Source organism: Strigops habroptila, chromosome 1, assembly GCF_004027225.2.
Source record: "Strigops habroptila isolate Jane chromosome 1, bStrHab1.2.pri, whole genome shotgun sequence".
NCBI lineage: Eukaryota > Metazoa > Chordata > Aves > Psittaciformes > Psittacidae > Strigops > Strigops habroptila.
The window spans coordinates 115,854,082-115,926,170 of NC_044277.2; the positions used below are offsets into that span (position 1 = coordinate 115,854,082).

The following is a 72,089-nucleotide window of genomic DNA, read 5'->3' on the forward strand; positions in this document are numbered from 1 at the left end:
TGGTGTGGTTTACCTGTGTTGTTATTAAATACTGACAATGTAACACAACCAGTATTTTCCATAACTGAGCACCCAGAGTTAGTCACACGTACTTGGCCTGGGGGGAATGCAGTCTCTCTGGGTGATCAATGACAAAAATCCCATCGAACTGCTGCAGCATAAGCATCTCATGGTTGGTTTTAAGCTTTCATACTAAGAGTTACCAGAAACCAGCAGTTACCTAAAAGGTAATTTTCTTACATGACTGGCATCTGGTTTTAACAATAATGTCCTAAACTGTGGTCTGCTCCAGAGAGGAATGATCAATACAGTTCTTGTGTAAAAGAAATTGCATGGCGGAATTTTAATGTCTTCAGTGGAAGACTATCTGCAATACCAGGGGCATGTGGATGTGCCTTTTACTACCAGGAGATGGGGTTTTGGTGTTTCTGTGAGCTGCATATAAAGCTGCAGTTAATTCCAGGGATAAAAAAACCCAAACAAACTTTGCTTTTGTATGGCCTGGATCAAACATGACACACAGATCGATTGCTCGCAGAATATTCCTGCATGTGCCACTTCTGTCACTGTGGCCTGCATGTTGTGGCCTCACAGGCACTAGAGGGGTTTGGAAAGTGAGAAAATGGTATGGAAATGCCTTTTCACTGTCTTCCTGGGCTTAACGTTCCTGAGCTTCTGGTTCACTCATTATAGGGTAATGTACAGTCCTTTGCTAATACCGAACATATCTCAAAACAGTCTTTGTAGTAATAAACATCTCCTGTAGTTAAAGTTTCTCCTGACACGACTGTTATCACTGGTTACACTGCACATTCCAGGAATTGTTTGGATTGTTTAGAAGGCAACCCATGATCACAAGAACAGCTGTGGAACAACAGTGGTATTCGCTGACGTAAAACTACATGCCTGAGAATGGAACTACTTTTAATTTTAATGTGTAGTAGATACATGACTGACATAGAAGGAACAAATTAATTACATCACCAGGAACATTTGTTAGTGAAGAAGGGAGGAGAAGTTAGTTTTAATGATGTATTGAATGACACCGAATAAGCATTTCCACTGCCCTTTTTTTTTTTTTGCCAACTTAACAGCCCTTCAGCCAAAGATATTTCTGTCTCAAGTGTTTAATGAATTAATAGCTCTTTGCATGTACTTGGAAAATGAAATATTTAAGTTTTATTAATAGTTTTGAAGTGGTTTATCAAGGAAAAAATGTAAAAATTAATAGAAAATAGAAATATATTTCAAGCATCTTCCAATACAGGGAAGAAATGCATATAAGCTGGAACTAGAAGGAACTTCCTGAATCATCAGTTTTATCCTCTGATGCCTGCAGGTGATCATATCATATCACATCACATCCTTTCATAAAAGTATCAAGTTGCAGGTAACTTATTCAGGGTATAGTTAATGAACCTGTAAAGATGTGACAAGCCAAGAGCACTAGCAAAAGAACCAATTCTGCTCTTTCCCACTCCTAGTCTCTTTTTTCTTCTCCAGATGCCAGCTGCTTTGTGATGGCTTAAGTGTTGGTATTAACTAGAGTATCTACTTTGTTGAACCTTAAATGTACCACTAACATGAAAAGTGAAAGTGTATCCACACTTACTCCTGAGGTCTCGATACGCTGCATAAAGCAAGGGCTGTGCCTCAGAGAGCTTTCACAATTTGTTGTTCAGCTTCTGCTACACTGCCATGTTAAAATCTTATTAAAATCTTATTCACTGTATGGGTGCACTAGTCATTAGAGAGGTAACCCATGCGATGACATCATGTGGTAAGAGTTTGGCTGTTGGTGATAAATATAGACATTTGCTCATATCTCAAGGTCTTGGGTGGTATCCCACTTGATAAGTGAGTCTCTAAATGTGAGCAATGACGCAGGTTGCGTCTCTTATTTCTACTCAGAAGTGTGGATGGCATTTGTGGTGGTCATCGTGCATAGAGCCTTAAGATGCTACCAGGGAAAGGAAAAAAAAGGGATCTACAATGCTGTCTCCCCTGGAAAAAAAGAAAAACAGTAGTAATAACGTGATGTAAACAAGCTTTATAATGCGCATGACATTTATAAAGGGTAATCTTCTCTATGTTAATAAATGTTACAAGTATTTGCAATGTCTATATTTTGTAATCAGTTACAGGAAATCAGATAGTCATCTTCTCTCCCTTTCACGTTGGTTAATGGCAAGCTTAGGGTTGAGGAAAGTACACATTTTAGCTAATGCCAAGAGCAGAACAGAGTTCTGACAAGGACAGACTGTGAAGGAGGTAGGGGAAGTGGGTAATACAGAAATATCAGAAGCAGGAAACCACTGCTCACAATTACAGGAAATATTATTAATAGATTAATCTTGATAAAAAGTGTAAGCATAAAGTAGCTGTGGTAGAAAAGAAGGTGCAATACTCCCTGCTCTTGAAGTGAAAAAATACTCCATTGAGGTAGCAAGTAGCCAGAACTTCCATGTGCGGCCTCACAACACAAAGATTTTGGAAACACACTGATTCAATGGAAGTGTCATCCCTTCTATCCTCTACAACCTTGCAGCACACACCTTTCCCAATCTTTCTGCCATCAGTAAGCAGCAAAGGGAGGAACCATCACTTCACACAGAGAGGTGAGCATCGCAGAAAACCACATTTCATCATTCATGCTTTGAGAGTCATGGAATAGCACATAATTGCATTAACTAGCTTTGTTGTTCCACTGCCGAGTCCTTCCTGTGGGAAAGGGCTGTGGTTATGTGCTACATAACCAGCTCAGCAAGTCATGTTCTAGCTCTGATGAAATGTAGAAAGAGAACTTACCTCATCACAATTAAATACCTGCTCTGTTTCCATCTCTGCAGCACAGAGCTAACTGTTACAGCAAGGTCAGATCACAGCTATTTAGCTCCACCATCTAACAACAAAAATTAACACTGGTAGAGCCATTAGAGAGGAGGGATGACATCCTGACTGATGTCCTACTCTGTGTAAATAATTAAGCCTTTCCTAACCTAGTTTATCATACCTAAATGTACAATATGGAATTATTATTCTGATTTGACATTTCCAAAGTTCTAATGTAGCAAGAGATGATTTAAAAGAGCATTTATAACAATGAGCCCAAATCCGAAGTAATTTTCACAGGAAGAAATCAGGAACAGCTACAGTCCAGTTAGTGGATTTATATCGGTAACTCCAATCAGAACGGAATCTTAACTCAGTTTAGTTATCCTGTAATACAAAGTAGTGTTCCGAATGCTTTGAGTATCTGTAGAAATTTTCAAATAATATTTTAGCAATTTGAGAGTTTCAGTACTGACTCAAGCACAACTGAAACATTAAAATTGTTATAAAGAAGCTCTAGTTGTAAGAGTTACATTATCTGTGCGTGAAAAATATAAACAGTCTTCAAGTAGTTATTTATATGCAAGCACAATTTTATGAAAATTAAGCTTTAATCAATTAGTAATTCAGAGTAAGAAACACAAATATAATCAGTTTACTATCAGACCTGGGCCCTTCAACTGAAGAGAGGTTTTTGTGCACATCTATCTGAATTTGATACAAAGTTACTATAGGGAATTAGCATATACAACCTTGCTTAGGGAGAGATTACTGAATATAATTTACAGGAATTGTTACACTGAAAGAAACATGCTAGTGGAGTTCTCAAAGATCTGTCCTGGGACTGACTTTAATATTTTCATTAATTACACTGGCACTTAGTGTGCTACTGACTTTTGATAATGACTCAGAGCTGAGCAGCGTTTTTACAATGAAGATTTTTGAAATAATATATGGGTAACTTCTGAAGACTAAAAACGGACTTGCTTATGTGACTAGATGAAATTCAACAGTGGAAAAATGAAAGAGCATCCACTTGGTGGTAGGTCAATATTGCTGTTATTAGCAGAATCTCATCTGCAGGAAACCATCAGGACAGCTGAAAGAGCCACGCATGCTATTCAGCTGCAGAATCACTGTAGTTGCACAAGTAGAATCATAAAACACAGCATGTGAGAATGTATCCAAAATAAGTATTTGCTGTAGAAAGGACTTGTAAGAAATATGTATTTCTTGTAGAGAGGACTTGTAAGACTTCAGCTGGAATATCGTATGCATTTCTGGTCAACATCATTTAAGGATGTTGAATTTTGACTGGAATGTGAGCAAAGGGGAATTAAAACAATCAGGGCACTGGTGACTGTCTAACAAGAGGAGACTAACTGTTCTTGGCTTGCGTTATCTAATGAAGGTTGAGAGGGATGTCTATAAATACATCACAGATGAAATATAGGGAGTAAGAAGGGCTCATTAAGTTAAAGGACAGTGTTGGCTAAAAAGAAACTGTCAATGAATAAATTTAGTGTTGACTCACAGCCTTGGCTTTCAGATGTGACATAATTGCAAATAATTTTGTGAAAGGATCCTAGTAACAATATACTAGCAGCAGCACGGTGAAATCAGGATGACCTATGAATGTGAGGACCGTTATGGTTTAATGATAACAGCAGGGCAATAGCTTGGTTAAGACTTTGATCTTATTGTGCAACCATATCGTGTCCACTTTTTTGTTTCATTTACCTCTGTTCTTGGGGGTTTACGATCTGTCATTCTCTCCCTGCAAATACAGCTCTCTTCTGAAAATGCTGCTATACTTTTTTCTTTGAAATTGTCAAAGGAATTAGTATAATTAGTTTAAGCAAAGAGCATCTCTCTCTTATGAAGTTTGCTGCTGCTTTATCAGACTTGCAGAAGGATCTATATGCCTGAAGATCTGTTCGTTTTTCCAACAAAGCCAGTGAGAATAAAATAGATATATTGTATTTCTCTTAGGTCAAAAACATGGCTCAGATAATGAGGAAAAATAGGAAATGTGTATAGCTTTAATTGTCATACTTGCGTTGTGACCCACTCTAACTTAGAAAATTGTTTCTCTGAAATACAGGACTAAGAGATTTGGGGTTGTAAGAAAAAATATCAAGAACTGTTAGCACATGAACCTAGTTACCTTGGAGACTTGGTTAGAAATTAATGAAACGACATTAACTCTTGATGACTTCAGTGGAAGGAGACAGAATGTGTAAAATGATCACAGTTAGAATCTGAAGCAAAAACCATCCTGTCACTGAAACTAAACATTTCCAGGCCAAAGAGATTAACAGATACATCACAAGCAGCCACAGAAGCTTTGTTCCGTTCTAACATAATGGACCTTTAATACTGTATCTTGTTTTAAAAAGGTGGTATGTGCAACTGTGAACATCAGTTCCTTAGAGGTCAAGTTCATCTAAGCCAAGTGGGAAGCCATAGTGACAGAAGAGCGGTGCTGATGCAGAAGCCCAGTCTCTCGCTTGTGGTGCCGTTGTGTGCCTACGGCCACACCACCCTGAAAACGCCCGATCTCGTCTGATCTCAGTTTAGGTCCCAGATCACAAATAATTTGCTGAAAATTCAAAGCCACTTGAAATAAAATGAGTTTCTGGACTGATAAAAACACAAGAAAATTCACATGATTAGGACAAGTATATATTATTATTAATTACAATTTTACATGTCTCACTAGGGGATCTGCCAACAGGGCTAGCCCAGCCCAATCAGAACTTCTACGTACTGTAGAGGGGTAGATTTAACAATGGACACTATTGCCCAGGTTATTCATGAATGTGAAACGTGTGCTGCAATTAAGCAAGCCAAGCGGTTAAAGCCTCTCTGGTATCCACAGAGCAGAAGCCCCAGCCACTGATACAGCAACGATCCTGGAGAGACGGGGCACAAACCAGAGGCAAGTATCTCATTTTCAAAGATTACAACTAAACTCATTTTGCAAAGTTAAAACCAGTATTGTATTATGCCATAAATACTATTCCTTAAGATTTGGCGCCAGTACCATGCCAAATCCATTTTCAGCAGCTCCTAGCTGGGTTAAAATATCATAAAATCCATTTCAGGGAATTTGGGAATTTGGTGAATGAAGACTATAAACAAATAACTTTTGATTGTTATCTCGAAAGAATCAATAGCCAACCTTGCCCAGGCTAGACAGCAAACACATTTCTAAATAAACAAGATTATTATAACTGGAGTAGGTCATTAGGGTGTGAAGCACCAAGCTACTTAACATAAAGATAGTAGTTAGAATAGTTACAACCTGACTAATCAAAAATAAGAAAACAACCAACACAGGATGAAGTATATCATAAACAAAAATGTTTATGGTTTCAGTGTTTTTCAGTGCTCAGAAATAAATGTGAATCTTCTGAGCAGATCCTCTAGTGGATACAACTTGTTCCTTTCATATGTATCGAAGCAATATATGGGATTAAGAAAGCAAGTTTTCTTAACCTGTAATTTAGTTCCTACATGTCATAAAAGCTTTGATGTAGTTCGTTGGCAGTTTTTGCCATTTCACGCTACAGCCTATGTTAATAAATATTTTCTGTGTTACCAGTGGCAAATTAGACTTTTTCCCAAACCGAAATACACTCTTCTCTACATTATTATTGTTGGAATGTGACCCAAAAGATAGGTTTTACAAATGGTCTTTTTAAGCCAAGCAAAAATTTCTGCCTTTCCCTCAATTTCCTTTACCATTTTTCCAACTGAGAGAAAACACCTAAGAAGAATACCTGGGTTACAAGTATCAGCTTAAACTATTACTCAGCACGCGACTTAATAATGAAGTCTCCCTTTTTATATTCATTTAAGTAATATTTGTGCATGTTTTGATGATTTATGTCCTGCAGTATATGTAACTTCTTAAATTTCTTACCAATTACATTTCACTATTATAAAGACACTGCTGCAGGAAAGGTGCAATTAATAAAATTATTTTTATTCTTGAAAATAAAGGCACTTTTTTCCTATAAGCCACATGAATCCCTAATTCTGTAGATTCACAGAAGTTGAAGTGGTTTTCTCCATGCTAATCACTCCAAATATTGCAAATGGTGATTTATTCTTTTGAATAAAGGAAACTGAGTCTGTAACCTGGTCCATAAAAATTATGTATGACATTGAACAGACACAGGTATTAATCCTAGCAAAATTCAACTCCATTAGAAGCAGTCACTTTCTTTAAAAATCCTTAGCTTCTATTAGATGAATGATTATTTTGCTTCTATATTCATAGAGTTGTGCCACATTGATGTGATGTTTCATATTAAATGCTTGCCATCTCTCTTGAGATGTAACTTGAGCTCCGGCAAAGTTGAACTGATTTTTAGTGTAAATACTAGTAACTGTTGAGGTCAAAGAGCACAACAGATCAAATATTCAAAACCAGATTAATAACTTCATAGCATTTCCAGCTAGCCCATACTCTTGATAGACTTCTGTTACGGAAGAGTTATGAGACAATCATAACTTAGCATAGCGTGGTGACCATAGCATAGCTTTTGGTCACCACACTATTGTCTCTTAATGTGAAAACTAGGATGTCAAAGCCTAGGTTTGTTGTTACAATGAAAGCAAACAGGCCACTCATAATGGCTTACGTTTGACATCACCTTCCCCTAGCCTGCAGTCATAAAGCGCCCAAGATTTTTTCTTCTACCTCCAGCACCTAAGCCACTATTTCCTCCACATTTTCTTCTCGTTGTCGTTAAAAAGCCCATCTCAACATCTCACCTCGGTTTTCAGGCTGGAGGAGAGAGAGCTGCATGAAGTTCAGGCTGGTCCATGTGTGGTGGGAATCGCTGCATTTGGGTGCCATGTTATATGCAGTATTCTCTACAACATGCCATGGCGTGGGGAAGATGTTTCTTGACCCTGTCATTTACCTGGAGTGCATGAACTCTCCTCAGGTAATTACTCCCCAGTGAGGCTCTGACCATTTGTATTTCCAACTTAACAGGACTTTCAGCTTCATTAGGAAGCCTGGTGCTTGTGAGGAGACTGGCTGAAAGTGGGGAAGAGGCTACTGCAGTAGATGAATGCGTGCTGATTAACACCTAAAAGGAACTGAGACTGCTTGTGGAGCAACAGCTGAATGGTGGCAAAGGGGATAATGCACGAAAAGCGTCCCGCCTCCACGGAGATGGGACGCTCGAGCTGGACGAACTCGCTCCCCGAAGGGAGGTTTCCGAGGCCAACCAGACGGCGGGGCGGCGCCCGGCGGGCGGGGAGGCCGCTGCAGAAAGCAGCGCCGATAAGGCCCGCGGCGGAGCCTCTGCGGGACAGCCCGCGGCGGGGCGGGGCGGGGCGCGGCGCGGCGGGGCCGCACCGGAGCCGCCGGCGGAGCGTGCCCCAGAGCCGCCAGGCCCGGCGCCACGCGTCACTTCCTGCCGCCCGCGCGCGGAAGTATCGCCGTCGCCAGGGCTCCGGCCGGCGCGGCGCGCGGGGCTTGCCGGTTGCCGTGGCAGCGGCCGCGGCGCAGGGCGGCCCGGCCGGCTGTGGGGCCCCGCCGGGGGAGGTGGGGAGCGGGCCGCGGCCCTGGGCCCTCCGCCCGGCCCCGCCGTGCTGCTGCTGGGGGAGCCCGACCGCCCGCGAGGGGCGGCGGCGGGGCGCCGAGGCCTGAGCTGGCGTCCCGCTGTGCCGCAGGCTGCTCCCGGGGACGGCGGGCTGCTGAGTGGAGCCTGGCTTGGGTGGGCACAGTTGCCTTCTATGGAGATCCCGCCTGGTTTTACTGCTGCAGTGGCCGAGGGCGGTTCCCGGTCGGTCTGGAGTGACACCAGATGTTGTTAACGGGGCTCCGATTCACGGTGCTTTTGACCGCGAAACCGGACACGTCCTGAGTTTTGCCCTTGGTAATGCTCCTGGGGTGATTATATGCTGAGCTTTCACCTAAATGCTTATTTTACCTATTTAACAACGTCCCCTGTGTTTTGCTGCTGTTCTAGGGACTGACGAGGGTAAGACTGTACCTTGTATACACTTCTGCTTTGGAAGAATCTACATGTGCTCTGATCGAAAGTAATCTATTTGTGCACTAAATTAAAGTTAACATAGCCCACAGTAATTAAGACTTTTTGGCTGAACTGTCTATCTTACAGGGCAGCCTCATAGCTGGGTACACAACTGCTTCAGTGAGGAGTTTCATATAGAATCATAGAATAGTTTGGGTTGGAAGGGATCTTAAAGATCATCTAGTTCCAACCCCCTGCCACAGGCGGGGACACCTTCCACTAGAGCAGGCTGCTCAAAGCGCCATCCAGCCTGGGTTTGAATGTTTCCAGGGATGGGGTATCTATGTCCGCTCTGGGCAACCTGTTCCGTTGTCTCGCCACCCTCATAGTAAAGAATTTCTTCCTTATATCTAGTCTAAATCTACTCTCTTACAGTTTAAAGTCATTTACCCCTTGTCCTATCACAACAGGCTATATTAAAAAGTTTGTCCCCATCTTTCTTACAAGCCCCCTTCGGACACTGGAAGCTGCTCTATGGTCTCCCCGGAGCCTTCTCTTATCCAGCCTGAACAAGCCCAGCTCCCTCAGCCTGTCTTCACCAGGGAGCTGCTCCAGTTCCCTGATCACCTTCATGGCTTCTTCTGGACTTGCTCCAGCAGCTCCACGTCCTTCTTATGTTGAGGACACCAGAACTGTACACAGTACTCCAAGTGAGGTCTCACGAGAGCAGAGTGGAGGGGCAGGATCACCTCCTTCGACCTGCTGGTCACGCTTCTTTTGATGCAGCCCGGGATACAGTTGGCTTTCTGGGCTGCGAGTGCTTGGAATGCATCTAAATGTTTGCAAAATAAAGAGGTCTTCAGAAAAACCTCTGGCTGAATGGTATTTGCCCAGTTGGGATGACCTGTTGATTAGGTAGAGCTGGGCAAGAATTTTCTGGCACCATCTATTTCTAGCAGAAAGGAATTTCGACAGAGTCAAATGTTATGTTTTTAAAAATCCGATGTTGCAATGTTTTCTTTAAAATGTAACAATGTTAACTGTCTTTTAGACTATGTTTATACTCTCAAAATAATCAAATCTACCAGTGAGACAGAAAAATCTAGCTCCTAACCGAACCTACAGTCCAGGATTTCTGGACCGACATATTTTTCTACAGAACACTGAAAATAGCCTATTTACTGCAGAACACACTCTTTTCTTTAGCATTTTCTTTTATGTTCCTTAGCATAATGTTTACTGTTGCTTAACTTTTCGTTGTTATTTGAATAAAAAAAGTCTTCATGAAACAAACATAGAAACAAACTGTTAATGTGTTTTATTACACTGTTTTAAATTCCCCTCTGTCTTAAAAAAGTCAGACAAGTGAAATGATAAGAAGTATAGGCACCTTGCCTCTGAATTCCCATTTTTAACAGAAGATCAGTTAGCTCGATTAATGCAAGTAATGTAATATTGCAAGTAGGTTTTGCTTCAATTCCGTCTGGTTTTGCAGGCCTTGCATTTCAGATGATTTAAAAACAGGCTATTACAGCACTGATCATGTTAAGCAAACAGGTATCAAAGAAATACTAGAATTAAAGGAGCTAGCATTTGCTATGCAAGGTAAATTAGGAAAGTATCATAACAGAGCCTTCCTCATGCTATAGAACGTGTACTTTTGTCACTGCCATCTTTGCAGTAATTCTTAAGGAATCTGTTTTGGCTTTTCTTCTGTCTTCATATACCTACTTCAGCTAAATTATATAAATTTCTGTTTTCAAAATAGAATAATATACAAGTATTGATAGATGAATTAGAGACTGGATTACTGGGTTATCCGAATCAGAAAATTATGTAGGGATTAACATTGTTTAATGCACAAAAAAAGGTAAGAAGGCACGGTGCAGTCTGCTTAACATTAATACCTTAGCAATTTGTGATGGAAGACGGGTTCCTCTAAAGACCTGCAGAGGGAGATCTGTCCCATCAAAGTGAGGGAGTTTTATCCATCCCTTAGCTGTGTAAGAAATTACAAAGGAAGGTGCTTTGGGATATAAAATAATGTGTGGGAAAAGGGTGATTTCCTACGGGGGGAAAAAAAAAAACCCCAAACAAAACCAAAAACAGCCCCACTTTTCATTTGAGTTCTTAGATGGCATATAAAGAGATAAGAACTAGAAGTAAATGCTTTTGATACTATTTTTGGAAGTAGTATCTCATTCTACGTCACATCACTGGAAGACTTCAGAGTATTTTGCTCATCTGAGCCAGTGTCAAGTAGAATGCATTTCCTTTAACACTTCCTCTGTCACTTCTTGCTAAAATACACACATTTTTAATTTTTTTTTACCATAAAATACTTTAAGAGTGTTGAATTAGGGTTTATAAATAATTTTTTACCATTCCTGGGTGTACGTTTTGATATCTGTATTGATACATATGTGTGGGTCTCCTTTGCAGAATCTGACTAGTTACCATCTGGCAGATATGTGAGTGTTCCTAAGTTAGTTAATTTTTAAGAAAGCTAGATATCTTTCCTGCATAAATATTCTCTGCCTGTCAAGTATTGAATCCAAATATCTTTAAAATATGCAATACTGAAGGTTTGGAGGCGGAGGTTTTAGTTTAACAGAGAACACTGTACCTCTGGAAACAAGGTATATTTATATGGAGGGTCAGTTCTCATTATGCTTTCCTTGCCTGCGACTAGTGAAATATGTGCTTAATATTGTATATTCAGATCTTTCATTTCATGAGTTACAGTTTTCTTAATGTCAGTTTGAAATTTTTATCGTCCACATGAGTGATACAATGGAGTGGTGCTTACAACAAACATTGCAAAGATGTCATTGATACTTCTGACATGGCAATATATGTTTATTTTGGCACCTTTTTATAATTTATGCTTTGTTCTGCAAAAGTAATTATAGTTTTATTCATATGATTACTTAATTCCATCGGAGAACATTATGGTTCAATATTTCTTTTTTTCATTATAGAAGGCTCCCCAAGACATTATTTAACAGTCAAATTTGTTAACTGGGGTGAGAATCAGCTCACAGATTAAGAAACTTACATTTAGGTGTCTCATGGGGGTATTTTTGTCTGAGCAGGGCATCTGAACTTCCCATACCATGAGAGCAGATCTGTCTTTGTAGTCAGTGGAGATGTCTAAAGACATGCTACTTGGCCTCTGTCTCTGGTTTCAGAAAGGGACAGGTTTCCTTTAGCCCTCCATCATATCTGTCAGGCCTGCATAAGATGCCTTTCATACCTCATCTGACACTAAATCATGAGTGCATGAACAACTGAGTCAAGTTCCATTGACTTCATTGCCTGTAACAGAAACTTATTCACCTGGTTCTTATGTAGACACCTAAATTTAGGCGGTTTACTTTGCAGATTGAAACTCCCACTGACAGCCTAAGATATTTAAGGCATGGATATGAAGCTGTGAGCTCTGACACGCGTAGAGACCCATGCCCAAGTGACTGTTGTAGACCAAAGAGGATACCATAGAGCATAGAAATACATTAGATGCTTGTGCTAAGGTGAATGAATCTAGCCATCAGCATCTCGAACAGAGTATTGAATTAGTCATACTTTTCTTTTGACTAGCTTACTTTATATATGAAAATAAATAATACTAAGATTTTAATCTTTAGCTTGTTTACTCCAGCAAGATTTGTTCATCTGCAAAAGCATCGTTCAAGCACAATATGAAGAAAAAATTGAAAAGCAGGCTTCAAATCTTTGTAAATACATAAATGATCAACTAACAGACACTGAGTTTTTACATAAATGAGTAAAGAGAAAAATTCTTATTCTCTTACATGTTAGTCTTCACTAGATGCCAGTTCTCATCCATATACCTTGTTTGTGTAGATTAATACACATTTACTTAATGAAAAGTAGTCCACAGAAGTTTTGAAAATAAGGAAATAAAGTGCTAATACAGATGTAAAAGTGACTGTGTAATGTGTCTTTTACAAATTTGCAATTAACAGAACATCGATTGCATTGTACTTGGCATATTAAAAGCCATATCTGGGAAAACTTCTTATATCGTAGTGTGGTTATTTCTAATAAAATACTTTATAACAGTACTTTAATAGGCAAGAAACGTAGCACACTTCCTGTATACATTAATTATTTACAATTCTTTTCCTATCTATTTCTTCGAAAATATAGAGTCAGTGATCTTTAGGTAGTAAATCACAGCCCGTGCCAACATTAACACTCTTAAGCAATCACATTGCAACTAGTGAGCATTGACTACAAGGAAGAAATATGCATAAAGCCTCAGTTTCAAGCTTCTGATATGAACATCAAGAAAAACATATTAAAACAATTGATGCAGAAAAAAAAAGTGATAGAAAAGGAAAATGAGCCTACTATCTTAAGTTTGAGAGCTTGGATAGCATTTTGTTTTCTTAAATGAAAGATGAATATATAAAAGTGGTTTGGTTTTCTAGTTGCTTGTGTCCCTTTATTGCACATCAAACTTCTCAGTAATTCATTACAAATTAATTGCAGAAAGAGGTCCAAATTCAACAAAGCTGCCAACAACAGTTGTGTGAGCCACTGGCTGTTCTCAGAACAAATACTGAGGTGGGTTTTAATCATTAATGTGGTAGTAGGCTGCTGGGCTGAGTATTTTATGTCTTAAAAACCATGTAGATGTGGCCCTTAGTGACATGGTTTAGTGGTGGACTTGGCAGTCCTGGGGTAACAGCTGGACTTGATGATCTTGAAGGTCTTTTCCAGCCTAGCTGATTCTATGATTCTATGATTCTATAAACTAATTACACATGATAGTTTTGCACTTCAAAGCCTATAAAAGGGTGTATTTGAAATTTTCTTGAAGACTAAGCATTTAAACCATATTGCATAGAAACAAAATAATTAACACAAAATGTAAATGTTTTTACAGGCATTGTTTTCCCCTCCTTATGCAGTTTAGCATACTCAAGTATAGTTTTAGATGAGTAACATTACAGTTAGTACAACATTAATGAGGTATGTTTATAGATAGCAGTGGAAGAAAGCAAAAATCACAGTTTTTAATTTCTTGATGAGTGAAAAAGAATTGACCACAAAATATTCAAGCAGTGTAGGATTAGACCCAAATATGCAATCAGTACTTACTTTTCCGTGTTACAGAGGGTAGTCAATCAAATGAACATGCTAATTCACAGCAAATGAAGGGAACTTGCTTTAATTGACAGTCTGTGATTGGGTCTGTTAGGAGGCAGAAACATAGTAAATAATTCACATAAAATGCTGTTTGGTTCAATAAAAAATGAAAATGTCTTGAAAATTTGGTAATTGAACTCGTAGGCTACTGGCTAGAGAACGATGACCAATCCTGGGCACTCCAGGTGGCTTTCTACTGCCCTCTAGGGACTATGCCACAAACTTTCTCATTAACGAGTTCAGGATGTAATTGGTACAGTAAAAATAATCTAATTTAGAAAATCTGGAACCTAAATTTCATCTTTCTTCCACAAATTCAAATGGAGCATGCAAGTTTTTACTTCTTGACAAAACAAAGCAAATATTGAAATAGAAAGAAAAATATTAAATCACTTTACTTACTCGGACATTTAGGAAAGTTATTGGGTAAAAATATTTAACTATAATTATTCTATTGTTGTTTTTACATAGCAAAGTCAAGTGGAAATATATAGTGGAAGTTGTGTACAGTATTTTAACAGCATCTACTGTATAATACAGTATATAGAAAATCACAGAGAATCCTGGAAGGAGAAAAGAATGTGGTTTTTACAGAATGAATGATCTCCTGGACATCTGAAGGGACAGAAGAACAGGTGCACTAGTGAATGAGTTCAAACCAGCATTAATCATGTGGATGTTTCAAAGAATAGGATAGAGAAATGTGAAGCAAAGAAGAAAAGTCTACAGAAAAGATATGTGGAACTGTGAGGCTGAGGAATTTTAATAAGATGTGAGAGCAGATCAGAATGCTGAAAACACTGAGCAAGTGGCAGAAGATGATATGCATTTCAAGAATGTTGCAGAGCTTTAACAGTGAAGGAAAAGGTAGCTTCTGTAAAGAAAGTAACTACAAGAAGACTTCACTGAGAGTAAAGATTTTAATTTTTTACTTTTGTTATTCTTCATTACTGGATAATGATATGTAGCACCATCACTTGAAGAATGAAATTCTGCTCCAAAACCATGTGTAAAATACAGTTTGGGGGGGTGTTGGGTTTGGGTTTTTTGGAGGTTTTTTTTTTCATAAGACTTATGGAATCTTCCTAGCAATCACTGTAATATTTTAAGCAGAGTTGGTTTAAAAGAGTGCTGTAGACTATATAGACTATTTGAAAAAAAATATATGTTCCCTTTCAAAATTACATAGTGAAACATTCCTGTGGGGAAATAGTCACTTCTGAGAAAGATGAAGAGAGTAGCATCTGTCTTCTGTAACACTTCATCAATAATGTAGACATGTTTATGATGCGTCTGTGCTGACCTTGCTTTCTTGATAGTCAAGGCAGAGGAATAGGTATTTTTAGGACACAGTTCATCTGATACCCACTTAAGGATGAACTGAGTTGTTCTCTAGACTCATATGACTTTGAACTAAATCTCCCCAAAATATTAAGAAAGCAAAGTATGACTAGCTAAAATGTGAGTGTCTACGTGTAACCAAGTACTGCTGCATAGGCCATCTAGAAAAATGCAAAAATCATTTGTGTGTGAAAAGTTTTCTTACCCAAATCTTGCATTACTTTTTGATTCTTCTGGTCCAGCTTCAGCAGCCAGATAGAGATTCACCCTGTCCTTAAAACATGTGTACAGCTTCGTAGGTAGGGTGCTCTGAGGAAGGAGAGCTGAGTTTGACTCCACTGTGACTGAACCCCACTTTTTTCTGTCCTCAGCAAGAGCTGTAAATGTTAATGTATTAAACAAGAGAGTAATTTTTGCTAATATTAGTATTTTAAATATGTTGACCAATATTTAATCACCTAATCTTGGAAAACAACTTAAACTGTATAGATACTCCTGAAGAAGAGCTCAAACACACATTTGAGCTTAGTATTTCCTACTGGCCAGCGGTAGGCAGTACACCACCCTGGAGAAACCTTTCTGTATAATGGAAGGCTACACATGTTTTTCTTTGAAAATCTTATTTTTCTTTTCTGACTACATCAGAAGTAAATCATTGTAGGTGCTCTTTTTTTATCCCTTAATGCAATTTAAACAATTTGCTTGTGCAATCAAGAAGGTGCACAAATAAATTCCCATAATGCAAAGTTAACATTTTAATAGTTTATTCTCTACTTATGCTTTATTTTCTCCTTATTTTATTTCTTAGATGTTTAAAATACATTTTTTAAAGTTTTAAAATATATAGAATATGCAGATTTTTTCCAAATTTCCCTTTCCTTGGTGCATGTTTTAATTTTTTAGTATTATAGGTTGTGTATAAGATATAGCACACTTTTTGTTTAAGCATTTGAAATGTCAGATACAGTAAAATATTCTTTTCGAGCAGAACTCTCAAATGTAAAACATGCATTATGGTGTGTTCAACTTACAAAAAATATTGTGTAGCTTTCAAAAAGAGAGAAAACTGCAGGAATACAAAAAAAAAAAGGATTAAAATGGTATGATTTCATAAGAGATCATAAATTTGTTATCCAAATGTGGATATCTTTGAACATATCCAACAAAGTGTATTTCTAATGCGATTAATTTTATAGGAAATATAATGTTGGGAAGGTACTAGAATGCTATTTGGGATTATCCTATGCTATTGCAAGTATTTTTGCTAAAAGAATTTGTAGTACTCTATTAATGTCACACAAATTTGTATCACTGATAGTCTGACTAAGACTTGGTACTTGTATTCCCCGCCCAAATACAGACATAAATAGCCAGTTACAGTGGCTAAGATCTGTCTTACTTCTTCAGTCTGTTGTCTTCAAATAGGAAACATAATTCAGTTTCATCTGTCCACACATCATCTTTGTATCCTTCTGTAAAAGAAACACCTCAGCCTCCTTTTATCCAAACTAGACAAGCCCAAAGTCCTCAGCCGCTCCTCACAGGATATTTCTTCTAACCCTGTTATCAGCTTTGTTGCCCTCCTCTGGACGCATTTGAGTACCTTCACATCCTTCTCGAATTGTGGGGCCTGGAACAACACATAGTACTCAAGGTGAGGACAAGGTGAATGATAAATTAATAAGTTATGCCATAAGTATATGAATACATTTATGTATGCAAGGCGGTCTTTTTATGAACATACATGCAGTATTTCAAAAGCTTGATTTACACTGGTGAGGAAACTGATCGAGGCTTAAAAACTAAACACAATAATGCAAACAAAAAAGCTGAAGTCTCTAAGAAAAAAAGTATTATATGACCAGAAGTCTTATAGTCAAGGAAGAGAACAGCTTTTACTGAAGTCCTGTTTTAGTTTCATGACAAGGTGACGTTAGCAAATTATAGAAATTAAAGCAACATATAATAAAAAGGAAAAAAACCCTGCAGTTAATATAATTAGAAGGTTTTGAAGAGTGTAAAATAGACAATGTGTCAAAGAACTATAAATGGCACCATTAAGAACAAAATAATAGTGTATTGGTAGCAAGAGAAGTGTCTGCAACTGTATGAGCTTACTCTTACATAAAAATTGTAGAATCATTATTACTGTGAAAATCCTGGGGGCAATTTAAAAAAGGTGTTCTGTCTATAGGAGGAGGCAGAACAAGGTGCTTGTATCGCAGGTTAACATGTACTTTCTGATTTATTAACCTCCAGAAAGGTTTTTACATGTTTACAGAGGACACCTAGCCTAGATGAGGTAACCCAGATAGCTTAGATCCAGGGGTCCCCCAGAGACTGCTGCCCTGTTGATGTTAGATATGTTAACATAATGGAAAACTTAATATGGGGGTTCTTAATCAGCACTAAAGGCTTTATACAAAATGTTTTCCAAAAAAGCTGATTTCATTATTTCAATAGAATACAGTGGTACCTGTCAAGTCAAGACTTGCAATGTGTTTGATCTGATAGCGCTGTTTAAACTATAGTATTCAATATGTTATGGTAAGATGTATCATGCCTTAAAATTTAGGGTTTTGATCTTCCACTAAGGGGTAGGAAGCTCATAAAAGTCTGTAGTTTCAGACCTTAGGTTGTGGTAGGCACACATGTATGAGGCTCTTTGCCTAAAGGGCAAAACCAGCAAGCACAGCAGTGAAGTTTTCTCTTCGGTTCAAGAACTTCAGTCAAAGTTACATTAATTGCGTAGACTGTGGAGCTTGTAGAGTAAATATCTACTGTTGCCATTTGTCCTTTTAACTCCAGTAGGGTGGGATGCTGTCCAGGCCCTGTACTTTGCTTAATTTATGAACCAGACTAAGACATTTTCTTTGGGCAAAGCTCCTGTGCAACAGTGAAAGATTTCAAAAAATACCTGTAAATGAGGAGTCAACATTGTATAGCTCTTGTTTGTTTGCTTCTTTGTTTAATAAAGCTCTGTAATAATAAAGGTTCCACATCATTCATCAGTGACCTAGGATTAGATTAAAACACTGCCGTTTAAACCTGTAGGTAATACAGAGTGCTAGATAAGTAGTGATAGCACATGGCAGTTGTAACAACCTGTTGTGCACTGGGTCCACTGGAAATTATTGGTTATACCTCTAGAAACAAGGAATGTAGCCCATACCTAAAGAGCTATCTTCAAGAATACACTTGACAACTGAACACAGACTCACAGTTCACAACAGTTTTTAAAAGGGCTGATGTAATTCTTCAGTCATTAGATAAGTGTAAGGAGATATTTGATCTCTGGAAACTTGTAAGTGCTAGTCCTAGTTAGGGACCAGCATGGTTAGGGAACTGAACAAGAAAAACAAGAACGCTTTTAAGAGCTGGAGGACATGCCCTAAGCTGAAAAACTCAGTTTAAATCTGTTAATCAAATAGCTTGAGATTACTTGATTACAGAATCTGAATACCTTGTCAAGGAGAGGAGTTAAGGATATGTGCCTAGGGTTTGGGATTTATACAGCATTCTCTTAAGAGGTGCTGTATATGACAACTTCAATCTCCCTCCAGGTCACGAGGAGCATTCTAACAACACTTCGCAAAAGTTTTCTAATGGATCTTTGCCACAGACATATTTCTGAGCAGATGAAAAAAGAGAAAGTAGAGAAGGCTGGTTGCAATAAACAATCAGTGTCAAATTGGCTGGCTAACCCTTCATCCTTAGGCTCCACTTCCAGGACTGCTTCAGAATCTGTGCAATATTTAGCTGATCCGTACAGCAAAAAATTGTCATCACCACCTTCTTCTCCAAGAGTTCTGCATTTAAACAAAGCAGAAACATTTGCTCTTCTGTCAAGGAGTTTGCAATGAAATGACTGTTTCCCTCCAAAGCTGTGCTGTCTTTAATCTTTTTTTCCAGCTCTGACATTCCTTGAAAAGGCAAATGGAGCTATTTGGGTCAGTAACAATTTGTCAGTCCCTTCTGAGCCAGTGCCTACATTTTGTTACATTTAAAAGACCTCCATAGATGACAAAATCAAATACAGCAGCTACAAGATGAAACCTTGGTGAGAATACTCGCTAATAGAGCATATTGTAAAAGGAATGATGGCATCTTGATCTCCTGAAATCTTCAAGACTGGAAGCTCTTATAGAAAATATGCGTTAGCTAAACTGAAGATGCAGGTGTAATAACAGATGACTGAGAAGTAAAAGCTTGTATTCGACCAGTAGATTCATGTACTAGAGGTTCCCATGTTCAACCTTAAACTGCATTTATTTGAAATATACAGCTATAAACTGTGGAAAAAAAAAAAAAAAGTTAAATTATATGTGTACCAATGTAATACACTATGGATAATAACAATAAATACAGATAAATACCGAAATGGTCATTTCCCTTGCAACTCAAAACTGGTGTATTTGTAAATGACTGTTTGCATCACAGCTTGTACAATTGCACCCTCTCGTGGTGTACGTAATGCGGACTTCGAATACCAAAAGTACAGCTTAGAAATGGAAAGGTGTGTAGTGATTTGGATGACAGATTTTAGAGAATGGATTTGTTTTCGAGGCAGATTCCCAGTAAATCAACAACAGTAACAAGTTCAGTTTATAATATTAACTAAAATATGCTCAAATACTTTCTTTTTTCGTGTTATAGGAGAGCATTAGTAATTTGCATCATACTTCTTTGCATAACAGTGCAAAAATCATAATTATTATTCAAAAAGCCAATTGATTATTTTGAGTGTACATTAAATACTGCAGGGTATCAAACAGAAACGTGTATTTCTCAGCTGCATAATAAATAGTTATATTTTCTCGCCTTTACCTGTTTGGCTAGAATACTATGAGTATAGGTGGATGAATCTAGTTGAAGTTAGTTTGTTATATTCCAAAATTATGTATATGTATCTGCCTAGTATTAGAAAAGTGGCCATAAGAGTCTACAGTATAAAACCTTAGCAAATATATAGTAGAATTTATTAAGGCTAAAATATACATATTTTTTACTTAAATTAATAAAACTGTTAGAATGAAGGCAATAAAACAAGAAAGGTGAGAAATATTGAAGCCTCCTCTGTAAGCCGTGTTAAAATCGCCTTCCAACCTCCAGCCCTTTTTTCTTACAACTTAAAAGTTCCCCAGTTTAAGCAAGCCAAACGCTACCGCTGTGGGCAGATGGTAGAGAGAACATTGCTACAAAACCTGCCACTCAAAGTGTAACAGATGACTGTAGCTACAGAAAATTGTCCCTTTGTTCATTTTGCTAATGAGTGTCCTCATTGCAGCAGGAGACTGAATAGTTAATTACTTGCAGTTCTTGGGTTCAGCAGATGGTGGAGCTAGAGCTAAAGGTTATCTAAGTAATGGGCAAAGCACAAGTTTGTGAAGAAAATGGCTTTTGTGGGTTTTCCATCCTTTCCTTAAAACGGTGACAGATTATGATTACCCTTATAGCTGAGGTACCGTTTAAAACATAGCCACAGGATTAATGAAAGCCTTTTTGTTTATGTTAAGGTTCTTCTTTGAGCATCAGCTGTTGATGCTCAAATACAGCCAGAGCAAAGGAAGAAATGCTTAAGCCTATTAAGAGCTGTAACAGTTATTTAAAAGGTCTTTTGAAATTCTAAGTTGGTTTTGCAGTGGTTTAGAGCTGACCACCGCCAGAGCAGAGTGTTAGCTAATTACTTAAATATTGCGTGTGCTGTTTCCTTAGCACTGCTGTTTTCCCCAGAGTGTGCTCAGCTGCCTGCAGGGTTTGGTAAAAGTTTTCAATAAAAGCATGCACTCATTAGTCATTATCTCAGAGGATTAATTTAAAATCTGTTACTACATAAAGACTGTTTAGAATGAAACACTGTTGAAGTATTTCGTTAGAATTTATTTAAAAATTACATTGTTAAAAGTAACGTTTTTGTTAACCATACTAGATCTTTATGTAAACTGCTACTCTTTCTTCAGTAAAGCAAGGGGAACCACAAAGTAGCATGAATTACTTTCCAAAGCACTTGGCATTTTATTTACGTGATTTCTTATTCAGCCAGTGAAAACTTTGTGGCTAAAACTTTATGTGCATTGATGAATTGTTCTGGTAAATTGGAAATTAAAAATCTCCTTTTTGAGGAAAAACAAATAGTTATGGACTAAATTTTACCCATCATTACAATATAGTTTAAGTTTATATACCACTTGAAAACCTCAGAATTTTACTTTCAGGGGCCTTCAACATTTTTATTTTGAAGTAATTTTTAAAAAAGAGTTCATATTTTTACCAAGCAAAGCAAATAATATCCTAAATTTTCTTTAGTAAGCAAAGCAACTGCTGTCTGAATCTTCTCTTTTGTGTTCATATTTTAAATGGTTTTGGGAGTTAGTTAATATTCTGGTATTACTATAAAGATCTGTGCCAGCTTTGAAAGCTTTTCTATAATTTTAAAAGAAATATGTGGCAGTAAAATCTAGACAGCCATAAGACAATATATTCAAATGTTTTCAATAGCTTTGAAACCAACAAGAAAAAAAGAGTAGCTGTCCCAATAAGCTTCAGTTGCATAAGAAGTCTTTTCCATAATGGACGTGGCAAGATTTAAACAAAGGACACGCATAATAAAAATGTAAATGAGTTTGCTTTACTAAAACTATAACTTTAAAGTCTTTTGTTGCATGTTATCCTGGAACCTTCTTACAAGGTAATCACTGTTTGCATAGAGATTTAAACCGTAGTCTTCAATAGCATTAAACCCCTGCACGGTCTATGTGTGACAGGCATGCAAAGCCATGTTAATGTTCAGAATATGAATTGCCTCTGGGTGGCTCCGACACCAAGTAGAAAACCAACTGTGTTGATATCAGAAGGCCTGATGGACTCCATGCGGCTCCCAGCCTGAAAACTTCACCGCTTTGACATGTGATGTGCTCCTCATGACACTGGCAGCACTGTCACTGAGAAATGGCACAAAGGCAACAAGCCCCCCTCCTTAGCCATGCACTTTGCAACCCCCTGGTGTTGCCTGTCCACAGTCTCTCCTGCCTGCCTAGTTACGGACAGCACTTCATAAACACGGGGGGAAGTGTGGGTGGATAGGCCCCAGCTGCCTTCCTGGACACAGCCTCCATAATAAATTGACCTGAATGATGAGGGCACACAAACAGTATGATATGCATTATTCCTGTCAATAAAATGTCCCCATGTGTTATGGTCTTTGTATATAATGTACTGCAGCCTTTCTTCTAGCGGGGACCTATTTAGAGTCTCGACTTTTTTTCTATTCATAATATGACTCTGTAATAGAATTCAGAAATTATATGATACTGTGTTGTATAATATTACACCAGTGCAGCATATTTAAATCCCTGATTCCTTACTTATAAATTCAAGGCATCGCAATCTTTCAGGTTGTCTTTGAAGATGATGACCATGAAAAAAAGTAATGCTTGAAAAAGAGAATAAGGATTTCAAAGAAGAGGTTTTTAAACTGCACAATGAGATTTCTCATTTCAAAAATGCTCAGAAATGCTCTGAAAAAGAAAAAAATTCCTATTAAGTAAAACTTTAAACTGATGTTAGAGCAAGATGATTAGTTTAAATGTAAGAAATGTCACTCAAGTCACAATTGTTAACACACTTCAGAAGGATGGCGACTTATATCTGGACTGTGCTCTTTTTCTGTTATTGAATGCTAATTTTCTATGTATTTGTAGAGAAAATCATACATATTTATTCTAATTTTAATGCATATATTTACATATTTTTAATTTATGACAAAGGAATATTTGCTGTGGCTTTTGATTTGCTGAGGCTTCTAATACTGCCTAGCAATGTGTCTAGAGTTCATATTTTGTGACATTTTGTGACTTTACATGTTGTAAAGTTACTGAAATACGAAAGTGTCATATGTAGATAGTTACATTTTTAAATTATGATCTACTATTTTATCTTAAGGGACCTGTATTGAAAGCTAGTCTCTCTCTAGAGCAGTGTGTGAGTTTCCACAAAGTATCTGAATGTGCATTTCTTCGTACATTTAGTTTTGTGGTTTTGTGAAAGTTTCAAACAGAATCAGTTTCTCTCCAATAAGAGATCACTACTTTTGACACCTATGCTATACTACAGTTCTTAAAAGGAGTTTTTTTCTGTTAAGTACAATGTACAGTCTTTACCTGCAGATTACTCCTCATATTCTCATATTCTCATTTCACTCATTGTCAGAGTGAAATACTTAATTGAGGACTAGAAACTACAGCAATAGAGTAGAATTTGGCTGTTTAGCTTTGTTACGTTCATATAGATTAGACCTGGTATCACCTTTAGTAATAGCAAGATGAATTTGATACAGGCAATATTCCAGATTCCTGTTTATCATCCAATTCAATGGTGCTTCTTATCTTTTGGTAGTTTTGTATGAGCAATAAAGAACCACCTGCTGAACCACTTTGTATTGGCTGTGACTAACAGCAAGGATGTCCAGAGTAAGTATTAATGAAAAGCTGTGGGTACTCAGTCACACTTGGCTCTTGAACTTACTTCTTCATCTCTATCTGACCAGCCGGCTGAACAGCAGGAAGAAGGCTGTGAATGTCAAGGGCAGTGGCGAAGGTCACAGTTCTGCAGGACTCTCATCCCTGGTGCATTCCGCTGGGTTTAGAGACTGACCTGAAGGAAACATTTTGAATACGTTAATGTAGGCATGTAATTTCATGGGTTTTCTCTTTTCCCTCTTGTTTCCAGATAAGCAAGTTCAAAGAATGTGATCAAAAATGGAAACAGATGAGCAAACTCCTCAAAGGGTACTGTATTTTTCACTTATATAATCTATGCTCTTGGCAGAACAGTAACGAGGTTGGGATGTTGGTATAGTCCCAGTAATGGCTGACTTTAACTTGAATTATGTCACATTTTGCTTTATGGTAGTATAACTCACTGTAGAGGAGTAATGAATTGGTATTCCTTTAATGAGTATCATGGTTGTGATTTTCTCATCCTGACATATTTCATAATGTTGTTAAGACACAGTGAAAATTCTGAACCTCAATAAACTACAGTAAAATGATTGAATACTTTAATAAAAATGGTAACACATTTACTTCAAAAAAAGTAAGCTTCTGAAGGCAGAGAAAGATTTGTGTACGTGAATAGCTAGTAACTTCAAAAAAGAAAATGGTTATTTTTTGTAACTTACGACTTGTTAAATATTCCACTATTTCTGAATAGAGCTGTTAGTATGCATGAATTGTTATTTATATGCTATCTGAACAAACCAATAACTGAACAAAGTATAAAAGTCAACGTTTTAAAAAACTTTCCAGCACCAATGTTTGTTAATTACTAAGTGAGCTCAACAAAAGTTTGACAGCTCTCAGTGTTTTCCCAGTATGACATCTAGATATCTTTCCGGTGGGCTTCCTATCTTGTAATAGTTCTCAAAGGACTCTTTTCTACAGTGTATAGTTCTCATTCTGAAAATTAAGAAATAGACACTTCTTCCTATAAAGAAAAATATTCATTCTGTGAAACATTTCAAAAATATATTGTAGATAACACTTCTTTGTGTTATATAACGGAAATAGTGATACTTCTGTATGGTAATACCATGATTACTAAATTCTCACATAAATTCGTATTAAAAAAATTGTGGGGACTGAGGCACTGGATTGCTAAAATCATTCCTTTCATTGCCTTTCCTTGTGACCCCAGATTAATCTCTCTTCTATAACCAAGTTTCCCACTCTGAAAACAGTGATACCTACTTATCTTTACAGGAGCATTGAAAGAGTAAGCTCATTAGGATCCAAAATCAGAAGTGGCATATTAATTGGTCTGTCTAATGCAGCAGCCTATCAAAGAAGGGATGTGTCTTCTGTTAGTTTTTCTCTTTTCCTGTCTAGGTCTGACAGTGCTCAGGAATCCCGCTTAGGTTTCCAGTCTTGTTAAGCTGGAAAGAAAGGGCCAGTCATTTGTTCCTGTACTGAACATTTCTTCTTACTTCATTTGCAAAGTCCGAAGAATATTTTTAATAGTACTTTTTTTTCTTCCTTTCACTCACAGAAAATTTTTTCTGAAACTTACACTATATTTTCCTTTCTTTCATCTCCACACAATGGAAGATGTTACATCTAGTGTACTGTAGATACGACCTCGGTCTGTGGATTTGAGCGGCAGCATAGGATCTCTTTTCTGTATGCCTCTCACATGACTTGGAGGCACTACATTTGTGTAAATTTGGGTCACACACCTTCCTCCCAAACTACCTCCAGTACAGCTACCCATGCAGGTAGCCCTTCACAGTCACCGTACTGTCTGTCAAGCGAGCTAAACAGTATGACTGAAGTGCTGTTGAGAAATCTTTGGAGCAGTCCTTTTCTCATCATAATTCTGACAATGAATCTAATTATATTTCCATTCCCAAAAGAAAGGCTACAATTCTGAAAAAATAAGTATCATTAATTGAACTTTCTGACTTCCCTCCTATCTCTTTGCTGAAATATCTTTGCATTGAAAGATATTCTCTCTATAGCCAGGATGTGCAAAAATTCTTCACTGGTTAAAAAGCTTTGATCTTTAAAAAGAGGATCTAGGCATGAAGGCACACACTGCTGTAGTGTCCAGCAATTGGACATTTCACTCCAAAAATGGAGTTCGCAAAGTTGGTACAGACACCAGCATCCAATAAACAGTGCATACAGAAAAGTTAACACTTAAAACCAGGATTTAAAGCAAACATAATAAGTAATAAGTGATGATTAAATATGTTGGAAGCTCTGCCTCTTACCTGGACTAGCTAGAAATTACCAATTGATTTCTCGTAGGTGGGACTTGGAGCCTGGCTCTTCTTCCTGCGCCCAGGCAGCCTCACTGTGCACTAGCTGTGGGCAATTGCCTCTCTAATTCGTCTCAAAGCACCGTAAGAGGTGTCAAGGACTGAGTTTTTCATAAGTACTGGAGCACTTGCCCAGGGTTCTGATCATTGAACTTGAGGACCTTTGAACCCATAGCTCCGTATACCAATGACTTCACCACTATTTTACACTGTGTTCTGGTGGGAAAATATTCTCTTTTAAGCTGGATACAGGGAAGGCAAGTAGAGAAGAGCCATAATCCCTGGCCTACATGTTAGGATACTCAGCATAGAGGAAGGGACTTTTCTATAGATTTTTCTTTCTTTGGACTTTTTTCTGTGTATTTTTGCTTGGGTTTTAGGGGGAGGGTGTTTTGTATATTGTTTTCTTGTAATTCATAGTCTAATGTAAAATGCATAAATGATGTAGCAAGTCAAAACACAATGTTGTCTCTTTCTCATGCAGTCACAGCTTTGGTATGTCATCAAGCTCATGCATGAGTATTTTGTATCTAGTCTCATGAATTTCATATTCTTTGTGTCCAATGGCACAGCTTGAACAGAGCTGGTGGCTTATTCTCATCATAGCGGGGTAGTTAGGCGACTTTTCCATGACTTGAGATATTGTAATCAAGCCCCATAAAACTCCCAGTGGCATACAATGTCGGCTGCCCTGATTTGTGGCTGAGCATTCTAGCATCTAGGTTATTATGCTGAAGGGGAGCATTTCTCCATTTTTATGAAAGAAAATGAATGTCAGTGTTGTACTCAACATTGTCTGGCTTTAAATATGTTCAAAATGCAAATTTGGTAAGTAACAAACTCTGCTCCTGGTGACACTGAGAAATATAGATGTTGAACTTACAAGTCGCAAGTGACGGTACCTCTGACAGAAGTGCCAGGCAGCTCAAACCCACCACAACCAAGGAAGTTTTGCCATGCAATTTAACTGTTTGAGGGAGTTTGATTCTGGATCTTCTAAGAATTCTTAAAGAATTCTGCTTAAATTGCTCTTTAGGCACAACCCTTTGTCCTTGGTGAGACAAGATGTGTAATTCGCCTGACAATGTTTGTCTTATGAGGATGATATAGATGTCTGCTGATCTTTCTACAGATTTACAACACAACAGTGCAATTGCAGCTCCAAACTGCCACTGCTGTTTGACTGTAACAGATTTCCAAGATATCCACTTTTCTGAGAGTTTAAGTCATTGAAGTCTCTGTTTCTGATACTTTCCTCATCTTCCCATCTCCTGTGACATCACACTCTACTTTGCTTATATCAAAAGAACTTCATATTTTGTGACTCTTGTGACATTATTAAACTCCACATAAAAGTATCTAGCTCTAAGTTAACATGTCTATCTGTTACCAATCGCATGTAATCTCTTGTTCATGTTCACATGTAGTCTCTTTATCAGGGAGACTGTACTTAGTAAAATCCTTTCTGTTTGTAGTATGAAATCCAGCATTAATTCTCATATGTTTATATTTCTGTTGATTGAAATTCATGAACAGATGAAGGTAGAACTTCAAAGTGAAACACCATTAGTTAAAAATCTGGCAAGATTCATACACATTGTTTTTTGTAAACCATCACTTATTGCAAATCTAATAAAATATGCAAAACCCTTAAATATCCCATAAATTGAATAAATTTATTTTTGAAGTACTGAAGTTGTTTTACATGTGAAAAAAGATAGCAAAAATGCTTTATAGTCTTATTTTGTTCTTACAGTATATTTTACAGATGTAAACAATGCTACTAGAAAGATTTTATTTTAAAAATCCTTATTTAAAAATCTCCTTTTTTTTTTAGGAGGGCTTGGAAAATATTTAATAAATGCAACATTATTTGAAAGGATTTGCTGCTGCTGTTTACAAATGTCATAGGCAATGATGCAGAGTTTTGTCTTAAAATATTTTTGTATTCTGCATTAGTCTCATAAGAACACTGCCTTTTATTTTCTTTTTACATGATCCAGGAACTTTCCAGACGGCTGGTCCTTTATTTTACCATTTGACTTTTTTTTTTTCTCCTAGCCTGATTTCGTACTGGCTTTCACACTGATCACCACTAGTATGTCTTTGTTACAGTAAACTGACTGGGTTTATTATAATAAAAAATAAAACACAGCTTGACTTGCAATCTAAATGTGCTGGAAAAGAATATGATACTGTTTAGAAGAGAAAAGGTTGTGAATAGAAAATCAGTACCACTTCAGTTATTTAAACATTTGCTTTTCTGCAGCTTGTCAAACTTTGTGCCAAGTCATAGCTGCTTTACTTTGTTTTGTTAATCTCAGCACCATGTGTCTTGGGCTTTTTTAATAGGGGGCCAATCCTGCAGCCCTTACTCAGTTTTCAGTTTCAGCGAGGCTGGCTAAGTACAGTAGGACTGCATCTTTTGAAAATCAGAGGAAAAAAATAAACAAAACCAAAACCAAAACGTAATGTTATAGAGTAGGTCTTTCAAATCAGTTTATGAAAATTAAAAAACCTACTAAATAAGGTGCCTATTAAATTTTAATCAGCACCTTCATAATGAAAATGGTTTATAATCTTCATCACATTTTAAGAAAATTTCTTTAACATGAAGATGTAAGCAGGACTGGTTTGGAATTAGGATTTAATAAAAAAGATTTTAAAATTTGATTGTCTAAATTTAGGCCAAAGTACAGACTTTGCTCTTTCAAGGAAAAGCTTTGGAGATAAGGATGTGCCTGCGGAGGATCCTAGCTAATGCTTAAACTTACAGTCTGATTTGCGTATTTAACAAAAGCATTTGAAGGCATTATCGTAACATGGTATAGCTACGGGTTGATTTGGCTTCATAGTCTGTTTCTGAACATAACATGAAGACAGCTCAGACAGACTTCTGAATCATAGCTGAAGCACCTAGAATTATTTTAAGTCACAACTTGAACTGTGATAGTTCTAGAAATCCCAGTGGGACCTTTAACATCAAAGCTTAAGTAGTCAAGTTTGAGATATCCTTAATGTATGTAAACAAATCTACACATTAGAAAGCTTTTATTAATTCAGGAGAAAAATAAGGTTTCAAAATAAAATTATTTTTAAAAATAAATATTGATTATTAGACATGTTTACCTTTTTTTTATTCTTATTATTCCAGAATTAGTTCCAAGTTTTACCTAGAAATGTTTGATCTAAAGAAAACTTCTTGGATGAACTGGGCAAACTTTTCTTCGCACAGATGTAATAACAGTCTGATTTCAAAACAAATGAGTAGGTAGGAGTCAAACTTTTGCAAAGGCTGTTGGGTGAGATTCGGTCTCACTCTTCCCTCTCCTTCTAACTCTAAAATCAAGCACACAGGTATCAAATATCTAGAACAGATTTGGGAGGCTGGTTCTAAGGTCTTTAAGTGTCCCAAAACATAGAGAGTATGCATCATAACTAATTGTGAATTGTGATCACTAACCTGCAATACCTAATATTATTTAGCATGCAGGTTTTTGTGGCTTTGTATTTTCACTGCATATTATCAAATAATTTTGTATTAAGCACAAAAGAAATACAGCAGTAATGCAGGTAAATAGGGGGAGTCAGAGCAGTAATGTGCACACTGAATGGGAAATAACATTGAAAGTGGAGTGCTTATCCTCTAGTACATAGGAAGGAAGGAGTAGGCTTGGTGACAACTCAGATGCTTTGCTCATTGAGACTTCTTGTTGGTACTCTGAGTGCATACAAATGTGGAAATGAAAGATGGACAAGCAAGAGAACAAAAACATTCTGAGTACATAGTGCTCAAGAGAAAGAGGAATGAACACTGAATGTAAAAATTAATTTATAAGTAAGGTTGAACCTCAAAATATAAATCCTGTTATTGGAATAAAGCATTATTAACAAGTTTTTAAAGCAACTTCATGAAGATTGTTACATAAATGTAATATTTTCTGCAATTTTCATACAATTCTGCAAATTTTGATTTTATGACAGTAAATAAGAATGCTAGTGGTATAAAATGACATTTCCTAATGGTTTAAATTTTGGCAAATGTAACAGTGTAGATGAAAATAAACAATTACAAAACAGAATCAGTAGTAAAGTAGTCAAAGTTGAATCAATACTAAAAACCTGGAGTAAATATTAGAGGGAAAAATATCAATTGATTAAATGTTCTCCTTTTGTCATCTTTAATGATTCTATCAATATTCAGTTTCATCTCATTGTCTAAACAATATTGTTGCTTTTCCATCATTTGAGTAGTACAAATTTATGAGCAATGATGAGCAGTAACACAGAAACAACAGGCTTTGTTACAACTCAGTATAAGCCAAGGACTTGCTGTCACTTTCTGATGTTGTTGACAGCCCCAGCTTATATTCAATAGAGTTTTTGAAGAAAAAGTGTAAGTATTTTTCTCTCTAGTTATTATGTCCCCAGATGGTGAACTGAAAGACAGCTTTTCATGGTCATAGATCAAAGTGCTAATACAATTAGCTTTAAATCTGCAAGAAGTCATATGCCTTTTGAATATATCATTTACAGATTACCTCTTAGTTTCTCATTTTAATACAATTTTTCAATAAACTATAATGCTGGTTAATATTAGACTTTTCCCAAATTTTAGGCCCATAGTTTTGTTCATCTTTCTTGGTGGCTGCTTTTAGCAGCAGAAGGAGAAGAGAGAAGCTGCCAAGTCAAAAGTGCAAAGTGCCCTGGGTGTGGAACAGAAAAAAGTATGCAATTAACTTTATTTCTGAAGTAAAATATAGACTTATTAGCTAATATTGCAAAATGCTCTGCTTGTGTTATACCTCTATTTTATTTTTTTACTCTAGTTTATCTTTTTCTACTTGTTTCTCTTAAATCTTTGTTTGTGTTTTAACTGAGTAATGAAACACTTTCCTTACACTATACTCGTAACAGTCTACTTTTGCTACAGCTGTACTTTTTCAAACAGTCTTTTTTCCCATTTAACCTAAATGGGGTTAAGTTACATCACTACTAGACTAGGTCTTATCTTCTACTCACCACCACTTTGAATTGAAACATGTACTCAATGTTCCTTGCCCTTTAATCTAGAGAGAATGAGCATGGCTGACCACAGGACATGATGTTTGACAGCTGTAATTACTGGGTAAGCCTAAATCTGGATTTGTTCAGCTGAAATCAGTTCAACTTACAAGGTAGGAGTCTGGTGGAAGAAATCCCTTTGTTACTGTTGTATCACATAGATAGGTAAAAATACAAAAAAAACCCACAAACATTTAAACAATAGACACTCAATACTAATTCTGTCCACAGGCAGTAATGTTTTACCAAAAAAATACAATTTATGAATCACAGAGACAGAAAACCAGGATGCTTGTGTTTTAATGTGATACCTACATATTTCAAGACTAAAAGCAGCACAAATTCTACCTTAACCACATGTCACAGTATAGCAGGATACCAACAGCTTTTTGTGCTACAACAGTGTCTTCACACAGCAAGTTTAAAGAAAAAGGTAGCCCAGGTATTGAATAGACTTATTTCCAAAGCTTAAGCTGAGAATCATGTTTATCCACATGTGAAAAATATTTCCTCTGCTTCATCAAGATTAGCTAAGTAGGATATGATCCTGAAGGGACTGTGGAAATAGAATTTAAAATGCTGCTAGGGCATCTGTGTAAAGCTGGCTTCTGAGTTACACAGGAAAATCCTGTGTGGGTCCTAAGTGATGCTAGGAGGCTCTTGAGAAATTACTAAGATACCTGTCATGGAGATCCTCTGGTTCCTATGTGTTTTTATACCTGATATGAGATATGGTTGCTTATTCTTGCAAACATATGCACTTAAGTTGTCGCAGCCTTCAAGGAACAATAATATATGCATTATAAATATATACAGCTGAAGGAAATCTGGCAAACAGATAAATATATATAAAGTGACCTTACTGCATTGTAGCTGTCAGTACTCAGGATATTAAAAAATCATTGAATTCTCTTGAAAATAAAGATTATTGTAAAACAAGAAGTGTTACTGGAATATAGAAGAGTCTGCAAATAAAGTACACATGACTACATAACTAAATTTTAAAATGGTTTTAACGCTTAGCGTGATTTTCAAAAGCCTATAGTAATCTATCTCCCAAACACTTTAAAATATGCCCAGGGTCAAGTAAATGTACTAACTACACAAAGCAGTAAAAAATTCAAGGAACTCATTTGTCCTTCATGAAACTCTAGTTTTATTTAAAATACCATGGGAGGGGATTCCTGTGGCAGTGGCCTAACTGATTTTATAATAAAATTATATGTCTTTGTATTATTCTTGCTGTATAGGAAATAACTCCATTTATGCTTTCCTTTTTTCATGATGAATGATCAAAACCACTTCTTTGATTTATGTAGAGAAAGTGTGGTCTGCTTTACATAAGTCATCCTCTCTTTCTAAAGACTTACTCTTGTAAGTCCTTCTGTACACTTGCCAACTTTGGAATCCTTTAGATAAAGAACATATGAGACTAATATGGAAAAATCTTAACATTTTAATAGCATTTGAAGGTTTTCCTTTAAAATTTGTTCTTTCTTCATTCATAAGAATGATTATGAGTTAGAAATCTATAACCAATTTCCACTAGTTATTTGACCTATTTAAAAACTCACTCTGCCAGGAGGTTCCTAACTGTGACCATAATAAAATAAAAAAGTATTTTTTCATTTGTACCTACTACTACAGCCTGTCATTTACCAGAGGTGTGGAGACAGTTAAACTGTTTGGATTTCTCTTCTGCTATGGATTATATTTTAATCATTTCAGAAAATAATTGTCTGGAAAATGTATATTTATGTTTGTGGACATTCTTTAACTTTTGCACAATATTTTAATAATATCAGAATAAATGTAATGAACCATTATAAGAAGAAAGGATTTTTCAATTGTTTTATTATCCTTGAAGTTAGATAGAATTTAGGTTTCACAATGCTTTGTTTGAGTAAAAGGTTGTTGATATCCCTGATCTTCCTAAAACTTCCTAAATAATAGGAAAAAAGAAGTCCGTGCTTAGAAGTTAATATCTAAATCAATGTATTAATCAGTCTCACTTTTTGAAGCTGGATTTCCTTCAACAGTTATTTGACATATCCTATTAATCACAGTTAGATTTGGAAATCTATGGCATGTGGTGAGAACAAGCCATATGCTGAGATAAACTGAACTGAAGCACATCTAGGTTAGCTGAAATATGTGTGATGTTTGAAAGTGGTATTTGATTCTATTACAACAAAAAATCAGTATACTGTTAGTAGTTGTACTGCTTTGACACCCAGATCTCTACTTGCCCTAATGCTTTAATAATTACATTGATAATATTAATAATACAGTAAAATCTCAGCAGCAACAACATAAAATTTCAATCTCAGTATCAACTACATAAAATTTCAACAGAAATCCAGCTGCTATACTACCTTCAAAACCTTTTATTTCCATTTAAGGACAGATCTTTATATCTCTATTACAACTTGATAAAATAAGAATTTCAGTTTTCCACTATTCTGTTATGTATAATTTTTGTGGTGTTTTCCCCTCTTGCTTCTTTAAGTATTTTGTGAGTTTTCCTGTTATAATTATGTCAAAAATCCACTCTCCATTGACCAACTCTGTACATGTCTGAATATACTTGAGGAACTCCAACCTGGTCTAGTGGGAGGTGCCCATGGTAGGGGGGTTGGAACTAGATGATCTTTAAGGTCTTTTCCATTCCGAAACATTCTATGATTCTACAAACTGAAGGAGCCCTTAATTATAGTTTCACCTTTAAAATGACCTGGGCTAGTTCTTCTTGTGTTAGAAATGTTTTGAGGAGTTTGAAACACAGCTTAGGTTTTTCTGTGTCCCTTTAATACCCAATTCTCCCATTTATCATTATACTTGGCTTCATACTATTTCTGACCAATTTGCTGCTGCTATTTCCCTATCTTTTTTTCTTTCTATTAGCTGAATCTCTAAGAATATGCCATCCATAATAACCAGAGTTCTGTTATGTTACTAGTATTCATACTGTTGTTCTTTCTAATGCCTATGACCCTTCATTTGACGTCATGAATTAAAAATTAATTTATAGGAGCTATGTGGTTTTGTATTGATATTGATCAATACTGTATTGATCCTGCAAGAGAGTGCATGAATCCTCCTCCTCCTCAATGCACCGTTCTAAAAAGAGCAAAGAATATTTATTTCTTTCAGTCTCTTAAACAAGAAGATAAGCGCAAAGACCTGACTACTCCTCAATGGCCACCACACATGGGGATGTCCAGGCCTAACCTGACATCCTTCCCATAGCTCTACGGTCCTGGGAGGATGGTTCCTCTCAGAAACCACATAGACTTTGGCACGACCTGAAGTGCTGTCAAGATACAATCTGCTGCTAATGAGTAAAACACTAAATGATACTGTAAGGTTCTGCTGTATAGACTTTCTAATTATGAATGTGGGTTTGAAGAAGCACACAATAGCACATTCAATAAAGTTCAACTACTTTTCAATTACTATCCAATTACTATTAAGTACACATATGGTACTAGCTGATATTTCACTTGGTGTTTGTACTGTAGCAGATTTGGTTGTGTAATTTTGTTTCGTAGACAGAGCACCAGACACCTGCATTCACCTCTAGAAATTTTTATGTATCTAGATAGGGGTTATATTTACACTGGAAAATCCATTTTGTTATAAATCAAGATTTTGAAAATAACAGGATATCTGTTTATTCTCTGTTTCAGTGGTAGCTGGTGACTGCATACAGCACTGTAGATAAAATCGGAGATGTATGCAATAAGAAATGTATTATTCTGTATTTATTACAGAAACAAGAGGCTAGAGGTGGGAAAGTATATTAGATCATTCTAGCTAGTCTCATCAATGGGGAAGACTTTTCTTATTGGGTGGTTTTCATTCTTTTCTTCATTTTAAGCAAATAATTAATATCCAATGTCATGATGGAAAGGGTATAATAGAGCAGAAATAGTGTTACAGGTAATGAAATTGTCACAGTTCACCTGACATCTGTTTCACAGCCTCATGTCACTTACTCAATTTCATTGTGTTATCTAACTACCCTAAATTCATCCCTTAACTCCTAATAATTAGTATATATTGAATGGTTTTCTTCCTCAGTATTCCTGAAATTCCCCAACACGGAAGATTCCCAGTCAGGTCACAGTATCTGATATTTATGACACTCTTCTACATTAGGTATAAAGTGAAAACCTATCACGCCCTCTGACCAAGTCTATAAAGCCATTGTAACTTCATCCATCTCCAGGCCTTCATGGCTGTTCGGCCAACAGTGTTTAGTTTTAGAACCTTTGGGGCAATTAGGAGTCTTGTCGAGGGTGAAATCTAATCATATTTCAAAGTGCAGTGGTAATATTTTTGGTAATAGACCTACAACTAGCTTTCTGTACTGAGATAAGTAGGATATGTTGTATTTCAAACTTCCACCTTTTAAGATGAAAATGAGATTGGGAGAAAGGGAAGATGTTAGCAAAAGACTAGCTGCACAATGCTTTTTCCTAGTGAGTAAATTAGAGTTCCAATGTCTGAAAGCTAAGTGTCTCTGAACCATGGATGAAAAGCTTAGTGAACATGAAGAACTGCGGTTATTGGATTCTGGCCATACTTAATTTGCGAAAAATTAATTATGCATTTGATTACATATCTGAAATATCTGAAATGTCTTCCCTGAAATGCAATTCTTATAATCACCATGCTAATATGCAACATCCTAAGTTGCGCTGCAGAGGAGCTCAACTTCCTTACCAAAGTTAAATTTTGGAATCCCGTTCAATAGGATTTTTATTTTTATTTCCAGACTTTATTTACAAAGTGTAGGTCAAGGTTCAGGTCTTTTACATTGCCTGAGGTACTGAGGTGTTGTAACCATGCTGAAACACTAGCTAAGCAATTACTTCCTCTGCCAAATAATGTGGTTAGAATTCACCTCTGCTAAGAGGTGTATCAAGAAAACTTATGTAATGAAATTTGGTATTTTTGCAAAGTGTTCATTTGCAAATAACATGCTTTCGTAATTCCTATTACATAAAAGATTATATAAGGAAATAAATATATAGTTATGTGCTGGGAACACTTCATTAATGACACAGGGAAAGGATTTCCTGTAGAACAGATGGCCTTCGAAGTGTTAACCAAACTGTTAATCTAAACCAGCGTTGTCTGGAACCTAATGCCCTCAGGCAAGGATCCGACCCAGTTGTGGAGAGGCACCATGCAATCACGACAGACGGTCATGTGTTGAGGCAGTCCGAAGACCATGCATGTGTACCAAGGGTGGTTGTTGAGAGCTGAAAGTCACAGTGGAGATTAGTCAGTAGGCTTATGGTTATAGGCTGTCCCAATCTGAACAACATCAATCTGAAAAAATGAAGGCACATGAGAACTTAAACTGAGCAGAAGGAAGAAAGCAATGGTTTCTTAGCCCTTCACCTGGGTTTCATTGGATAGACCAATAGGAGGCAGAAACTTGTTTTGTTAGCTTCCGCTTAAAGAGGCTATAAAATTTAGTCCATCATTCTGCTGTGAGTTGAATGAGTGACAGTAATAAAAACATTTCCAACTTCTGAAAAGCAAAAATTTAAATGTACTTATGATTGTTGCATTAGTGGTTAGTGTTTCTTATTGCTTTTATATATAAATCTGAATAAAATTTTAAATTAGGCCTATCAGGTTTTAAAGCTGAAAGATATGAAGTACAGTTTAAATAGCAAGTTCAAGAGACTGCGCAAAATTCCTGTATTAAAAATATGCTTCAATCAGCTGGAGATGCTCTTGAAAAGGGGCAGGAATCTCAATTCTCTTCAAAAGTTGAATTTTAAACCAGTTTATGGTTGCTTTCCACATCTGCAAAGTGATTTGCCCTTCTTTCAGCCAGGAGGAGCATAGTTTTGAGAGATATATGGGATGACAGAGATTTCAGAAGAGTAAATAAAAATGCAGTAGAAGAGGTATCAAAACACTGAAGAGACTAAAGTGATCTAGTGAGAAACATGGTAATAGTTTGCAATGAGAAAAAGGAGTGAGCTGGACAAATATAACGGGGAAAATTTATATGTCTAAAATTGAACTGGTTGAAGCCCAGAAAATAGCTGCCCTTAGCATTAGTTTTAAAGTGGTTTTTTATGATCTTTTTACAGCAAATGTTACAGGAATCACAAGTGCAACTGTCATTTTTTTCTTTTTGACTACCATTTTGACTACTGAATTGGAGTTTGGATGTGCTGCTGCTTCCTCACAGGACCATCCCAAGAGCTGGGGATCTTCAAAAGATGTGGAAAGTCTTTACACAAGGTCTTTTCTACCCTGCCATGTCCTGGAAGTCAGTGAAGGTATCAGTAAGGGTTGCAGAAGCCCTACTATGCTTATATTTCAAGCAGCTGGGAATCAAATGTTCTGGCTTTGGAGCTGCTTTGCACCATTATTCCATGCCTTGAGATGTAGCCCATTTTGTGTATAGTTGTAATGGGCCTGATACTGCTTTTAAAAACTATCCATTTACCCAGCTATATTGGTGGTATAAAATTCATGTATGTAAGGAGAATTTGACCATGCAATTGACTTTGCAGTCATTTAGTAATAATTAATATTTACAGTTAATTTCATTTGTAGCTTCCACAGTACATAGTTAAAACTAGTTTTCTTTATTTAAAAATGCCTGATAGTGCAATATATCTGCAATACTATCTATTCTTAACGCTGGTGTTTACACCTCTGAACTAGTCACATAGCTCCCAGCACGTGTATGTGAGATAAAGTGGAATGTATCTGCAGCTGAAAAAACAGAATGGGGACTTGATCTGGATAGGGCTAGGGTTTAATACAAAACACTAGTGAAACTTTGAAGTTCTGTTCAGATGGATGGATAATATATTTGATTCATAAGGTTCAAGTCCAGTGTGTCTGTGTGGAGACCTGTGGAAGTGTAACAGGGATGAAATGTCTCTTGGGGGAGGGAATATGTATTTGTGTGAGGTGTGAAGAAGCAGGAGGAGATTGCAGCTGAGAGGACTGAACAAGCATCTCATCTTTGGGGGTTTTTTCAGATTTCTTCTATCCTGTGTAGAGTATAATTTGCAGTTGTAAAAGTAACATATAGGACACCCTGCTGAGAGAGAATGGAAGATTTGAGGTTGCTTAGTTTCTTTCAGATTTCTGATATGGCATGCCCAGTCAGTGGTGCTCTCTTTTCCTGAATGATAAAAGTATTGCAGGAAACTAGAAGAGGTTTGTGTGCTCATAGGACTTTATTCATCAGTTTTCAGCACTGCAAGTAAAAGAAAAAGAAGTTAAAGTCACCAATCTGCCAATGCAATACAAAGCTGAAATGATAATGCCTGAGGAGAAAAGGGAATTGTGAAAGAAATATCTTACAAACCAGAAATATCTTACAAAACAGAAGAAGGAAGTTACTGTCAAGGTGATCTTTTAATTATTACAGGATAATATGTTCAGGTATATATTTCGTATATATTTCTATACAGACCTTTTTTAAGTCTATGGATCTCACAGAACTACTGAGTCTTTAACATTTTAGTTGCTAACATAATGGTAGCAATAGACATTTATGGAGCAGCTTTATCCCAGGCCCTTATGGAATTTTTCATGACATTTCTATAAGAGAAATAGGAATCAGCTTCCCAGAAGGGAGAATGAAGATCCAAAGTCACACAGGCTGTGTCTAATTTGTATGGCATGGATGTTCTGTGGGCATCTGCACGGGTACTTCCACCCAATCACCAGTCATAGAGACTGGAAATGTGCCACAGCTCCCTTCTAGTCTTTGTACCTGGATTTTCCTCTTGATATGGGTCTGATTTGAGTCAGGGCATCCACACAAAACCAAAGATTAGGAAGCCTCCCTGTACCCCAGTATAGACAATCATGAAAATCAGAGTTAGGTCTGAGTCAGGAGTTCCATTTCTTGTTCTAATCACTTGACGATATGCTTTCCACGAACTACTGGTTTTGCCATGGGGAATTTGTGATGGTGGATCTTGACTCCTAATCCATTTAATGCAATGGCAATTTTACCACTGATAGCAGTAAGATGAGGTTCAGACACAAATATGCAGTACAAGATTGCATTTAATTATCCACTGTGCTTTTTTATTATAGTTGCCAAAATGTTGCCTAACTGTCACAATCCTTAGAAACAAGAACAAAAAGATGAGCTGACTTCAAACTATTGGCTTAGGTTACAAATCCTTTCAATTTTTAACAGGATGCTGGAACTGTCTAAAGCCCCAAACATGAAAACCCGTCCCAAGAGTAGCACTGTGTATGAGCAAAACTTTGTGTTTGCTTTTGCATAGCTGGCAAAAAAAATAAAGAGTGTTTTACTTACTTTCAGATAACATATATAGTACCTGAGCAGCAAGGTGCTGAAAGAACCCTGGCTGCTGGAAAAGGTCAGGAAAGGCAAACCACAGAATAATGTGGCCAAAATTTTTAAGATGTGCTTTGAAGACATTTAAGAAGCCTCTGTGTTAATTTAACTACTTCTCCTGACACTTATTCTTTTCTATCTTAGAAAGGAAGCTGGGCAAAGTAATACGATATGGAAAGAGAAATCCCAGATTCTACAGAACAGGGTAAGTGTTATTGCATCAATTGCATTGATAAAATACTACAGGGCTATAGATTTTGCAAGTTATATATTGTAGTTATGTACATTATTCAGTTACATAGTTATTAGCATTTGAGGATGTAATAGCTAGGTTTAGAAGATTGGAATTAAATATTAATGGACTGAATAACACGCTGTTAACCTGCTTGTATTAATGATGAACACTTCAGACAGGTAATTTTCTACAATTGTGTTAATAGTACTCACAGTTCTTAAAAACAAAACTTGTTTTATGTGCTGTTAGACTACATTTTCTTTAATGTCTTTCTTATGGCAGTCTTGAATGAGATTTTAAGCTGCTAATACTCTTTTTTAGCCTGTTTGCTTCTCTTTGTCTTCTTTCCTAATGCCCGTCTTTCTCAGAATTGTTTTTAATCTCCCGTTTCATACTTCACCATTTTCTGTCACTACACTTTCTCTATCCCAGAATCACAGTGCTTTCTCTGTTTTTCATGTGATGGAAGTTCTCCTTTATGCATACTTTGTTACTCAGCCAGTTTTCTCCTCTACTCTATCCATCCTCTCCGAAATCTTCACCTTCCTTCTCTATATTCTGAAACATTTTGGCTGAAAAATGCTGATTGTCAAAACCCACAAATTCCCTTGAACCATTAATGTAATGAACTAGTAAAAGAACATGGAGGCTCTCATGGAGCTCTGCTCACAGTCACAGAGACTGACTGAGAACTGTAGTGCTTCTAGGCCACACAGCTCCAGCACAACTACTCAGGGCACAGCTTTCTGATTTGCCATGTGTCTGTGACTGGGATTGAAAACCTTGTAAAGCTATGAATTCCCTTGGTCTAAACCTGCTCCTAGTATAAATCTTGCGTGTTGAAAAAGCCTTATGCTGTTTCTTGGGCAAGTAGCATTTGGACAGCCAGATGTGCTAGGACCACATCTATACTGACAAGTAATTTTTAATGATGTAGATACATTTGTCCTTGGGTCTTGGTTCTCGATCAGCCCCACTGTGTCTATTGCTTCACTCATATTCTCTTTTTGAATAGAGCAAGCAACCCCTCAGGACAAAACCTTAGAGCAGTTCTGGTGCTGGTTTGTTCCTTATAGGCAGTGCAGATGAGACAGAATGCCCATGTAACTCCAGGCTATATCTTAGAACATGCAACATATGTGTTTGTCACCATGCTATAAAAACAACTCTCTTCTAGGCCATGACATAGCCCAGAGCTATTTTAGGTAGAAAACTGCAAAGAATATCTAAAATCCAGATATGTGCCCCGTGGGACCCAACCTGACCCACAATGAATGCAAGCAGTCCACTCTGAAGGTCGCTAGTATTGATCAGTGCAGACAAGTTGTGCAGCATGTCTTATGCCTATGATTTTTCCCCTGCAGCAAAATACTTGTAGTGCATATCTTACGTAGTGCATATCTTACGTAGTGCATTCAAACTGAATTCCACAGCAGGCAAATAAGGTACAAAACCACAGCAGCCTCATTCTAATGAAGGTTATCAGCCCTTCCAGGGTCCCTGCTTTGAACCTAGGAACTAGATGTAGTTTGCATGTGAGTGTTGCCTGGAATGGCAGAAAAGTAAAGCCCTAGCAGATGCTAAATTAATGTAATATGTTCTTGGTGGTATCTTTGCTACTGCTGTAGGGATAAATCAGACTAACTTTAAATTTACAGAGTCCCGAAGGAATCTATTTAATCATGTAAACATCGTATTTCATTCTTTCCAAGATATTTTTTTTTTCTAAAATTTCAAGTTTATTGCAAATTCATCTGGACTGATACCAAGTTTTAAAGAACAAAATTTCCCACCAACAGCATATTCTGCTGTACTTCAGACAGTTCTTTTCCTGTATATTTTTATATCCACAACACCACTCAAAGATGTGGAAATGCAGTAATTCCCGTCCTACAAATGAAAGTACTCCCATTGCACAGGAAACTCACTGTATTGTAGATCATGCTTGTGTAGTTTGATACAATATATCTAAGGTCAATGGATAGTCGCTCATTAAGTTCAGTATTCATTGAAAAAGGCCCCGAGTTATCTTCTCATCTGAAAATGGTGAGAATATGCTATATTGATAATATAATGACAGTGTTATCAGTGTTTTCAGTCATAATGCAAGTCTCCATAGAATAATAAAGTTCTATTATTCTTACCAGGTCTACATTAATGAGTACACGCTGTGTTACCTGAATAGGTAGGTACTGGAGGATATTTCAACAGAGACCATTAAAATTACTTGTTTAAATAAGAGATTGAGTTGTCATTTTATATATAGCTAATTGTTACAGCATCATAGAAACAGAGTCATTTTGATGAAAAGCCAATTAATGGTGAGATATAAATAGACTATAGGAACACAGAAACATAGAATGGTTCAGGTTCTAAAGGACCTTAAGATCACCTAGTTCCACTTCCCCTGCCGTGAGCAGGGATGCCTCATACTAGCCCATGTTGCCCAAGGCCCTGTCCAACCTGGCCTTGAACTTTTGCTTCATTTTTTGATGCTAGTTTGTTAAGAACCACACCAATTATTTTTTCATGACAGTATTACTATATGAGTAGCAGATATTTGCCTTGAATGTAGCCTGTATATTGTTATAATTTTATCATACTAATGTTTAAAAAAAAAAAAAAACAAACTATAAAATATGTGAGCCCTCTTGTGGCCAAAATATCTTCTTATGTCTTATGAAATCATCAAAGACTGTGTGGCCTGGTGAATGAAATGCCTGAAAAATATAGAGAGAACATGGAGCATAAATTTGTCTATTTAGCACTTCTAATGTCAGTTCTCTTTCATTTTTCATAACAATCAAATTAAGTTTTCCTTGATATCTTTCTTAATTTACTGTTTGTAACTAAAATGCCCATGAAGTTCTGGTTTTGTAACCAGACACAAACAGGGCACAGAACTCCAAGATTTCTAATAACTTCGGCCATGCTGCTGTAATTGCCGTGAATGGTGCTAGTTAATGTAAAATGGGGTTTGTGAAGATCTTCATTATGATACAGGGTTTTTACTTTAAAATCTTTATATATAGCAATGATTTGAGTCATATAGGACCAAACATTATAGACAGTCAGAGGTGTCTTTTAGGTATTACTGAACTGGAGCTAAACTCTGTGGTGATTTTGAGGTAGAAGAGACGGTATTTCATTGCCGGTTATCACTCATTCCTCACAAATTCAAGGGAAAATTACCCAAACCATCCAAACTACGTATTCTTATTTAAGAAAAACTTTCATCACCTAATACAATAATTTTCATCTTCTGTGATTTTTTTTGCTTCCCTTCATTGAAAAGGTCTGTTGTTGCAGTGTAATCCCTTTCTTTGTAAAGAGAGAGGAAAAATTTTACAGCTGTTCAAATTACCTCATGAACTGGGCCTTGAGAAATTAGGCAGCAATTTTCATTGATTAGATAAAATATCAGCACTCTGTAGTTAAAATTATAGTAAATTTACAGGCAGGAAAAGGATGGTATTTTAAATTCAAAGTGTATATTCTACTCCTTACAGATTTTTCCACTGCAAAAGGTCTGTTACTTTATTCGTACATTTAATGTAATGGCATTTTAATGTATATATGTCCTACAGATTGCTGAACACTTACTGATTATTTGGTCTGATTTTGCTGATTGATGGTGTTTGCTTAATTATTTCCCCTGAGGCCTGAGAAAAATACAAAAAAGTACGGGGGTTTTTTTAATTAACTGACTATTTCAAGCTGTGCTGGAGAGTATTGGCTGCAATATCCTAACCTTATTCGGTATCACAGTGTTTGCGTTACTTGTGTAAAATTATCTATTTATGACTCAGCTATGTATATTTATGTTAAAAAAATGCAAACTATCAACACATCTGTTAATATTTTTCTGGTTTAATCTGGTCTTATATTTTTGTTTTCTGCTATTTTTATTTCTGTTTATCACTATCTTTTCAGCAGTATGGAAGCAGATTAGAACTGGAGTGGATTTGTTAATTGTTGCTCTATTACGCTGTATCTGGTTTTTTCCTCAAAAATGTAACGTACATTCATACGTCAAAAGAAATGCCATATTTACAAATGTACTTGATGTTCATTGTTATAGTGCATTTTATCATTGCATCCTTGATATAAACTCTCAAGGGACTCTTTGCAAAGAGTCACTGTAGAATGGATAGAATTAAAGACTTCTAGCACCTGATACCCTATAAAAATTACATGCACAGGAAACACACAGGACTTTACAGAAAACATGTCAGAGAAGAGGCAAAGATTAGTCAATTTAGTGAGGAGAGAAAAAGCCAAACCTCACATTCATTACTGGTGAGATCAGGCAAGTTTCTCATTTTCAAAATATGAATAAATGCAAATATTAACTGGGCAGAGCAATGGGTAATAATGCACAGATAGATCGATTTCTTTAAATGAGAGGAATTCAGATGCAGTGTTTTTTGACCAGCCTACAATGTTATTTTAAATGAAAGCATCTCCTTCCATTAAGATTAAGGGAAGATTAACCATTGATGGTGAAAGTGTTCTGAACTTGAATTCACCTGATTAACAATCATATGAGATAGGTTGAGGCTGCCCAGAACTAATATGCTCCATCTATATTTAAAAGTCTCTTATATTTACAGCTCTCAAGTGAATATCAATCAAATGTCTGCTTCATTATAGTTATTTTGATATTTTGGAAAGTCGATTTCAGTTTGTTTTTAATTATCTATTGTAATTCTTAAGAATGACAACAGTCTAATGAAGGTTAATTTAATGTGAAAATCTTTTCAGCCTGCATGCAATTAAGGATGAGATGTTTCTTAGAAAAAACCTGTAACACCAGTTACTAGCACTTAAAGAGAAGACCTGTTAGTAAAGACAAGGCAACTGGTTTATTTTATTTAAAGCTTTATTTCTATCAAAAGAAACCTTTCTAATACATCAAGATACAGAAGCTAGCTCCTGCCATACAATTGTGAAAATTACGAAATGGTAAATCCAAGAGAGGCAGATTGTCAAAGCTGGATATGCTCAGCCGCATGCAGCACAATCTTGTGTACATAATTTGTGTCTACAAATAGCACGTAAATTGCGCCTTCGCTAAGTAAACATAACATCCATCTGCAGTGTATGAATGAGCCCTAATGATAACGTTTTCAGCCAATTTGTGAATTCAGACTCAAGACTGTACATTGCCCCTTGAAGCCACCTGATAGAAGGTAGAGAGATCAGTGCCTATGAGCATATTACTCGCTCTGTTGCCTACTCACATTTGTAAGTCCTAACTCAGCAAGGAGAGCCACCCCTAAAAAGCCATTGATTCTTCTCTTATGCAGGCAGGTGCAGCAGGCCAGAGTGAAATTAGGGTCCTTCTTTTTTTCCAGGGAAGTTAAATAGGGGAAGAGGTATTCTACTCTAGGTGCAGAACTAGCACAGTCTGCTTACTCCTGGATCAGGGAAGAGAGCTCCAAAAAAACTCTGAGTCCTTTGGGATTAAATGTAAACGCTCTAGATGTCAGAAAGGTCTTCAGTCAATCCTTTGGATGGGCATGGGTTAGCACAACTTTATGTTGTCTCTATCTCTGTTCAGTTAGACATACACTACACTGTGCTTGGAAGGATTTAAGGAAATTATTTTTGCAAAGCAGAATTGGGAGGTGTAAATGTTTGAGATTCATTTATTGCATGGCGGTTGCCTTAAACAGAAGAATTGCTGTTATTTCCTTCCTACATAGTTGTGTATGTTTTGTCCTCTTTTGTGCTGTTCTAACAGCGTAGTAAGAATTTCAGGGAGAATGAACAAGGATGGAGCTTGTAAAATTGAAATAATTTTGAGTTTACCATCACTAGTATAATTAATGTTCAAACACAAGTACTTTCCATTGATTTATTTTCATTATTAAAGTTATATATCCAATTGAGTTGTAAATATATTCAAGTCTCAGTGTAAAAGATGTACAATTCAGGTACAGCCAAGTTAAAATATATTCTCCTGATTTAAGAACATTCATGGCAATTTCATGTTCAACTACAGTTAACACGATGTTACACCCTTTTAAAAATCTTTTATTAATGTTGATTTCGTAGAATCACAGAATCATAGAATGGTTTGGGTTGGAAAGAACCTTAAAGCTCCTCCAGTTCCAACCCCCTGCCACAGGCAGGGACACCTTCCACTAGACCGGGTTAATCAAAGTCCCGACCAACCTGGCCTTGAACACTGCCAGGGATGGGGCAGCCACAGTTTCTCTGGGCAACCTGTGCCAGTGTCTCACCACCCTCACAGGAAAGAAGTTCTTCCTAGTAGCCCGTCTAAATCTTGCCTCTGTCAGTTTAAAACCATTCCCCTTTGTCCTGTCACTACATGCTCTTGTAAAAAATCCCTCTCCAGATTTCTTGTAGGCCCCGTCAGGCACTGGAAGCTGCTCTAAGGTCTCCCCGGAGCCTTCTCTTCTCCAGGCTGAACAAGCCCGGCACTCTCAGCCTGACTTCACAGGAGAGGCGTTCCAGACCTCACAGCATCTCCATGACCTCCTCTGGACTCGCTCCAACAGGTCCTCATCTGTCATATATTGGGGGCCCCAGAGCTGAATGCAATAAGGTTTCTCATTATCTCATATGTCATAAGCTACACTTCTTTGAAATATTTTTAGGATGTGATTAGCATGTTAATTACAGGTGGCTTGTCCTGTGTGTTGAAAATGATAGAAGAGATATGAAGGGATTACAGAGCTGGATTATATTTGTATTCAAATTTGGTCTGTAACATTTTTTTTGTTTACTTCCTAAACATAAATATTTAAATATTTATAATTATAATAATGATAATATTTTTGCCAATTTTGTGAAGCATGGAATAAGTCTTTTATATATCAAAGAGTCAATATTTATCATTTGGATATCATAATGGAAGATTATTTCAACTGGAGAGTTTTTTAATGTCAGACAATGACTTGCTGCAAACATACAGAATTTAACATTTCTCTACAATAGGAATTATGATTGCTTGCATGCATTTTATGTTATTGTTCATTTTTAAAATATTTAAAATGTCCAAATTTTCTGAGATTTTTTGTTTTCGAATTCATGCAATAACAAGTATTCATAAAGAACATGACAGCTTCAGTTTTAAAGCCAGCTGAGATATTAAAAATATAATAATAATTAGGTGGCTGCAATTGTAACCATCTGCATAGGAACTGAAGTAGCATTGTCTCGGTGGTTGGAAAGGCCAGCATAAGCCTGATTCATCCAGTCCTAATATAAATGGGAAGACCAAGATGGTTTAAATGAGAAATCAGTGGGTTTCTAAAGTTATGAACACCACCAGTTGCCTAACTGGTAAGAGTTTAGTTTGTCTTGCTCCCTTTTAGGCCTAATAGCTCAACCTCAGCGGGTAGATTTTCAGATTACTCCAGGGGATGGAGAATTGTATACCCAGTTTGTGAGCATATATGGAATCTTTATGAGAAATATATGTCACTCAACTGGGATTATTGTTTGAAATTTTGTTATCTTTGGTTTGTGAACAAAGAGGCCTATATGGTACAATTGTTTATGACAGAAAATGACAGGGATCCAGAGGCTAATATAGCACTAGAAGTGTCATTACTTCTTCCCAACTAATTGTATTTTATCACCTGGTGTTTGTTGAATCTTAATCCCCTAAAGTTAAACCAGTTTAATGATTTTAAAAGTACAAATTTAATGGCACACTCTTAATTGTCTACTTTGTGGAGGAATTTGAATATTGATTATCTTTGGTAAGCCCGTGTTCTGACTATGGACAAGGGCTTCCTTGAAATTAAATGAAACAATATGCTGTATAATAAGAGCTTCTTATAACTTAGGTATCTATCTTGTGAAAATAATCGCATCAAAGAGCACTAAGACCTAGCGTGCTTATAGGAACAAGAAGAGAGAATTTTTTTGGCATAGCGTGTGGGAGTGTACAGAGAGAACGGAGAAGATAGCTAATTTTACTTTATGAATTATACAAATCTTTGGTTTGGGGCATGAATCAGTCACTACATGTACAAATGCAATCCTAGATAAACAGACTTGCTGCAGAAATAAGTTTAGTCAAAACTGCTTGCCAGCAGATAAACACCAAAAACGAAATGACAGGTGGGGAGAAAAAATTCATCTAAGTAAAGGCTAGTGAAGAACAAGATATTGTTCAGGTTGCTATAGGTAATTACAGAAAAGATACCAAGGTTACAAAAATAATGAGCTTTCCATTTTAACCATCGATTCACATAAAGTTAATAAAGAACAATTTTCAGTCAAAAGCATCCTGAAGTATCTCTTTTCAACTCTCTAAACAAGTCTCTGCAAATAGCAAAGGATTAATTGGCTTTCAGATGCTTCTCTCAGAAGCATCATGGAAATATTCTTAGCAATTCTTTTAAAAAGTGAAATTATTTTAAAGGTATATTAGATGCGTAAGTGCTTAAAATTAGGGGTATTAATAGTCTACATAGTACACTAGTGTGTTTGCTTCTAACAGCAGTCCAATTCACTGTATCCATGATTACATGACCTTCTTTAAATTATCAAACAGAATAAAACTAGTATCTTAAGCAAGACAATAGAAATGTGCCTTATTCATGTCAGACCAGCAAACTGCTGGTCAGAAGCACATGTAGAGATAGAGACAAAGATGTACAGAAATACAGACTTGTTTGTATATATTTGCCTGAAATATATAAATAAATATATCTGTAAATATGCATGCAAAAATTAAAATCCTCATGTTCTATCCTGCAAAAGGAGCATGTATAAAACAATTACAGTTCTCTAAATTCAATGGAAATATTTCTGCTAACTTTAATTAAAATTGAGTCTGGGCCTAAAATAGTCTTACAAGTATTAAGGCCATATTAGGTTTGAATTAAATGCTGGTAGCTGAAATATCTCTCAGGGGAGATTCTTCAAGCACTCATTACTAATCTAAGCATGAGAATTGTACTCATTTGTGTACTTTATAGTGTTTTAGTGTGTTCTTGCTTTAGGAACAGTTTTAATTTTATGTCTTTTTCCTGGATTTCAGATGAACTTAACTGTAACTTGGCTTTCTAGTTATTTAGTCAACCAATAGCTTCTAATCAACCTTGACAAGAAAATATTTCTCCTCTAGCCCCACATATATTCCCAGTCTATAGAAAAGTAGAAAGAAGACAAAGATTTGTTAGACCTCCAAATGCAACAACAATGGACAGTGTTTGAAGATGACAAGTCTGAAATTTGTGATGCATAGTAACCTACTCTGCAATTTAAGTATTCCTTTCTAACTGCTTAGCATACAGTTGAACACAATTGCATTTCACCAGATCTCTTTATTGTAAGATATTATAAGGGTCTGATGTATTGTCATCCCCTTCCATAAGAAATCATAGATGAACTTAATTCCATTTCAATTCCAAATTCTAATAATATCACCATGAAATTGTGTATTTGACGAACTTTATGAGAACTTTTTTAACCTCTATTTTGTTTTGTTTTGTGAAGAAAGAGGTAAATTGGCTCTGTATGGCTTTGGAGCATGGTTTCAATGTCAGTCTCTAAACTTTTTCCCCATGCAGAAGGCCAAGAAAGAAATCAAATCAATGAGAACAGACATGGTTACATTCAAAAGGACTTGACTCTCTTACATTTGGTGGCATTCGTGCTGTCAGTGACTATTCTGACCCAGAATTCAAGCAAAGGAGTCTTTGGGGAGCAGGGAAACGAGTTCTTTCTTTCCAAATTTGAAGTTAAACTATGGTTGTCTCAGAAACACAATTCTGTTATTCAGCCCACAGGATCAAAAGGTTTGGAGGCAGCCTCTAAGAAAACATTTTATTTTGACTAGGTAAGTAGGGATGTTTAGAATGTTTGGTTGCAAATGAGGTGGTTACTGTTCTTGATATGCAGATAAAAGTCTGATGCTTCAGTGACTGGAGGTTTCACACTAGTTTTCTTTACTCTACAAAGACTTTCTAACAATTGTATAAGCCTTGCAGATACCTACCAAGTGGCAATCTGTTGCTAATATTTCTTCATAACTCCCAGTGTTTCTGGGTATTTGAGCCAAATGTATCATTTTTTCTCCCCAAAAATAAAAAAAGACAGCTCATCTTTGTTAAAGGACTTCTGAACTGTCTTACTTCCTTTTCTCCTTTCTTCAACCTCTAATATGTACAGTGAGCTGCTAGTCTTTTTGACACCTTCTTTCTACCACCTTTACTACAGTAATTTCCACCTGAGTTTTTCACAGATGATGAACAGAGGAAACCCAGGCATAACAGAGCCTGTGGTTCTTTGGTTTACCAAGTGCAATCTCTGACTCCATCCCATATCTAGCTGGCAAATTTTACTTAGCAGTCTTCACAGTCTTTTGCAGGGGAAGAGGGAAGCTATGGGGCCTCAAACAAAACACAGTAAAACAAAAATGCAATTGCACTTCGATGTGATAAAGAACTCATAGAAAATCTTCTCCATTTTCTTTTAACAAAACAGAAGCACATTCCAGCTTACAGAGTAGTAATATGGAGTCAGTTTAATTATTCAAACCTATTACTCTTTGTGAATATTAGCTGAATTAAGAAAAAATTGTAGATTGGTTTTGAGATACTGAAAGGTGATCAGATGAATTGTAACTGTTGAAGTAGAAAGAAACCACACTTTGAGCAACAAGGTTATTGGGGTTTGCTGGTGGTTTAGAAGTATTATTGCTAGTTTCAGTGGGGCAACGTGGAAAGGAAAATAATGTGACTGAGAATATTCCTACTTCTGAAATACTTCAGCAATTTTTTCCTTAACAAGACCTGCTTGTCTGCTCATGCTGTTCTGATGATGCTTAATGTTTATATTAGATGAAGCTATTTATATCATTCATAGATACTTTGTAAATGCCTGCTTTAAGCTATTTTCGACCTCATATGTACCAAGGTTCAAAGTTATGGGTATAGGTTACTTCTGGAGTACACCTTGGAGTACACAAGGTGACCAGCTAGGGTAGAGGATGAACTGATCCCACTGTTCATAGGAGACACTTCTGGCGTTATAGCAGTCTAGAACATAGGATGTTAGTATACCTTGCTCTGATTTTTTATTAAAGAAGGAAACTATTATTCCACTCAGTAGTAGTAGGAAATGTTCCCATAACCTGAATTCTTTCACTGGAAAATGGTTCTATGGTCTGAGAAATTTTGAGTTTCTACAAACCTAGGGACTGGTTTTCTTTGATGTTGTACTGTGGTTTGTTTTCAGCACTTTTGAAAGAAAGGAAAAAAAAAAGGCATTAGTTAGCCAAACAAGAATATTCACTGCAGCATCGTCTTACTGAAAGCAAAATATTCCCTGAACTAAAGAAAATTATTAGAAACAAAGTTCTCGATTAATTTCCTTTAAAGCAATCCTAACTGTATATTGAAAACTATGACTCAACAGAAGACTCCTCCAACTTATAGTGGTGTTTTGCCTTCTGCATTGAGCTTGATATGTTTCTCATTAATAGTTCTTTAGACTGTAGAGTGTAATGTCTGCATGCATAATTGAAGCTATACAGAAATAATTGTTCTAATTACCAGTGCTATATAATATCATTCCAGTCACAGACCCATACCACTGGGTGATGTCTGCCCTACAGAAGGCACATGGGATATTCTGAAGGCATCCTTGATATTTTCAATGACTTTTCTGCCCTGCGAAGTCTCTTCTTAACAACTGATATGCTATGTGTAGAATGTTCTATAGAAACCAACCTCATATGTGCTTCCATACCTGAGTGAATTATTAGAAGGTGTCCAGTCTATTTGGCCATATGGATTTTCTGTCTTGTACCCCTGCACCCTCTCTTGTCACGGATACTGTTGATGGTGGAATGAATGAGACACAAAAGGAACTAAGAAAATGAGCAATTTTTAAAGAAGAAAAAAGAAACTCTCTCTTGCCTCTTCCCAAATTTGAGTATTGACCTACGAAGCTATGACTTCAAAACACATGCAACATGCTTTGCCTTTTCTCTCTCGTGGGATTGTTGCCACAGGCTTTCTGTGAAGATTTTGAACACGCAGCTGTCATAGCATGGAAGAATTGAATTCAAGCGGTGTAAGCGGCTTCTTTGCAACATGACTCATTTCTATCTCTGTTATTGATGAAGTAGTGATACACAATGCTGCATATGGGAGGACAATCCCAGAGTCCTTATTCAGTATTGGCTGCAAGAGTTTTCTCTGGAATTTTATGGAATTTTAGGAGGTGCACTGCCTGAAGTCACAACCCATATGAACCTATATATATAAATAAGCACATGCCAAAAGAATGAAGTTATCAGTAACTGTCTTCAGATTAACTTCTTTCATGGGTGTATGCAGGTCACTATGGTCCAACCTGCCCTCCTACCTCACCTTCTCAGTCCTCTGAAGACTTAAAACCAAACCAAAACAAAAATCACAAGCAGAATGTTTTTCCCAGATCTTAGGATAAGCATGAGCTGAGAATGTGGAAAGAAAGGCCTTCCCTACATTCCCAATCTTGAGTTCTTGTGTTTGTATGTCTTCGGTAATGGGGAGACAGTCAATCTTAACCAAAACCAGCAATAAATAAGTACGAGTCAGAACATAGATGTTATTGAAACAAGATTTTCAAACTGTTAAACACAGTAGATAGTCTATCCAAAACTGGGCAAACATTTACTCTTCCCAGAATAGAAGGAATTTGCTTGATTTGCTTCAAATCGTCTGCTCAGATGTTCAGGGAGAAAAACTCTGATAAGTCCTAAACTGAAAATACTTCTGAGGAAACATGGTTGGAACACTGCTACCCCAGTGCAAGAAGGAATTGTCTATATGGTATAAATGTAATTGATCTTAAAATTATCAGGTTTATGTCAAGAATAACAAGCTAGAATTTCTTTTTCAAGATACTGAAGCCCTTATAACTGATGCAAACAGAAAGAAATGCTTCAGGTAAGTGATTCCTACTTAAAATATCCTTGAATTATTTTATTGCAAGCTGTCAAGTTATGGAAAGATTATTGACATTGGTTCATAAATTTTCACTTAGTGAAATGAACGTGAATTGCTTTTGTAAAATGGTGCAAGGCATCATTTTGAGGGCACTGGCAAACAGTATGGGAGTGAGAACAGTGTTGGTGCTCTGCATCAAAGCACCACTGAAATCATCTCTTGGTCACATTCACACTCCCATGGATAAATCCAGCGAACTGCATATACTGAGGCAGAATAAATTGCAGTAAATCTCAGGTGAGTTCATGGTTTGGAACTTTTTCAACTTGGGAAATTGTTCTTAAAACAAGAAGATGACACAATGCTTTAATGCGTAGTTTTTTCTGTGGATAAGTTTGCTGGCATTTAATGAGATAAACAATTATTTAAGCAAAGACATGAAAAAACAGGGGCGTAGGAATGTATGATAATATAAATCAAGGAAATTTCAGGAAGTGAACTGTTTCTTTTTTCTATTCTTCGAGTTCCTGAATTTGGGATTCAAGTGCTGCATCACTTCCTCCAGCTGTCTGCCTCCACATAGAAGCTTAATAGTACAATAGAATTTATCGTAAAAATATTTTTTCACTTTATTAGTTTCAATATTAATTCTTATTTCCATACAAATATATGTTTATTTTAAATTTATGACTTCTAATGTTGAGCCTTTTTAAAAGTAAATGAGAAAATCATGTTCTAGTTTAACGTCACACAAAACAAAATATTTTATAAGTGCTTAGGAAACCTATTAAACCTCTTTGTCCTAGGCAGGTTCCAGCTCATGCATCTGCCCCCACCTTACCTACAGCCTTTTCTTTATCAAACAGAACTTTTGGATTTCTTTGCTACTTTTGTAAAGTAGTTACGAGTATAAGCAATAAGTCCAGCCCTGCTGGTCACGCATCCAAGTGTGTAAGGCTCTTCTGCACAGGGGCTGGTTCGGGTTTCCGGGAAGTGATCGTTTGGTATTGTGCACGAAGAGGAAAAGCACCGTGTACCTTAATGAATGGTGCATAACAGCAATACACGGCATAGTGTGGGAGAGTTCAGTGAGGAGAACTGAGGTGCCACCTGTAAAGTATCTGGCAGTTACACAGACTGTCGCTATAGAGTTACCTGCCTCCCCTTCAGAAGTGAAGCGGCGTGTGAGGGAAGATGCCAGGTCTACCCTTTTTCTGGGGAAAAACGTGGATTCCACGTACTTCTGAAACTCCATTGCTCTTTTAACGTGCGCACTGGACGGTAAGGGACTGGTGAGTTAGTGTGAATGTACAGCGCATGTACACGAGTCGTTAAAGGCAGGGTCTACAAGGGGTCGCAGGGGCCGCAGCCGCCCGGCACCTCCTCTAAAAGCAACGGCTGGTGACATGTTAGTGGGCTCCGGCTCTCCGCGGAGAAGAGGCACCCCCAGAGTCGACAGGTCCCCGCTTCAGGCCGCTGCCCCCCGCGCCGCCGCTCAGCGCCCCGGCCCCGCTCCGCGCTCCGATTCGCCCGGCCCCGCCCGGCGAGACCCAAGAGGCGCCGTCGCGGTGCCGCAGAGCCAGGGCAGGGAGCGGGTTCTGACCCTCGACGTGCCCTGGGGATAGTCTAAGCTCCTGAGAAGGCTGTCCGGGTCCCCGGCAGCGGAGCAGTAGCTCACAGCTTTGGCTACCTTTCCCTTTCCAATTCTCCTGATGGACAGCCGTACTGCGGGCATGCGACGGGATCCGCTGAATGCTCTTTCCAAGCCCGCACCTTGCTTCTCCCTGGCCTCTCTCCTCCGGCGGGAGCGAGGAGCCCTCCCCACTGCCGCCCCCCGAGAAACCTCCCACCGCTTACAAGCAACTAGCACCAAAGTGCCTTTTCATGTGGATTGGGTTGAAGCTGAGTGGTTTTCCTGGGGGTTTTCTTCACTTCAGTCTCACTTTAACGTGCGAGCACAGAGGAATACTGGGAATGTATAAATTGAATCAGTGAAAAAATAGGCATATAGTAACTTGGACGCATTAGGGCAGGAAATAGTGAAAATCTGCTCCTTGAGGCACTTCCCAAAGCTGGGGGAACCTGCCCAGAGCCCAGGATTCTTCAGGCGTTTAATGAAGTGCCAGAGCTCCACTGGGATCAGTCATCCCTTTACAGGACAACCCATAAAAGTAGCTGTAACGCTATCCCGCCAGGGCCAGCCGGATAATTACCCATTAGTTATGGGTAGAAAACTCGAAACACTCGTGAACTGTATTTCACTTAAACTTAGAACTGCCATTAAGGAAGGATGATCCACCTCTGGGAATGGCAGAAGGAAGTGTGCGACACCGGGGGGTGAAGTTTTGCCACAATATTTACTCTCTTCCTTGTTCCAAGCTGATAAAACCGAACACCTACAAACATCTATGCTTGCCATTGTACAGCATCCACCGCTGCTGGTTCTTATGTACTCAGGGAGAGTTTTCTCACAGTCCGGTGTTTGCATCTATTGACTTTGTAATCTGTAGACAGACTCTTAATGAGCAGAAAAGACAAGGATCTCGGAGATAAACCCTTGGAATAACAGTGAGCCTTTACAGCTTGTCAGTAAGAGAAAGCTCAAACACAAATATCAGATTTACAGAAGTAACACAACTTATTTGGGTAGATTACATTGTTTCTGTTTCAAATTACTCTGTCAATCGAGGAAGAAGAGGTTAAAAGGTCATATTGTTTTAAAAAAATGCTTGAAAGGGCTCTTTCAAGGGATTTTTCATAAAATTCAACCCCATACGTAATTACTTATTTGTGATGCTGCATACGCTCTACTTTGCCTGTCAAATGTGCTGGGTTTACGAAACGTTGTTTCACAACCCCCCTCAAGCAGGCAGGAGCAGGATCACCCCCCTACACGCTGACTGGAGCGCAGTGATTTGCCCCACAAGGCAGCTGCTGACAGGTCTCCATCACATCTTCATTTCAAGTTTGAGCTTTTTTTTCCCCCTGTTGGGTGAGGCTTTGTTGTTGCTTTGAACTGCTTTACTAGAGAGGACGCAGAAAACGCCACACGGGCTTTTAAAGGAGGAGCGAGGTCAAGGTTGAGAGTCGTGTGCATTGAAAACTTTCAAACCAGTGACTGCCCAGCAATGAGATGGGGAGGAGAGGGGTTAGGGATTAAAACGTCGAGGCGAAAGTCCCCTTGGCCTCATTGGTGCTGAGCTCTTGAGTATGGACACCAGAGAGGATACTCGGCGGGAGGCACCGGGTGCCTGCCGCCTCCCGGGCCCGGGGTGCGCTCCATGGGGCTGCGGGGACCCAGGTCATCTCCCCAACCCCACAGGCTCCCCACGCGTGTTCTGCCCGCCCAAGCACTGCGGCCCTCGGGTGCGACCCCATGGCTGACACGGGTGTCCGACGCCGCCCGCCTCAGGCAGAGGCACGGGAAGGCGGCGCTGAGTCCGGTGCCCCTGGGAGAAGCGATTCGGCGGCGTGTGGCACGGCAAGCATCCCCGTCACGCGTGGACCGCCCGGGCACCCCGGAGGCCCGGTTGGTTGCTGCCTCCTCTGCGCGCTGAGCCCCGGCTTCCCCGAGGCGCTGCGCTCCCCGGCAGCCGGCAATGGGAATAAATTACAAACCCGCGTTATATGTTAGTGACTCTTTAAATGGAATTTTTCATTCAAAGTTTGTCATTAAAATAGAAAGGCCCTTTGGTTGTGACCATACAAGCATACTAAATTGTATATGTTTGCGATACTGAATGAATCTTGCCCATATGCTGCACTGCAAGGCTACATGAATGAAGCATTTACCAAATCAGGCCCACCACATTAAACAGAAAAACAATCTTTATTCATGGTAACTTATCAGTTTCAATTAATCAACCTCAACAATAGAAATTCTGATGTGTTCAAGCAACTTGAAAGCAATAGGTCATCTCCAGGGCAGCCATGTTGTGTCTTTGTGCCGACGGTTTCACACAAAGCAACATCCCCAATAAATGTACATCCCCACACACAGATGTGTGCCTGTATGTGCACAAACACCCGAGGGCCGCCGTGTACACGGACGGCTCCGCGTAGAAGTGTTTCTCTTTTTGTCATACAAAAAGTGATTGTTTTCCAGTATTTTATTTAAAAAAAAAAAAAAAAAAAAAGCTCGGCAAGTTTAAACAAAAGAAAAGAAATTTCCATTGGATGACCATCCTTTCAGTTTCTCTGCTGCTATGTGAATAGCATTGTGCAAACCATTCCAATGGTATTGAAAAGGGGTAACCATTGGTTTGATTTGGTTACACGGTTTCGTAAAGAGCTCCCTCCCACTGCCTTAGGGTCTGTGAAAGGTCCGTGACCTGTTTAGAACTGCCAAGTGAAATGTCATGTCGCCCCTCCCAAATGGGAGTATCTGCATTCATTTGATCAGTATAAAAAATGATTGGGGATGGCGAGATCAGGGCTTTTGAATTGCAATTTATAGCAGTTTACAAAAATGCACATTGTTGGAAAAGAAAACAGGGAAGTGTTTCTTTCGAAATTGCATTACCTGTGAAATGTCATTAGTCTTTTTAGGATAGCGCATCCTATTTTTTATGATCTCAGAGTTAAGCAGACTTAAAGCGAAGAAGTTGAGTGTTTGCTTGAGGCCGGGTGCGCAGGTTTGCCCTCGGCTGCTGTCGGAAACGTTTTCCCTTTCCCCCCCAAGCCGTGTTTCTGTCATCACTCGGCGGTACCGGGTATTTCACGAGGTCTCGCCGGTTTAGCGAAACGACAAGAGGCTGTGGCTTCCCGGGAGGGTGGTTCGTTCATGTCCGGGGCTCAGCATCCTCCTACCTCCCGCCGAGCGCTTTGACCACCGCCGCCTTGTCCGGAGACGGATGCACTGAACGCTTAATTTGTTACTCGTGCAATTGTCCGCCGCCACCGCACACCCGAAAAAAAAAAAGGAGGGGGAAACCCCGAAGCAAGAGGGAACAGTTACACTTATTTTAAACTGTACGCCCTTGAATTTATCGCCTCTCATACCCATTTCCCCCGAGGGGCTGCGCCCGTTACTGGCCAAGCCCGGCCCTTCGGTGCGCACCGGGACCCCCTCGCCCGGTGCCTGCCAGCGGCCCGACGGGACAAGGTGTGGGGCAACTCTTGGAGAGGTGCGGGACGGAGAAAGGCGCTGGGGAGGGAAGACTGGCGGGGAACGGGCGGGGAGGACGTGTGAGAGGCAAAAGCCAGGGGTGAATGTGCCTCGGATCTGCCCGGGATGGAGGAAACCCTTGGCTGAGCTCGGGCCCCGAGGGAGAGCAGGGCGCTGTCGGCGGGGCCGGCAGACGGGGCGGGCGGCCCGGGGCTGCTCCTCCTGCTGCAGGTGCCAGGATGGAGGGCTAAGCTGACCCACATCACCTCCTGCCTCCCCGAGCAGGTACCCTACTGCCAGCAGCCAAAGAGATGGGGTCTGGGTCTGCCAGAGCACCCTGCTCTGTGGGCCATTCCTCCCACGGCCTCGGCCAGGGGACGAGTCTCCCTAGGACTATCCTCCCTGGACTGAACTGTGTGTTGAGAAGCCGAACGCTAGAGATGAAGCCTCCATAAAATATGGCCCCTCCTCACCGGGAGCCTCTGGAGCGGTGCTGCCGCGGGGACCCCGGGCCGATCCCACAGGCATGGGGGGCTGAGAGGGCCACGCATGTCCCTGTGCCCTCCCAGGCTGATCCGGACCACGGGGCGAGGGGAGCTGAGGTATCGTCGCCAACCGCCGGGCAAAAGTCTGACGCTATTTCCCGACCCGCGCTCGCTGAGTGCCGCGGAGATGCGTTTTGTAGCTGTCGCCCGAGGCTGAAACGTTTAAACGGGGCAGATAAATTATTAGGAGTAAAAGCCTTGAGCGGCTTAATTGGGAAAAGCAGCCCCGGTTCCAACCAATGTCCGTACAATTGCACACTGCAGTCCACCATTATTCGAGCTTCATCTACTATGCACTATATACCACCGTCTCCAAAGGATTGTTGCCCTAGAAACTTGTTTTAAACCTCCAGCTATATATCAACACCTTGTTTTAGCAGTCCTTGGCTGAATTACAGTTACACAGTTTGGCGCTTCTTTCAAATTTCCTCCCATCAGTTTGGCCAAAGAAAGGAATTTTTCTCCTTTAGAAATGAATTGGCTTAATTAGTAAGTAGATTAATGGCAATTGCTGGTGAGTTGGTTTCCAGCAGAGTTTCACCAGAGAGGGTTAATCGGAGTCAGCTCTGGAATCTTTCCCAGAACTGGCTGCCAGCCATTTCCGTCAACCAATCAACCCCGTAAACAAACGCGCCATCCGCCCAAACGGGACTGACTCCGGGGCTCGTCCTGCGCTGAGCCCCGGCCCCGCCGCCCCGAGCGAGCCCGGCGCCGCCGGGCCCAGCCGCTGCCCCAAGCGCCTGGAAGCGTCTCCCCGGCACGAAGAGACTTGTTGGGCACTTCGGCGTTCAGTAAACGCAGAAACCTGACGGGTTTCTCCCCTAAAAAGCTGATAAGTGGAGGAAAAGCCAATTGACGTGACGGGGCGATCCCAAACTCTTTCCCAAAGCCACGGGGCAAACAAGAAAACCCTCGCCATAGACTTTGACATCTTTTTCAGCCTTGCCACGTATTTTTTTTCTTTCCCTACGCCGATAAACCGCATTCATACTTCGGCTCGCAGCTGCATTAGCCTTGCCAAAAAAAAAAAAAAAAAAAAAAAGAAAGAAAAAAAGGGGAAAAAAAAAAAAATCCCTGCTGAGAAATGCATATAATAGGAAAAACAGATCGGCTGGACAGCAGCGTAATTAATGCCAGCGAGGGCTGAGGCCGGTTTCATAGTTTGTCTTTTGAGGATATCAAGACGAGACCTGGTGAAAAATGACGCATGCTTTAGCATCTCAGAGAGCCGGCGGCCAGGGGCGCTCCCCCCGCCGCCCCTCCGCCTCTTTTAACTCCGTGCCTCGGAACAAAGGGGTCGGCAGAACTAGCTAGGGTGTAATGAGTCCTGTGTCCCTAGCACATTAAGTGCATCATGGAAACATATTGTATCGAAATAGTTTGGAGGAGAATACTGGGGATGAAAGAGAAAGGGTGCTTTGATCAGCTCCCTGGGGTCCTGAGTGCGCGCAGACCGACTTGCAAGGACTTATTCAGCTCCAGCGAGACACACTTACAACGCCATTCAAAGAAATTTGCATATCTGTAATTTATCACATTTGTCCCCAACATTTTTGCAAGGTAAATAAAAGTTGGCTGAATAAAAAATATCAATCATCACACAGCGAGGGCGAGCGGGAGCGGGAGAAGGGCGAAGCGTTTCTTTCACCAGGCTCCGTTTGGAAAACTTTTGCTCGACGCGGGGTAAAACCCACCCCGGAGCGTTTTTTGCAGTTGCTTTCAAGCCGGCGACCGCGCGTGTGCCCGCGGCCGGAGCTCCGCGCCCCGGTACGGCCCGGTATGGCCCAGTACAGCCCGGTACGGCCCCGCAGGGCCAGGAGCTCCGGCACTCCGCGCCCTCCCGCGCAGCACCGCGCAGAGCCCCGTCCCCTCGGACCGCCCCTGGGCCCCGCAGGCCCCGGTAGAAGCGCCGTTCAAAGCCCAAAGGGGATACGGGGAAAGGGGGAGGTAAAAACGTAATGTCGGGGAGGGCTCCGGCCGGGCTCTGTCCGGCTTCTACCGGCGGCGGCCGCGCTACCACCGGCATCTTCAACTTGACCTTGGCGAGGGCCCCGCGCCTTCGTCTCATCTGTCACCCGCGCCCGCTGACAGTGATGCATTTAGCGGCATTGTCGGGGCAGGGCACGGGTAGAGCCGTCGGGACGGGACGGGACAGAACGGGACGGGACGGGCTGGGGTGGCAGCGGAGCGGACGCGGTGCCTCCGGGCGGTGGCGGGGAACAAAAGTGGTAGCGAGACGCCTGTGCGGCTAATTCCGTGACAGGCGGGTCCCGGTCCCCCCCGCGGTAAGGTCAGGGCCTCGGGCTGCGCTCCGCCAGGGGGGCCGCAGCGTTCCGCGCATCCCCGGCCCCTCCGACCGCGCCGTCGGGGCGCACCCGCCGCCGCTCCGCACACCGGCAGGCACGACCGGTCCTGACACGTCCCGAGGGCTCTGTGCTTTACCCTTCTTCCCAAAACTCTGCCAGTCCGAGGCCACCGGCTGCGGGCAGGCAACGGCGGGGCTGTCCGAGCCTCGCTGAGCCTCCTCCGGGGCTTTCCCCTCCCGCTCCATGTCGCCCCAAGCTACTTCTCCCTTCAGCGGCGGGGGTCAGCTCCCTGTGGCCTCGCCCAAGTGGGGACCGGTGCCATAGGGGGTGCCCGTCTTGACCCGGGGGCGTCCCCCTCCCGCCATCCGCGGAGGAGCCGTCCGCTGCGGGGTAGGACAGAGGCTCTCGCCCGGGACCTCCCTCTCCCGGGGCCAGAGCGCAGGATGCCGGGGCAGTAAGCCGCCGCCCCGAAAGGGCCCGGGCCCCCGGCGCACTCCGGGGTAAGGGTAGCCGTCGGGGCGCCCGGCCGAGACATTTCCCAGAAGGAGGAGAGGCTGCAGCCCGCCCAGCCGGTGCAGAATTCCACTGTCCAGGGCTGCCCTCCGCCCGGCCCTCTCGCCGCGCCCCTCGGCGGCAGAGCCCTCGGCGCCCCGTGGGAACGCGGGACGGAGGCATCCGCCCGCCCGTGCGACCCCTCCGCGCTGACCCTCCTCCCGGCGGAGCCGCGGCTCGGGCTGCAGCGCTCCAAGCAGGGATCCCAGGAAGACGAGGGTCGGGGGAGACCGGGGCAGCCGCGGACCGTCCGGGCGGGGCAGGGAATGGCCGGGCAGGACGACCGGAGCCTCTCGCCGCCCCGGCCCTGCCCCGCGGGGCGCCCAGAGCAGGGGGGGAGCGGCGGGGCCCTGCATCTCCTGCCCTCTCCAAGCTGCTCGGCGTTACAGGTTGCGCAGAGCAGGTGCACGGGGAGAGCGGGGGGCCGCGAGGGGCCGGGGCGGCGGGCGGAGGCTGTGGGCGCGGGGGCCGGGGCGAACAGAGGGGGTGTCGCTCCCGGGGTGGACCCCACGGGGGCCGGCTCCGCGCCGTCCGGGCGGGCCCCGCGACCGCGACCAGAGAGCCGAACGCTGCCTCCAACCCGGCGCCTCCGCCCCAGGGGCCGTCCGGGGGGGAGCCCCGCTCTTCCTGGCGGGGCTGCCGCCAGACGGGGCCCGGCGGCGCGGCGCGGAGGCTCCTCGCGGGGCACCCCCCGGGGCCTCCCCCGGTGCGGCCGCAGCGCAGGGGAGGCGCCGCCCTCGACCCCGGGGGCGCCCGGTAGTCGGGCCCCCTCTTGGAGACCTCCATGCGCAACGCGGGCCGCCGGGGCGGGAGAGCCCCGCCGCCGCCGCCCGCTGCCGCTCACCGGGGCCCCGACGGCAGCGGGTCGGCGGTGGGATCGGCGGCCGGGAGCCTCCCCCGGCTCGGGGCCGCCCAGCCCGGCTCCTCCCGGCCGCGGCGGCGGCGTGGGGAGCGGCGGGGAGCGGCGGGGCGCACGCGCGCCCGCGCGGGGTCCGTCTCCGCGGCGAGGCGCGCGGCGTCGCGGGGCCCGGGAGCGGCGCGGGGCCGAGGCGCGGGCGGGCGCGGAGCCGCCCTGGTCGGGGGGTGAGCGGCGGCGCCGGGAGGGGGTCGGACGCTCCTCAGTGCCCGCCGGGGCGGCCCCCGGGAGCGGCGGCGGCGGCGGAGGCGCGCTCGTCCCCGCCGGGCGGTCTCCGGCGAGGGCAGCGGAGTCCGGGCGCGCCTGGTCTGCAGCCGGAGCCATTCATCCGCCGCCCCTTTGTTCGCCCTGAGAGTAACGCTGTGAATTAAAAGAAATGACAATATTTCGTATCTGCTCGGCCGGGCAGGAGAAGGGCCCTTGAGCCTGGCAAAAATCAGGCGGATCATTCATCGTGCCACCCCGCACCTGTGGGCTTGGCATTGAAAACCCCGCGGACCTCTTCCTATTCAACTTAATTATTCCCCCAAGGCGCACAATGGTTGAAATGGAGCAGGTTGGAGTCTGTTTATTGGTCGTAAATGTTTTTCTGAAGATCTTCTGAATCTCATTGTTAGCTCGTTGTTTGAGGCTGCCCTCTTTCTTTCAGACGAGAGTAGCCTTGGACTTTTCAATTTTCAATCGTAACATCTGCTTAATCGTACGGATCAAAATATGGAGACACAAAACATATGTAATGGTTGATTTGTTAAATCCTGGTAATGAGTTATTAACAAGGGAAAACAATGGGGCAGGATGGTGAGAGCCTTATGGTAACAGAGTCACTTTATGTAACGCCTGACGTTTCCCTTCTTGATAAATGGAACTAAGGTCTGAGCGCCAGGTGATAGCAAGAAAATCAATGTCTTTAGGGGCCGGCCCCGAGACTTTTTTTCTATGTGAAAAATTAGGAGACATAAAATTTAATTGGCTGATCAGGGGAAAGCAGTGGTCTTAAGTTTAATTGCCAGTAGGCTTAGCGAGGGAGACAAAACAAGATTTGGGCCTGTTTGTTTGCTTGCATCCCAGCGCCGCGTCCAAGTGTATCGTTGAAAATGTGTTTTATTATAACACATGTCATGCTTTACAGTTCCCATATTGTGTAAAGACAATAGTTAATGGTACATTAAAGACAAGCAAACCATGCCAACACGTCTTGGACACATTGTAAGGGCCTCTCTCTTTGCTCGCTTTAGGCAGCTGCAGTCCAGGACCCAGAAGCACAAAAAGAACAAGTTTGAAATACCAGGTGCATCCGAGAGAACCACGACAGGGATTGATATGTTATAGCCCAGGACATGAACCTAGCAATAAAGATATCATTGCGATTGTTTGCGGCTTCCACGCCATGTAAAGCCGGAGGCGCCGGGGCAGGCTGCTTGCTGGCGGCGGAGGCTCGGCCGCCCCGGGCTCCCCCGGCGCCCTCCGCCAAACCCGAGCACCTGTTGCCCAGGCCCCGGCCCCGCCGTGGGAACCGCCTCCCGCCCGCGCTTCCAGGTCCCGGCACCGCGGCTCGCTGCGGAGTTATTTAGGGCCGTTCCCACCGGCTGCGGGATGCTGTGGAAAGCGGGAGGGAGCTTTACCGAGGGACACTCAACTGGTGTTTGTTCGACCTCGCAGCTGGCACTCGGTGCCAGCGAGGGGTGCGGGAATGAAGGAGGGGGTGAGAGCAAGGGACGGGGCAGCCTCTCGCCCCGCGCCCCGACCGCCGGCAGATGAGCGGCCCTGGGAACGGCGGCGGGACCGATTCACAGCGCCGGGCAGCCCCCGCCTGCGCCCGGCTCTCCAAGGCGCCCCGCCCGCCCTCCCGGCCCCGTGTGGGCCCGCGGGCCGACGAAGCGGTCCTCCCGGTTCGGCCCGGGAGGGCGGTGGGGGCCCTTTTGTTGTATTTTTTTATATACTTTTTTTTAATGGGGGGTTGTCCTTTCTGCACAATAAAGATGTCTTTTCACCTGGTGCCTCACGGGTGATGCTCGCCCCGGGAGCACAGCATCATCCCGCACGCCCAGAGCCCGCACCACCCTCCCGGCAGCCCGCGGGAACCGGACCGCCTGCGAGCGCCTCCAACACCCCCCGCCCCAAGCGGGGCTGGGGATTCCCTCTCCCCCTTTTGTTCTCTTCAGCCCCACCTTGCAGCGCCCGCGGGCATGCGGGGCGGGGGGGGGTGAGGGGCAGCGGGCTGGGCCCGGGCGGGCCTCTTCCGTCCCCTCGGGACGCCGTCGGGGCACTGGGGCGGCCCCTGCGGGAGCCAGTGTGTGGCTTCAGGCGGGCGGCCGGGGCTCTGGGAGAGGCACAGGGGCCCGGGGGGAGGCGGGGAGCGGCTGCCCGGGGCGCGTCGGGGGGGGCAGCGCTGGAAGGTGCAGCCATCCCTGCCACCGCTCCGATGACGGCCGAGGGCAGCAGAGGAAAGAGGCGGCTGGGCCCCGGGGCGGCGTGGCTGTCGGTTACGCCTGTCCCACGCTGGCCCTCACCGCACCGAGCTGTGGTCCCCACCAAAAAGCTTCCGCGGAAGCCCCGAGCCGGACTTTCGGGAGTGGCCGGTCCCGCCGCATCCCTCGGGCCAGGACCCGCGCAGGCGCCTCCTCCTGCCCCGTGCGGCGGGATCTCGTCGGAGGAGCGCGGCGCTGGGGTGAATGGATGATGAGTCGGTCAAAAGGAGCTGTCAGTCTCTTTGAAGATTGCGTTTAAAGGGACTTGCCAAGTAAAGACGGGAGAGTGACAAGATAGAGACCCTGGTGTTTTACATGCGAAGGCCGGCTCTTCCGCTTCATCTGCACCATACTAAAGGATGTGTTGAAGCATTGAATCACAAAAAAAGTGGCACGCCGAAGAAAAGGTGCCACATAACAATGATTGTAGTGTTTTAATTGTGGGGGACAGCATCACCAGAGCCAATTGAGACGGACGGGGCTATACACAGAAGGAAACGGTACAACACTTCCATAACTTATAATTAAGCCGAAGTCCGCCTAACATTTGACTTTCTAATGAGTGTAATGAGATTACATGCCTGATGGAAGCATTTGTGCAAAAGCGACTTTCTGTGTTTAATGAGGTCCTAATACAGGACAAGATCGAATTATAGGTCGGCTCTTTTTCTCGCTCAAAGAGCCCCGTTTAAGTTCAACGACACCGGTGCCGCCCGCCTCCCGCCCGCCGCCGGACGGGGCGAGGCTTCTGCCGGGGTCGCACAGAAAATGGGCAAAGAAATAAGCAAAGCTCCCCCCCCCAGCCCCCTCCCCGGCCGAGCCTCGGCCTGTTTTTGTGGGTAAGTAGCTCCTCTAATTGCTATTGGAATAGATCCATGCCATCCGCGCTAGGGAACTAAATGTGTCTAACTAGGTTAATGCAATTAGCATGCATGCAACATATTGCTCCCACTTCGCGGCAGCTTTGAAAAAAAAAAACGAGAGGGAGAGATGTACAGTATATGATGAGTAATAATTATGCCTTGGCTCACCAGGGCCGTTCCCACCCGCCCGGGCACGCCGCGGGGACAGCTCTGCTCCGGCCGGGGGCCGGGCCGGGCATCTGGGGCTCTCTCGGGGGCCGAGCCGTCGGGGCTGAGCCGCGGGTGCCACGGGAAAATCAGCACCTGCGGCGCCGGGCTGAGCCCCCCGCCCAGCCCCGGGCCCGGGCCGCCCCCCCCCCGCCTCGCCGGTAGCACTTGCAGCCCCCCGGCCCTCGCCTCCCCCTCCCCTTGCCGCCGGGCAGGTGCAGTCCCGCCGACCCCCCCGCCCCCCAGCAGCGGGGTACGCGGGGCTGGGGCTACCGGAGCGACTCTGCCACCAGTTGCTGGGGACAACCCAGCCACGCACCCGCAGAGGCCAAGCCTGCTCCCCCCGCCCCTACCCTGGCACTTTTGGGAAGAGCTTTGTCCGGCTCCGGGTAGCGCGCCCATCCCCGTGGCGGCGGGGCCGGGGTACAAGACAGCGGCGGGGGACAGAGGTGTCACACCCTCGCAAGGTTGGTGTTTGGGGACTCAGGTCTTTCAGCTGGAAGCCACAAGCAGAGAGCAGAAGCACTGAAAAGAGGGGACCTCCTAGAGATAGACAAAGACATCAGTTGGAAGCACTTCAGGAGAGGACGTCAAAAGGGGTGGAGAGAGGGGGGACGTCTCCCCCGCCCGCCCCCGAACCCTCCGGCTGCCTAAGAGGAGCCCGAGTCGGCGATGGGGCAGAGCGGGGCTGGCTGGGGCGGGCTCCCGACCCCGCATAACCCGAGCTCACCCCGCCTATCCAGGGATCGGGACGGGTGCTTATGGACGGGCTTCCCTGGGATGCGGCGGGGCTCTCGGCAGCCGCTTCCCGCAAACACACTGCTCCACAAGGTACAGTCCGGTTTATTATTAACAAACACAGGAACAGTCCGCGTGCTGCAATAAATTATTTTCACAAGTTCTGGCATTTTTTTTCCCCCCAAAAAAGGTGCTGGTGGAATAAACCTATTGCATATCTTAAAAAAAAAAAAAATCAGGATAAATTATATAAATTATATATTCAAAACAGACGATTCTACCTCATTAGCACTACTCCGTAATAAATAGATAAATAAAGTTGATTGCCCTTAGAGTCTGAATCTTAAATTACATTTACAATATAAGTCTTTACATACAGCATGTACAGGGAGGGCGGGGGCCACCCGCGCGGCGCCTCACGCCACGAAGTCGAAGGGGGGCTCGTTCTCGATGTCGTTGAGGGAGGGTTTGCTGTTCACCTTCCGCGGGTCCTCAGGGGTCCACACTTTGGCTGTCCGGATGATGTTTTGTTCCTTGAGTTGCTTTTCATCAGTCCACGACAGCGAGTGACCGGCCAGAGGGGGGAGTCCGTAGTCGGGGTCGCTAGGGGAGGGAGATCCTGGGGGACAGGAGAAGAAAGGCAGGGGGTTATTGCTGGGGACGGCATTCCTGCGGAGCGCCAAGCCGGGCTGAGCCGAGCCGGGCCGGACCGAGCCGTACTGGGCCGTGCCAGGCCGCCACTTACTTGTGCCGCGGTGGCAGATGATGATTTTCTTGGGCTGGCTGGGGCTCTCGCTGCTGGCGCTGCGCAGCGGCAGGTCGGACTGCACCAGCTCGCTGAGGAAGTTGATGTAGCCGATGGCCAGGCGGAGCGTGTCCACCTTGGAGAGCCGCTTCTCGTAGGGGAGGGTGGGGATGTGTGAGCGCAGCCCCTCGAAGGCGTCGTTGATGGACTGCATCCGCCTCCGCTCCCGCACGTTGGCAGCCTGCCGGAGCTGCTGCAGCTCCGCCTCGGAGCGCACCCGCCGCCGCCGCTTGGCTGAGCCCAGCGCCTGGAGCCGCCCCCCGGGGGACAGCAGCGCCGCACCCGCCGCCCCGCAGCACTCGTAGGAGAAGCCGGGCGAGGCGGGCGACGGCGGGAAGGTGGCGGCCGGCGGCGGGCAGCGGTAGCCGCCCTCGAGGTCGCCGCCGTCGCGGTAGTACTCCTGCAGCTGCCGGCTGAGGAAGTCCACGTCCGGCTCCAGCAGCCCGTCGGCGGCCAGCGCGTCCCGCGGGGGCGGCTCGGGGAAGAAGTCCTCCTCGTCGAAGTAGGGGGGCGAGGAGAAGGAGTCCAGCCCCCCGGGGAAGTGCTCCAGCAGCACCGTCTCCATGCTGCGCCCGGCCCCGGCGGGGACGGGACGCGACGGGGCGGGCGGGCAGCCCCACCGGGACGCGCCTGCAGCCGCTCCCGCCGGCCCGCTCGCCGAGCCGCCCCGGCGGCGGCGGAGCCCCCGCCCCTGCCCCTGCCCGCGCCCTGCCCTCCCCGCCCCTGGGTGGCCGGGAGGCCGGGCCGCTGCCGCCGCCGCTCTCCGGGGAGGAGGCCGGAGCCGGCTGGCGCGGCGGGCCGGCACGCGAGGAGTCTTATAACGACATCCCCGGGCGCGTGCCGCTGACCGCCGCCGACAGCCAATCAGCGCCCGCCGGGGGGGTGGACGGGCGGGGGGTGGACGGGGGCCCCCCCCGTCGGGGCGACACCGCAGCGCTCCCGCCGGCCGAGGGGCGGCGCCGCGGCGGGGACCGGGGCGGCGGGGGGGCAGGCGGGCCGCGGTGGTGCTTCCCGAGGGTGCCCCCGCCCGGCCCTGACCGGCCCCGCCCGGCCCCGGGAGGCGCCTGGAGCCCGCGGAGCAGCTCAGGTTGGCGGTCCCCGCACGTCGGGGCTCGCAGCCCAGGTCCGCCCGACGGCTCTTCCCACTAGCCACAGACTGAACCACGCGAGTTGGCAGCGGGAGGCCTAGTCCCCGCTCCGGGCTCCGGGAGGGGTCACCCCCGCGGATTGCTCCCCTCCCCCGGGGAGCCAGCCCCCGCCGTCGGCAGAGCTGCTGTCGGAGCGGACATCGGGTGGATGGATGGCGCGGGGTTTGAAAGGCGGGCAGATCTGTCGTAACATCGAGCTAAGTCAGGCAGCTTCTTGCGCCCGGCCGTGCGGCGATGTTGACCGCATCGGCCCTGCCGCGTTTTAGGTTTTCCCGCTCCCACTGCGCTCTCGGGAGGAGCTCGTTTGGCGGAGGCTCTGTTAATAATTCCCCAACTGACTCTCACTGATTAAAGCCCTAAAAATTCTCACTGGGGTGAAATGGATTACCCGGCAGATTAGGGGAGGATTATCTCTGTCATTAGCGCTGCAGTAGTTTGCCCGGCAGAGCCTGTCGGGGTTTATCGAAAGTGACTTTCCAATGTGCCACCAGCAACACCGAGATCAAACCCCGAGTGGAAACGCTCCCCGCTCTATCAGCAGAGAAGGACAGGGCCAGCTCCGGGAAAGTAATAAATGACTCGACTTCAAAGCCGCTGACAACGTCGTGATAACGGCGGGGAAACGCATGAGTCACGGGAGGGAACAAAGAGCTTTGCAAGAACCACTTCTTGGGAAGTCCTGCCTGCAGACGGACCACGCGAAAAAACGAGAAGGGAGGGAGGAAACCTTCGCCCGACGCCAGGACGCGTGGCCGGGGGACCGCTGCCACCGTCCCAGGACGGCGGAAATGAGGGAGTCCCCTCATCGAGGGGCGGTGCGACGGCGAAGTGGCTCCCCGTTCACGTCCAGGGAGCGGGACCGGGGACGCGGGGTGGGGATGAGGGGGGAAGGCGGAGGCTGCCGGCCCGGGAAGCACTCGCCAGCTGCGGCTGCCTGCTGCGGGCATCACCGCCCGGTACCCTCCGTGGTGCTGGCAGAGGCCGGCACGGCTGCCCGCGGTCGAATAGCCTCTCTCCTGTTCCCCTCCGCGTACGGCTCCGCTGCCTACCCGTGTCGGGAGCCCCGCGGGCCGCGCTGGGCTGCCCACTCCCCTCGAGTGGGAACCCAGGCGGCGAGAGACCTGAGGAGAGCTCCAAGGCTGTTTCCTGCTCCCAGCGGGGGCAGCTGCGAGGCCGGACCAGGTTTTATCCCATCTGATCCTGAAAACCTCCACGGATGGAGCCTGCGCAAGCTCCCACGGCAACCTGTGCGGCTGCTTCACCTTCCTCGGGGTTAAAGGAACTGATGTTCCCCCATGTATGTAAAGTTGGAAACTCTCCCGTTTCTCATGGTTTTCCGTGTGTCCGGACTCCTGTTTCCGTTCACGCCCGCTGTCCCTTTACCTCGCACCACGCACCGCTGTCAAGAGCCCGGCTTCTGCATGCTCCACACCCCCCCGCTACACTGCTGAGGGTCCCCCAGAGGCCGCCTGTGTCCCACAGTCTCACGAGGGCCATAGAATACGGGGAATAATCCCTTCCCTCTGTCTCCCGGGCTGTGATCGTGTTCCCGCAGCGAAGAGATGCTGCCGGCATCCCGGGCGGCCAGGGCACATGGCTGGCTCCCGCTCAGCCCGCTGCCCACCGGCACTCCTAGCGCTTCCAGCGGCGCTCCGTGGGGACCGCTCCGAGCGGCAGGAAGCCCTCGTAGCTTGGCAGAGGCATCGCTCGCCCCTGGACCGTTCCTTCGGAGCCGAGGGACACACCTGATGGAGCAAACACAGCTTCGGCACCTCACGGCAAAGGCTGTTCTTCCCCTTCCCCGGCCCGGGACTCCCCGGGGGCCGCGCTGCCCGCTTGCACCACGAGCATCCACCGCTCCCTGGTGCGCTCCCCGGCGTTGACAGGGCAGATGTGTGGCGGTCCCACAGCAGCCGACCGTGAGGCGCTGGCGGCGGGGCAGGGACCCGCTGTGCCCGGCCCCTGAGCCAGGGGGAACCCCACGGCCCCCGGGAGCCGCCAGCCCAGCCCCAGTCCGTCCCACAGCTGCGCTGCACAGCCTCTGATCCGTGCCACCCGCCGGCAGCCCGTCGTCCCCGGTCCTGTGCAGAGCCCGGGACAGGGGGACAGGAGTCTTGCCCGCGTCCCTCCTGTCCCTGCTGGCTCAGCTGTGGCATACCTGGACGCCGGCCCGGCCCTTCCCCACCGCTGCCCGCGCACCGTGGCCGGGTGGAGCGGGCACGCCGGGGCACGCATGCGGTTGGAGAACCTCCTTTTTCCAAAAGAAAAGAGCGAGATCCTTGCCTGGCACGGCCCTACCCGGGGCAAGCGCAGCCGGGGAATGAACGCTGTGGCATCCTAGAGAGCAGGAGCACAGGTGTAAACCTAGCACGAAGTCCTCTCAGATCCATGTCATTCCTAACCTAAAACACACGGAAAAGAAGCAAGCAAAACCTGAAATCCTAACAACGCTGAGGTGATTTGGGGGGGATTTCCTGGCCTCTATTCCCTCTCCTGCATGCCCAAAGAGCCATCACCCACGGGATGGCGAGTCCTTGCTCCTGCCACACTGCGGCTGGAGCCGGGGAATTCAAAGCCGATGAGCAAACCACGTCGAGTGGCCCCCAGACACCATAATATCCACACTCACACACTCTCACACACACACTCCTACGCTGACTCACGGCCTGCCTTGAAGCACTTCCCCTGGGTCAGACAGGCCAAGCACCATCCGATCCAGGGGAAAGCACACCCCGAAATAGGCTCTTCTCCCCCAGCGCCTTTGCCACTAGCCTTTTCCCAGCACAGCTTCCTGTCCCCGCTCTGTTCTTGTCCTCGAGAGAGGGGCAGGTGCGAGGGCCTCTCTCCCTAACGTGGTGGTGAAGCATCTTCCCGATGGCCAGCTCTGAAGGCTTTAGATTCATAGAATAATAGAATGGTTCAGGTTGGAAAGGACTTTAAATATCATGTAGTTCCACCTCCCCTGCCACAGGCAGGGACACCTTCCACTATACCAGGCTGCTCAAAACCCCATCCAACCTGGTCTTGAACACTTCCCAGAGATGGGGCATCCACAACTTCGCTGTTGTGACGATGTTGTTGTGAGCAATCTGTTCCAGTGCCTCACCACCCTCACAGTAAAGAAATTCTTCCTCGTATCTAATCTAAATCTCACTTCTGACAGTTTAAAACAGTTCCCTGTCACTACAAGCCCTTGTAAAGAGTCCCTCTCCAGACTTCTTGTAGGCCCCTTTTTAGGTACTGGAAGGCTGCTAGAAGGTCTCTCCAGAGCCTTCTCCAAGCTGAACAAGCCCAACTCTCTCAGCCTGTCTTCATAGCAGATGTGCTCCAGCCCTCTGATCCTGTTCGTGGCCTCCCCTGGACTCGCTCAAGCAGGTCCACATTCTTGTTGTATCGGGGCCTCAGCAGACGGTGCTCCAGGAGGGGTCTCACGAGATCAGAGCAGAGGGAGAGAATCATCTCCCTCGACCTGCTGGCCATGCTCTTTTTGATGCAGCCCAGTATACGGCTGGCTTTCTGGGCTGCAAGTGGGGGGTGATGAGGAAGGAGAAGCAGGCTCTCTGCTGTTGATCTAAGGACAACAGGTGCCCAGAGGCGCTGGGGGTGCCCAGCAGATTTTTCATGCCCGGAGCCTGTATTCCTTCCCCAGGGCCGGCGGTCCCGCTTTGCTCT

The 72,089-nt window shown here is 42.8% G+C and overlaps 1 protein-coding gene and 1 long non-coding RNA gene across 2 annotated transcripts; one reads left to right on the forward strand and one right to left on the reverse strand.

Moving 5' to 3' along the window:
• Positions 1 to 8,293: 8,293 nt before the first annotated feature.
• On the forward strand, positions 8,294 to 14,859 carry LOC115615782. Its single transcript, XR_003994141.1, has 4 exons — positions 8,294 to 8,735; positions 9,342 to 10,439; positions 12,219 to 12,367; positions 14,607 to 14,859. It is a non-coding gene; the product is annotated as an uncharacterized LOC115615782 (long non-coding RNA).
• A 52,021-nt stretch (positions 14,860 to 66,880) lies between these two features.
• Positions 66,881 to 67,834, reverse strand: PTF1A (pancreas associated transcription factor 1a). Its single transcript, XM_030498962.1, has 2 exons — positions 67,210 to 67,834; positions 66,881 to 67,083 (listed from the first exon to the last, which is right to left on the reverse strand). The coding sequence occupies exons 1-2, from the start codon at positions 67,832 to 67,834 to the stop codon at positions 66,881 to 66,883; spliced, it is 828 nt and encodes a 275-aa protein (XP_030354822.1).
• Positions 67,835 to 72,089: the final 4,255 nt, after the last annotated feature.

What these genes read in the sequence shown, in the direction of transcription:
- PTF1A (XM_030498962.1), bottom strand. Translation starts at nt 67,834, where the DNA reads ATGGAGACGGTGCTGCTGGAGCACTTCCCCGGGGGGCTGGACTCCTTC. An exon ending in CATCTGCCACCGCGGCACAA is followed by an intron (nt 67,084 to 67,209) that starts GTAAGTGGCGGC and finishes CCTGTCCCCCAG; the next exon opens with GATCTCCCTCCCCTAGCGAC.